We start from the raw sequence: 72,089 nt of genomic DNA, 5'->3' as shown, positions 1-72,089 counted from the left end.
CAAGAGTGTCGTCGGAGACGTTGCTGACACCGAAAGTGTCGCTGCCCTTCGATGACTGTCACTCATCGTTTTCGGCATTTACTCCTCGTCTCCCTCTGTTTCTCTGCTTTTTTATTTCATCATAGGCCATAGAAAGGCATTGATGTATCTTTTCAAGCTTCGCCGAAGCTCAGCTGCTACACCTGCCACCAAAATTGGTTTGAACTTTTGGTTAGGGTTTTAATTGTTGCGGTAAGGGATGGAGTTTTGTTGAAGATGATGGTGATGTGTGGATATGGGTTGTCGGTGTAGACAAAGAATGTAAGGATCATAAGAGGTGAACCTATTTGAGTTTTTGTTTGCTGGAACGATGATCGATAACAGGGATTTGAGAGAATAATTTGTGTAGGAAGGGTAGAGTTGTGGTCCATGAATGATGGGATGACCATGGTGAACCCAATCAAGATTGCTAGTCTCATTTACTGTTGTGTATTCGAATATATGTTTTTCCATGTTATTTGTGCTAGTTAATGTCTGGTTCAAGCTAATATGATTATCACATTTCATCCATGAAATGCAAATCCAAAACCAATTGCCAGAATTAACTTCACCTTTTTCAATAAATTAAGAGAGGAGCAATATGTTACAGCTACAAGAAAATTTCCAGTTCACAATAAAATTGCTTTGCAATCCTAAAGACTAGTTATCACTACACATTGTATTCATCATTTCGTTCAGATACTCATTTGTTCTTTGTTTTCTCCTTTTTTTACTGTGTATTTCTTTTTTCATTCAGTTCATTTTTTATTTATCGTGGATTTTAGTGATGTTTATAATTTAAAAATTATGTATTGACGTACTCACTCACTCTTCTATTTCATGGTAAGATTATTATAATTAGAAATTAGAACCAATAGAAGATGCTTATTTTAGGCAAACAAGTTCTAGGAAGATTACAACTTTCTTTGGTTTAAATGAAAACTAGGAAACTTCTATTTATATATAGATTCTTTAGTTAAAATTCTTCTGGTTAGAAAGAATGCAAAACATACTCGCCATAGAAGCAGAAAGATGCTTGTTGAATGTTGAGCCTGAATGACATACTAACAAGTTGATATTTGCGTGTAGAAGTAAAAGGTAGCTAATAATTTCTGGTACTATGATCACTTTGATTTTTACTGGGTGTAGATTGCTTTACAATAAAATTGCTTTGCAATCCAAGTCTCATTTCGCACTTCTTGGGTATTTCAAGCCCTTTTATGTTGCTCCATATCTTTGCAAGTAGTTTGTACTCTTCCAACATTTCCATTACTTCCTTAACTGGACGACCAGAACCTCGAGCTATTCGCATCATGCGAGACTCATTCATGAGCTTTGGGTTTGAGCTATCCAACTTTGTAAACATCGTAACCATTAAAAGTCAGCTTATGAAGGTACACTGTTTCAAAACAATGGATTCAATACATTGTTATAAATCTACTTTATACTAGTTTAACTTTTCTTTTTCTCTCTCTTAAAACTGTCAATAGAAAAAGTTGCTCTAAAAAGGACCTTCCACTCTTGGGTTCTTGGTTTTGCTCGATCTTTCTTTCTTCTAAAAAAGAACCAACTCCAGCACCATAAACATGGTCTTGCTGCATCCCCTCATCTGAAAAAGAAAAACACAGTTTAACATCTTATTGGACTTTATCCACCAACCACCAAAGAACCCCAAGAGTCACACCTAACACAACAAGAAGGTGTCTCTGGCCATGGCGCCGTGATGGATGATGGTCCCAAACTTGAAGGAGAGCGAAAGGGTTTTGCTGCTTGTGAAGGAATAAGAGAGAGTCGGCGTTGAAGATGTTGACGCAGCCACCGACAAGGACTTTAATTGGATAAAAACCCCAATATCAGAAAATCACTTCCAAAAAACAAAAATCCACATCAATGTGCCTTAAAGTGTCCACGTCACCATTAAATGACATGTCATTCACTGATTGCAGAGTTGGACATTTGGCTGTCAACGATTTAAACGACATTTGCAAAAAGGACTAAATTGAACATAAATTACAATCTTTAGGACTACATTAAACATAAAAAAAAAATATGACCATTTCGAACAAAACTAACAAAAATTGGGACCAATAATAATATTAAGCCTTTATTTAAAATATATAATTCTCATCTTATAATCAAACACTAAATCAAATTCAAACAATACTCAATCCTACTAAAATTCAAGATAATGTCACATTCACCTCCTTTTAGTCTATTTGGATATTTTAACACATTTATGATTTCAAAAATAGTTACATTCATTTCAAATTTACCATAATTAGAATCAATTGATTCAACTTATCTTTCTCAAGGATACTCGCACCATATGTCAAATATCCAAAATATGAGAATTCAACAACAAATCTCAATCACACAAAATCGTCTTATTAACTAGATCAACTAAAAGTTAACATTATCACCTCTCAATTCCAAACAACATTACAACTTATTATATCTCATCACAAACTCATTCACACAATCAAAACTATTTCGTTTTCCAAAAACATAACAAAATAATAACTAGTTTCCCTTACTAGACTGAATGTTTAACTCAACTTTGCTCCAAAGACTTAAATTATCATAAATGCTCTATAGTGCCATCAAAATGGGTTGAAACCCGTGAGCCAACCCGACTCACCAGGGTTTGAGACGAGTTGAGTTGGAAAAAATGCAAATTTTTTTATGCGAGCCAATTTTGACCCGGCTCACTAAGGCCTTGTTCTTTTGAGTGGATTTGAGGGAGTGGATTTGAGGGGATTTGAAGATAAATTTTTTTGTCATTTATTTGAGTGAATTTGGAGGTAAATGAGAGTGAATTTGGAAATAAATTTTTTTAATTTGTCACGTCAATACAATTCTATACTAATTTTCAAAAATTTTATTTCCAAATTCACTCTCATTTACCTCCAAATTCACTCAAATAAACGACAAAAAAATTTATCTTCAAATCCTCTCAAATCCCCTCAAATCCACTCCCTCAAATCCACTCAAAAGAACAAGGCCTAAAAACCGGCTCACACGGGTTGAACCCGTGGTGGGTTGGGTTGGCTCACCAACCCACCTATTTTTTTTTAATTAAATTAAATTAATTAAATTAATTATTCAAATCCTATTTTTTTAATTGAAATCAAATTAATTAAATTAATTATTCAAAATGCACAACCTTTACTTAGCAATAGAGTCTTTCGCGCTGCTGTCTTTCCAAAAGTTTCCCTCTGCAAATAAAACCCTAAGATTATAGATTGTATAATATTATAGATGGAGATAAAGAAGAAGATGCTTCAAGAGAGCATAATACCGTGAATTTATCCATTCAGGACTCCAATTTAATAGATGGATAATATTATAGATTGGATAATTCAAGAATATATCATTTGTTTTATCTTGTTTTTAGACCTATCTACAACCATGACATTTTTATCTTGTGCTATATATTTTTGTTAACGACTATATTGGCAAAATTTTATGCTTGATAGCTTATAATATATATAACAATATATTTCTTTTGTTTCATTTTCTTTTATATCAATTGGTCCAATTATTACTGTTTCAATTTGATTGATCAAAGTAACATGTTATAAGAATCTAAGAAAAAGAAGGTAAAAAACAAAGTTAATTAAGTGAACCAATGAGCCAACTCGTTTAACCCACCAACCCGTGGTGGATCAGGCCAGGTTACTCATTTTGACAGCTCTAATGCTCTATCTACATAAAAAGAACTAAGATAAGTCATTTTAACACATCTTAATGATTATTACAAACACGTTTCCTCCCGCATACAAACATATTACCAAAATCACTTACCAAAATGACTCAAGAATAAAGTAAAAAATAAACTTACTTTGATTTAGATTTTGATTAGGCAGAATTTTTCTCTTCTACTCCAAAATTTTAATAATGTATGTAGTGTATTTTGATCTTTAAACAGATAAATAAATTAGTAAGAATCCTAGAGAATTATAAAAGAAAAATATATTCTAAATATGTGATAACTTTTATAGAAAGTCAATATTTTAACAATAAAATAATCAAGTTCTAATTGTAAAATTAACTTATTTTTTTTATATATTTTAGGTCCTTATATTCAGTTATTTTTTCTTTTCAAATCTTTACAATTATATAAGCAAAAACGTCATAAAATTTTTGACTATTTTTTGTTTTTTTTTTCAATTTCTGTGTTTTTTCTTCTCGTTTCCGGTTTCGTTAATTTGTCAATGGTAACAAACTTTTAAAATCAGAGGATAGTTTTAATTATACATTGCTTTAAATTAAATTAAATAAATATTTTGCACATTAAATTTTAAACTAAAAATTTTAAAGTATTTTCCAACTAAAATTGTAAAAAAAAAAATTAAAATATGAGTAGTAAAAGTGTGAAAGAAAAACACCAAAATCAAATTAATAAAAAAAGTAAAGAGGAATAAAATCATAATTACAATAACCATGATTATATTTGATCATGGAAATTGAACATGATATGATGCCTAATACTCTTTAAAATTTTGTCCGTATGATAAAATCATTAAATAATATAGACCACAACTTTTATGGTTAAATCAGAAAAATCATAAAACTGTATCTTAATACATTTTAGTAATTTGATTAAATAAATAGCCCTATCTATCCAACTAAGATATTTTGTGTGTGATAATTATTATGGTAAGACCAGAAAGTAAATAATATCTAAACACGGTGGTCCATCACTGGTTAACCATGTGCGTAGTACGCATAGGGTGGCTTCAAGTAAAACTCAAAAACTCATTTTTTTTTCTTCATATTTAAAATTTTCAAAACTATTTTTCTTTTTTTTTCCTCTTTCCCACTCTTTCTTCGGTACAAAAGGGATGGTAAAGAACAAAGAGGATTAAAAGGTATTAAGAAATAGTAAAAGACATGAAAATAATAATTTAAAAAAAATTAAGGTCAGATAAAATAATAATTATTTTGGTACATGCAATAGTTTTTACATTATTTAGAATTTGATGTGAAGAAAAGTTTAAATATATTTTGTTGTGAAACGTTTTTCAAAAGCAAAATCATAAAAAAAAATCTTAAATATAATAATTAATTTTAATAATATTATTTTAACGTTAATGTTAGAATAATAATAATAATAATATGAAGTGGGTTGGTGTTATGATGTGTGACACATGAAGCTAAGATCATAAATGTTTGCCAATATGGTAGATACATAAGTTTAATAATGAGTAGGTTTTGATCCAAAAAGAGATTAATTAAAAGAAAAGGTAAAAATAGGGTTTTGTTGTGTTCTAATGTTTGAATTTTGAGCATGGATTATGGTTGTAACCCAAAGTGCTTTTCATTGATTCTTCTTTGAGATATTTGTGATGAAACCACACACTAATAGTACCAATCAAGGTGTTTGATAAAAGTGGAAATGAAGTTGTTGCAACAAAATAAAAAAATAAGCTTAAATCAAACCATCATGTCAATCAATGAAACACTCATGTGGGGCCCACCCAACATAGAATCTGTGGGGCCCATCACATCTAGTTTAGCCAAATCTTCCGGTTGTTGGGAACTTGAGAAAGCTTCATCCATTTTCCCTGAAATGACAAAGCAAAACCTTGGACCACATGCAAATCCTAATCTTCTTCGCACAATTATTTTTTATTATTTAATAAAAAGAATATATATCAATAAAAAATTATCATAATATTCATATGGGTTTTACAAATATTACCTTATCAGAAATATTAAATTAAACAATTACCAGACTTAAAAAAATGAATATTTTCATAGCGTTGAAGACGTGAAATATTAAAATGTGCCATTATTAAAAGACTTTTTTTTTTTTTAAATATCATTGAATGTGAATGTGACAGAATATGTGGGCATCATCCATCAGTTCCCGTGATTCTCATAACATTTTCAACAATTTTACATTTCACAAACAACAGAAAAGAAAATGAAATGTTTCTTGTTTACCCTATTATGTGGTAATTCCAATTAGTAAAGTATTAAGATATTTTAACTTAATGTAACTATATAAAACTAACTTATAAAATAAAATTTAAATCTACTTATATTTTTAAATTTATCTTATATTGATCTTAACCTATCTTTTACAGTAATTCAATTTTCTAAAATTATATTTATATAAAATAAGAATTGCACTTATTTATATATTTTAAATCTATTTTATATTTAGATGGATGGAAGATTTTGTGTTGTTCATAGTTAAAAACAAAAAATCCAAAAATCTAAGGTCATTGTCACGTAGCATTTTATGTATTTTTTCGCCATTATTGCGACTTCGATGAACTTTATCAACGTTATTGAAAGTTTAGAGATCTAGGTGGTCTTTTCCTAAAACAAAACTTGATTAGTGAAAAAAATATCTTTGTTTCACTAATATGTCTAATTCATTCAACTTATTATATCTCAGTATATGGTTGTAAGATTGATTAGAAAAATTTAATTTCTAAGTGAGCAAAATTTACATTTTACAATTATAAGAATGTAAATGGTTCGGTTCTTTTTTATTTCAAAATAAAATATTCACTTTTAAAAAAAATAGTATTTATTTGATAATGTTCATGTTTTGATTTCTAATAATATGCATAGTCTAAATGTCAAACAAAGCAAAGCTAATGAACATCGTAACACATTATTTTAATAAAATTTAGAATACTAAAACATCTTTCGACGACTTGACTTTTTGAATAGAATAACTTTTCTTCCCCATTCACTGTCATCCTGTTCAAGGAAGATACTATTGGCAATAAAAAGGGAATTTTTTTAATATATATATAAAAGTTTAAGGAGATATTTAAATAAAAATTTCCAAAAAAATTATAAAATAAAAATATACAGAAAAAATAGTATATATGTAGAAGTTATTTGAAATAGTTTTCTTAAATTTTGCGTGTGCGATGAACTAAATTTAAATTAAAAATAATTTAATTTTCTTTTCTTAAGATCATTTATTTATTTTTTATCTTTTTATTGGTCTATGATAAAAGTTCTTAAAGAGAAGTATGTTCAAACAAATCATAATTTCTTTTTGCAGAACTTTTAAAAGTAAAAATATTAAATAATAATATACTCACTACTTCTCAATTATATTTAATGAAGTTTCTCACCCAAAAGATTGAACCCATCTAACTCTATGATTTGTTTGACCAATTTCTTTTCAAATATAATTACTTTTGCATTGATTTAATTTTTAGAAAAAAAGCTGTATTAGATGCTCTTGTTTTTTTGTGAAGTAAAAGGCACTGGGTTCCACAAATTGACTAATGAGTAGTCATCCACTATATATAATTAATTTAATTTATATCACAACTTATGCCCAGTTTTCGTTTTCCCCTTCGATGATAGAGAACAATAACAACAAAAAGTGATGACTTTAAAATTTACTTTAATTATGTTGATAATATAATTATTTATTCTTATTTCTTTATTAGAAAAATAGTTTTACTAGGAATCGTGGCGATACCAAATGAGGGTGATGTTTGATGTCACTTATTAACTATGATGTGTCATCTTTTAATAATTCAATCACTACGTAAAAATTAAATATTTGTGACGATACAATTACTACTATTATGATCAAATATATTGATAATAACACCAAAACAATAACTACAAAAAGTAATGACTTTAATATTTATTTTAATTTATGTTAGTAATATAATTATATTTATTCTTATTTCCTTATTAGAAAAATAAAGTTTTACTAGGAATCATGACGACACCTAACATGCTTGATGGCTCTTATTCACAATATTACTTGAAAATTAAATATTGTTTCGATATAATTACTACTATTATGATCAAATATATTGAGAATAATTCCCTAGTGAAATAAAAATTCTAATTACATCATTAATTTAATATCGGACTATGAAATATTTAATGTATCAAATAATTAATAATATTTGTGTAAGTAGAAGTAATTATGGTTTATGTAAGAACGTAAATTTTAAGATTTATGTTAATTATTTTTATTTGATGTAAACTTTGAATTTTGTGTAAGATGTCTTAGGGGTTGCACACAACTTTAACAAAGATTTAATATTTTTATGTAAAAAAGTTTCCTCACTTCCTTTTTATCATTTTGATGTTTTCATTTTTTTAATGACGAGAGTAACAAACTTGTTTCTTCCTACATTAGTAATTTAAAGGTTTTCTTCTTTCATCTCTATGAGTGATTTTGCACGGAAAAAGCTTCTATTCAATTAGATTAATATTCTTCATCGAGTTTAACTTTTGAAAATGATACCATCATTATTTTTGGGATCTTAATAATTAGATTATTTTTTTCTCATCCCTTATATTCAGATTATTTAGATTTTTAAATTTTGAATATTGAAATTACTTGTTTAATTTTTAAATTTAAATATTAAATGTTTAAAATTAAAATTTAAAATATAAAAATGATAAAAATAATAGGGAGTAATTGATTATTTTAGCTCGTAGGAGTAATAATTAAGTCATTAGTTTCTTTCAACTTTAGAGATTAAATTACAGACAATTGTCCAATTTATTTTAAAATAAATAAGAAAAATGTAGTTTAGATTGTTATTTTTTAAGTATGACATACTTTTGGTCGAGAAACCAAAAAAATGGATTAAGTAGATCAATCATTTGATTGCCTTAAGTAACGATGGGTGGATTGATAAGGAGCTGATGTAGGTTGTCATAAATAGTTGCTTAGGTAAATTGTTAGGCTAAAATGTTATTAAGTTTAACAACTATTTAGGATTCATAGTTCGATGACATGTTTCTATTGTCATTCTTGCCTGGAATGAGGTTGAAGAGAAGGAGAAGAATCTCATGTGACAAAATATTTAAGTAATTGAACACCATATTGGTTAATTTCATTATTAACCTACATTTATATTGAATTTATTAATGTTTCATATCTCTTTTGTACAACAGAATTTGGTAAGGATGAAGGTCTTATTTTTTATGCCATGAGATGGAGAGACTTCAATACTTTCTTGGATGACTTTTGAAATAATTATTGGATGACTTTTCCTCCAAGTTTATGTGTTTCTTTTGGTGTTTTAAAATTAACTTTTGCATAAATTTTCATTTGAGCCTGTGTGTTGCTCTTAATGCTTTTAAAATAATTAATGGATGACTTTTCATTATAATTTATGCATTGCTCTTAACATTTTTGAAATAGTTATCGAATGACTTTTCATACGAGTTTATGTATATTTCTGTTACAATCATCGGGCTATTCAATATGAGTGCTATTATTGCTCAAGGTAACCATTCACCAATGTCTTAAACATTGAAAAATTACAAAAAGATAGTCTTGAACACCAATATCTTCTCTTTTGTGTAACACGAGGTGATAAGCTTGTCCATGAAGTCCAATATCCCAAAACACTTATTCTCACGATTTTCTACGCCACAAATCAATCTAGGTCCTTGATCACTACCACCAATGTCGACATCATATGCAAGAGCATTTTTAAATTTGATCGCTAGGAATTTTATTTAGGTTGATGTGTTGAACACATTGTAGGAGAGGTTGGCCATGGTAGCGATGAAGCTCGATTCTTCGATGTTGGAGGGACGATTAAGGAGGAAGCTCTGTTTCCAAACACGATTGAGGTGGTGGTATTACTATTTTGCTTAGAGGATGGAGTCGAGATATAATTTGATCTTCTTATTAAAGTTTGGTTCCTTTGGTGTTGGGATGAGAGAGTTGGTTGAACCAGTATGATGGGGCTCAAAGAAAATGGTATCTAATGGTTTGGTTAGGGCAAGACATAGGATAATGTTCCATTGGTTTTTCCTAGTGACAAGGGATAACTTATTGTAGAACTGGTTGTGGTGTTTAGTTTGGTTGAGTTCAAGTATTGTAAGGAATTGATACATGTGAAACCAATTTTTCACCACCACCATGTCAAAATTAGTATTGATCACTAATTTTTTTCAGAACTCATAACGATAAACTCGTATTCTCTCATTACACTCATGATCGAAATTGTTCTAATCAATCATGTATGCACTAATAAACACCATGAAATGCTACACCCGATTACTTTATGGATGCAGGATGAGTTTTATCTACCTCAAAGGTGAGTGCCAATTTTGTTCTAGTTAAGAGTTAGGGTTCTATATTGAAGAACAAAAATAAATAAATAATATGAGTCAAAGTTATTAGTATTATTAGCCATAAAATCCAAGTCCTTAAGTTTAGGAGTTGTCTTCTTATTTATAGCCTTTAAGATTTTACATTGTATATCCTTAAGTCCAAAAATATAATAATTACTTAAGTCCAAAAATATAATAATTACTAAGAAATATAATAATTATAAGATACAATGTCTTCTAACTCATAATAATTTATAAATATAATAAAAACCTTATCTAAGGGTCTTGTTCCTTATAATTTTATTGTATTTTCAAAACTCTCAGTCCAAAGTTGGAATCACATGTGTTTTGAGTTGGTCCATGAGTCATTTATCCATCTTCAAATTCAAATTCAAGCTTTGAGTTAGACTCCAAACCATCGAAACAGTACAATCAATTTTCAACAAATTGAATTAGGATAGAAAAACAGAGGAAACACAGAGAAATTTAGTACTTTCAGAGTTTGTATTATTTATTTATTTTAACATAATGATATTTTGACATTCATAAAACTTTTACGTTCCTTTGGCATTACTTTTTATTATTATTATTTTTTTTATTTTATCCTTTATACTATGTGTCAAATGAATGTAAAAATATATCACTTTACCATTACTTTTATTTTCATATATAATTAAATGTATACATATATGGGTAATACGTAATTTTAATTATGTTTAGGAGAAAATAAAATTTGAATCCAATCCACTAACATCAATTCAATATAAAATTATGTTTTCAATAAAAAGAATGCAAAATTGTCTAAAAATTTAGATATATTTTCATCAAAATAAATTTAAAAAAGAAAAAAAATAATTATAAATTATTAGTTTGGTTTTATTCGTATTTATTGTATTTTAAATCTTAAATTCGATCATCAAATGATGTGAAATTTGATTGTTTTAGTTCAAAATAAATCCAACTAAAATGAAAATCTAAACCTCACATTGTGTGATACAAATCACAGCACTTGTAGCTAAAGATTAATAAATATAGAATGAAGTGGCAAGGTCCAAATTATGAAGAAGAGAGGCACCAAAAGTAGAAATAGTAATTGGATCCTGTACTTAGAAAAAGACACCAAGCACGAAGAAAGAAGAAGAATCAATGAAACCCATAAGTGCATGCAGACATGTATCGAGATGAGAAAATGAAACTCAAAGGGAAAAGGAGACACACTTATACCGGAAACAAAGACAAGGGACATTCTGCACTCAAACATTCATTATAATAATAGACAATTCATGTTGTCCCCTATCCTTTGCCACCCATCGGAATTTTATCACTCATCACATTGTTTTGTACATATTCATATTTATAATTTATACCCAACATTTACGTTATTTGCACAATAAATTTTACAACTCAAAATATTAGAGAGAAAGAGTAAAAGATTAAAAGAGTGTGATATAATATAAAGAAGTAAAAAGAGAAAGTTATTGCATAAATTATTGAATAATTTGTTCTTCTAACATTCTCACAAAACTATATAACCTTTCAAAATATAATATATATATATATATATATATATATATATATATTCTCTAATATTTTTTACTTCAAACGATTAAAATTGAGATAGAAATCATGAAAATAAAGTAATAAACTCTCTTGACCATATGGTTTTAGTTACATTTATTCCAAGGAAAGGTAATGCATGTCTCTTTATGTGTAAATAAGCTTATTTTTCTCTATACGTATTATCCTTACTGAAAAATTCTTAAAAGTCTTCAAGGAAAAGTTAGCACTCTCAAGATGTCATGTTGCTAGTGTTAAATAATTTAGACCAAGCTTATAGAGAGATCAAAGGAGAGTTTTTTTTTATGTAGAAGACTCTTTGATGCTTAAATCAGTGATAGAATATAGATCAATGAATGATAATAAAGAATGTGTATTGTGTATTGAGTGAGTGTACTTCCTAGACATCACATGATATATATATATATATATATATATATATATATATATATATATATATATATATATATATATATATAAATAAGACTATTAGGTCCAAATATATTGGATAAGAATATTAACAGATAAAAGATAATGTCATGTATATAATATTGGGAATCTTCATAAATTTTGGGGTCTATTATAGGACGAGTTAAATACTTCATATAGGTTGATTTTTGGACCCCAAGATTTAGGTCGAGCAGGTACTTATAGGTGTCCAATATAAGTTAATTTTAAGATAAATTTGACACTTATTTTTATTTTGTTAAGTTTCCATTAAATTTATCTCAATTTAGTTTATATTGCTGTTTCCAATACCAGTAGATAGGTAAAGTGGAAAATTAAAGAAAGTGGATTAATTTCAAGCAATTCTAAAAGAAACAGTGATTGGTGCGGTTGAGTAATAAAATCGAGGTTGAGCCACAAAAGAAAACCCTTTGGAAGAGAAAATCTCAAACACTAAACTTGAAGTTAAACCATGAAAACCTCTTCTCAAAGAAGTCATCTCAAAGTTGAAGCATTAGAGCATGAGGTGGATCATAGAAGCAACAAACATGAAATTGGGTCATATAAGCAACAAAGCATAAGGTTGAACCATAAAAGCAAACCTAACTAACTGAAGCCACAAGTTCACTACTAAACACTATCCTCGACAGTTTATAAAAATGAGGTTGTACCTATTTTGGAAGAACTTTTAAAATTTCTTTTTAAAAACTTTTTAAAGAGTTTATGAAAATACTATTTCATTTAGAGAATATTCTTAGAAATATGAGAAAATATCTTTCACTATGCAAAACTCAAAAATATACACTTAATATGATAACTTTGTCGAGATCGATGAGAATGCAAATATATATTTTTTTTCTTATTTTAATTTCAAGGTACAATCGTATGTTCAATTATGAAGAGTACTAAATAGATATTTTGAAAAAAAATATATTTCCATCGACAAAGTTATCATATTAAGTATATGTAAAAAATATATATATACCCCGTCATGTCGTGGAACTCAAAATAAAAACATCCTCCAGGCAATAGCCTACATTCATACGAACTTCATCCTATTATAACATCTTATTCATATCTTAATATAAAGACATTGCAAAGAGTTCTTAATCATCACTTTCATAAAAAGATTAAATGAAATTAAATTATATATAAGTTAAAAATAAATAAAAATAGAGACTATGCTATATAGAAATTAGTTTATACATAAAGTAGAAAAAATAGTTTAAATTGTTCTTCTGATTTATTTTTTTATTGTAGAACTTGCACAATACTCGTCAATCACATTTTATTTTCTTAAATTATATGTTCCATTAAGTTTGCAGGGCCAATTAGACTGAAAATGATTAGGTTGAAAATGTGTTACTTAATTGTGTAATGGCTTTAGTATAATTTCATTTTGACAAAAATGTTTACATAGGTTTCAGAAACTAAGTTTTTTACAAATTATTTCTAATCCATAAATTGTTAAACTAATTTGATAATTGACGAAAGTTAGATACTTTGAGTGTATACATTGCATGAACTAAGACTCAGTAAAAAAATTGTGTTCAATCTTTATTATGCACGAAAATTCCTCAAAACCAACTACGTAATAATGCAACTCAATAAACAAGGGAAAACCTTCACAAAGAGAATTAAATTATATGCGAATATTTTGATGTAATAAAAACACATGATTTTTCGATTTACGAGAAGAAAACCAAATGAATATATAAATTGTGAAAAAAAAAATTACTCAGCGAAGAAACTTGCAAATTTTAGAATTGATAAAACACTTTAGTGGTTTGATTTCTTCTTGAATTTATTAGTCTTTTTTTTTTCTGAATAGGTATCACTTCCCTTTTTTTCGTTTCATTTAATTCTTTGTGAGGAAGTTTATTTTATAAATTTAGAAATTATTTATTGTAATAATATATAATTGTTGAATTTTGAAATATAAATTTAGCTGAAATGCCGTGATTTTAATATAATTTTTTACAAAAAGGATAAAAAAGAACAACATGGTAGAGTTAGATGTAACATGCAATGATTAAGACAGCAATGCATAATGTTTCCTAGTTTGTCTATTCATACGCAAATTTTGATGCAGTGATTGCGGTTTAAAATTTCATTAACAGAAGTTATCATCATCACTTGTTCTCATTTTCTTTTTATATATTTCTTTTGAAGTAGGAATGTAGAAGTACTTATTCATGCATGTTTAAGACTAGCTAGCATTAACATTGTTCCCAAAAGAAAAACACCAAACATTAAAATCATAATTCAATTTAGACCTAAATGTTGATTAAAGGTGTTTTTTTCTTATCATTTTATTCTTAGGTCTCATACCATGATAGGGTTTCATGATTTAGTTACGCACATGATATCGTCATTCTTGCATAATTTAACTTTTTTTATTGGAACTGGAAAGTGTGGCATGGTATTTTAACTTGATGATTATAAGATTGTTCATTTCTTTAAAGTTTTAAGAAAATTCATCTAAAGGAAGGGGCATGAAAGAATTGAGGCTAAAAGAAGGTGTGACCTAATATATTAGTACTTAAAAAGAATATGTATTGGTTTGGTTTTGATTTATTTTTCTAATTTTTCAATTTATCCAAGCCATTTATTAAATTAATGATCATTTCCATACATTTTAAATAAAATAAATAAATAGTTATATATTTTTAAAAAGTATATTTTTTTTGTTGACTTTTACCATCTAAATATTTTTCTTTACGTGAGTTTGAATATTTTGTGGAGTTTTAATAATCTTCTCAAAGATTTCTTATTCAATACATATCATAAAGTCACAAATTTTCCAACATAGAAAAAGGTTCATTACGTTTGTTTGTTGTAGGTCATACACAATTACAAGAAAAATAAATTTACATTTGTTGTATTTATAACAAACGTAAATTTACATATGTTATAGCAACAGTAAACATAACATTTTGATATAGTTTTTTCTTAGATCTATATGAAATTTCTTCTCTTTTTCTTCTTCTCCTTCTCATTCTTCTCCTTCTTCTTCTTCTTCTTTTTTCTTCTCCTTCTCCTTCTTCTTCTCCTTCTCCTTCTTCTTCATCATCAAATTAAAATCATGTTTCATCACGCATGCAAAGGAAGAAAATAAAAAAAATGATTGTTCATGCTTCATCACGTATAGGCTTACAATGCAAAGGGAGAAAATCAGAAAAATGAAGTAACATTCATGTTTCATCATGCATACACCAAGATAAACGGAGAAGATGAGAATAATCAACCTCAATGTCAAAAATAATTGCGGGAAGAAGGTTTCTCAGTGCACCGCACACCACAGAGAAACAGAACGCAAGCTAATACCAATGAAGACCCTAGAGTGGTTGAAAATCATGTTGCCGTCGAGAGCACGGTTTATGTTGTTGTTCGTGCACTGTGAATGAGAAAGTGAAAATGAGTATCTTTTAAGTCATTACATCTTACCTCTCCCCATCAAACGTAAATTTTTATTTTTATGTCTGATCTGTATAGGTTAACCGTAAATTTACGTCAATCCTATATGCGTCAGACATAAAAATAAAAAATGTACATTTAATAGGAGGGATTAGATGTATATTTTGAAAAATTATTTTCAAAAATGTCATTGCTCATTTTTCATGTTTGATATCTCCTGGTTAGACGTAAATTGGTTGACATAATAAACTTGTTTTGTGTTAGTGATCCAATAAACTTTTAACCAAGCATTCTCAAAGAAAATTAGGTTTACATATTAACTAAATCCTTATATGTTTTAAAACAAGTTAGTAGGTAGTGGTTTGAAAAACTAAATTCTTAGCTAGTTTCATTTAATCTAATTCAGAAAATTATTTATTTGTTAAAAAAATTGCAAGTACTTTTATGCATTGCTTTTGCTTCTATATGTAGATGACATTATTCTTGATAGAGACTTCTTGACTGATATTGACAACATGAAGAGTTTCCTAGGCAAAGCTTCCAAAATTAAAATCTCGATCCGCTTAAGTAGCTTGGCCATGAAGTTTTTCTATCAAAGAAAGGAATACACATTTGCCAATGAAAATATGCTCTAGATATTTTAAGTGAAGTTGAAATACTTCCTAAAAAGCCTTTACTCCTCTTTGAAACTAAAGTGTTTTTTCATGATATTGAATCTTATAGCATACTCATGAGAAAATTGTAATATCTTACCAACACATATTCAGACATCAACTTTGTTCTCCACCTCCTTAGGCACCTTGTTCAAGAATCTATTATTCAACACATTCTTTAATATGTCAAGGCTAACTTACACAAGGATTATTCTTTATTATTGATTCTACTATTCAATTAAATTCAAATTGGGTTTCATGTCCCAAAACTAAGTGTTAAACTATTGGGTTGTGTATTTATTGATCTTATTTCATGAGAATTCAAGAAACAAACCACTGTGTGATGGTCGTCTTTTGAAGTTGAGTATCAACCCTTGCCCCTAATCCTTATGAGTTGTAATGTTAGGTTATCTTATTGTGATTTTTATATTTAACCAAGTGTTACTACTACTTTATATTGTGATAACGAGGGAGTCCGACATTTGCTTACAATCCTACTTTCCATAAACATATCAAACATATTGATATAAATTGCAATGTTATTCGTGAAAAACTTCAAGTCAACCTTTCTACCTTCTTTCTATTCGTTCATCCTATCAGCTAACAAATGTTTTTACCAAATCTATAAATAATACTAATTTCAAAACCATCATTTTTAAACTAGGTCAATGAGTACACATTATTCATAATGTATATAACCTATCATTTAACTTTTGTTTGTATTTGGGTTCTTATATTATTGTTTAGGAACTGGTCCTGTATTTGAACATATAAGTTTTCCTCTCAATTTTCCATTCTTTTATGATAATTAGTTTTCTGTTTTAGCTCACGTTTTCTTCTTTTCTATTATGCATTATTGATTTCAATATGGACATGTCTAAAGGAGTCTATGATTCTCAAGACTCATTGTTGTAACAGTGTTACTCTCTAAAAAAATATTATATTAATTTATTTTGTAAAGTGAGACCGAAATGAAAATATTCAAAATAATACAATGAAATTAAAAATATAAAAATAACAAAAGAAAACTTTTAAACTATTTCTAAATAATATATTTAATGAATGTTTTGATGTAAAACTACGGATGTCGTGTTTGGAAGAGTGTTGCCACAACAACATGTCCGTCATTTAAAATCGTGTCACTTGGTCCTTGTGATGCAGAAACTTCTTCCAATTACTTCCAATAAATGCGGAGAGAGAGAGTGTTGAAATAAGTTACAACGTTAGTTTCCAACGTGTGCCAAGGTTTGATTGATTACTTTTGGAGTGCAATTTGCAAAATGATCGATCAGATGTGATTTTCAAATATTTTCCATGATATATCAATTAATGATAATTTACATTTAGTTGTATGATTAAATATAAATTACTAATTAGATTTAAATGTAATTGAATTCTTTATTATTGTCATAAGATTTAACTATTTTGATCCATTATTAGTAAACTGTTAAAATTGACTTAGGTGTGAGAGGTAGTCACAATTTTATAATGACCTTAAAATCCATATCAATTTAGACATATATCGTGCATTAAAATGCATTATATTCAAGAGAAAAACAACCTCTTTTAGCTTGAAATATAGAATGAGATATTGAGAATATGAGTCACATGAATTTTGATGATATATTACTATTTTACAATAAAATTAGAAGAAATAACAAGTAGGAAGTTGAGCTGCAGTCACTAATGCTAAGCAATGGAAGAAAAAAAAAACACAAGACAACATATTTTAACCTTCTAGTTGAGCATGATAAACGAGTTATAGAGGAAATCCCTCTTGTAGAGAGACAATTTGAAGCACCAATGCATGAGATTGAGGAATTAAGAAAACTTTTTCAAGAAGGAAAGTTGTAAGTGTTGAACACCAAAATAAAAGGGTTAACCTTGAAGAAAACCTACATATGAAAAAAACCTGTGGTTAAACACGAAAGTTAATATTAAGCATTGTCTAAAAATTTAACATAATTGGACTAAAATGATTATATTTATTCATTTTTAAAATTCGAGAACGAATCAAAGTTTTAAATAAAAATAAATTCTAATTTTGAGCCAAAGTTTAAGGATTAAAAACATACTAAATATATCAAAGTAAGGATTTCTGAAAAGTAATAATGACTTTCAAAGATTTTTTTGGATGGTGAGAGAGCTAACTAATGATAAATTTAACTATTATGCAAATAAATTTTATTATGAGTTGTTTGGTATTACATTTGTTTACTATTTTTCATGAATGTATTTACTTAATTTTTCTTTTTATAATAGGCGTTTTTTTTGCCTATAGATACAATATAATTTTATCATAGATTTGATATAATCTTTTCATGTTTTTTTTTCAATAAAGTTTTTATATAATGACAGTAAAGCTTAGCACGATTATAGAGAAGTGGATGTTTTTTTTTCATATGTTTTTTTTTTTTGTGGGAGGCATTTTCTTTATTACTAACAAAAGAAAAAGAAAAGAACTACTGTGGTACAGATTTTTTATTAGAAATACGTTAAACTAATTATACGAACTAATAATTACAAATTGAACAATTGTCGTTAGAAAGTATACAAAATAAATCTAGACTTTAGACTTCTTCAAACTATAAACTTTTAACATTTTCTTTTCAAACAGAAACTTCTATTTTTATTTATTCATTCACTGAAGTTATATATAAACTCACTTAAATTTACAATTTAAGAAACAAGTAGGATTTATGACATTAAAAAGGTAATTAAATCACAAATGATAATTCATATAGTAATTCTCCCGTTTTATAATCATCAAAATTTAAAATTTAAATTTAAATTTTTAAATATTTGATAAAATATACCAATATTTGTATCAACAAATATCATTAGGATAAGTTTTCACTTGACTATGATACCTCACAAAACTAGCTTACAAGGTGACGTTTACACCCACTTATATATTATAAATGAGCTTTATCTTTAATGGATGTGAGACTTTTAAGCCGGTTTTGAGGGATTGAATTAGACTTAAAGTCAACTTCTTAATATGGTATCTTCTTAATATGGTATCAGAGTCACGTTAAAGCCTATCTTAGCGAGATTTGTATGAACATATTATTTTACCTGCTATCGGGTCACCCATTAATATCTACTTTTATGCTCGAGATGTATATACTTCAGCGTGAAGGAGGTATATTGGAAGCCACATCGACTAGAGATAAGGTCAATTTAGAGTATATAAGCCAATTTTGTGGGATTGAGTTAGACTTAAAATATAATGTAATATATAAAATTTTGTAATATTAAATAAATTTAAAATTTTTCATAATTTGAAACTAGAGCAACTATTTTAAAGCATAAAAAAACTATAACAGTTATTTTAAAGCGGGGAAATAATTGATAATATATGTAATATTAATCTTAACATGATTTTGAATTTGAATGTAAGATTGTGTTAGTTTCTTAATAAATTTTTCAATTCAAAAAAATTCTAACAAGTTAAAAATTTATTTTAACATTTAGAAAAATCTAATAAAAATGGAGTTAATCCACATCCATAATTAATCTTTATTCCAACCGTATCTTTTCTCTTTGAAAAAACTTCACTAGAAAAAAATGGAAATCCGTCAGACTAACAAGAGTCAATCTTTTTTAAGCTGAAAATGATTCCGATAAAAGAATTTAAAACAAAAAACAAAACAAAAGATAAAAAACTAAAAAAATCATAATTTTATAATTTTTATTTATTTAAAATTTATCTTAAAATAGAACTCAAATCTTACTTTTATAAAATGTATTGGAAATGTGTTGTGAAAAAGAAAATGTTGTAATTGGAAAGAGACATTTTACTAAATCGATTAGTCAAATTTAAAAGAAAAATAGTTATGAAAAAGTGAGTTGAAAGATTATAATAACAGAAAAAGAAAGACATAAATAGAGTATTTGTTTGGTGGAGGGTATTATTGGATTTGACATTGAATTAATATTTAACATCTAATAATCTTTTCATAAATTTTGAGCCAATCAACAATCTCATTCCATTCCCCTTTCACAAATTTAGTATTAACAAGAATTAAGTAACATGATATTGGTTTGAGTAAAAGTGGTTTAGCTAAGACTGATCCAAAATTCCATTGAGAACATTGAAATTAAAAAGGGTTTTGAAAGGAAAAATAAAAAAGTTTAATTGTGATGGTGGTAATTGAATTTGAATTATTGTTTGGGTTGGGTGCCATAATAAAGGGCAATTAAACATTGTAATGAAGATGGTTCAACCATAAAAGCACCCATGTGTGGAACCATTTTTTTGTTTATCAAATTAATTATAACTAAAAATGCTCTCAATGTCAATATTTTAAAAATTGATCTTAAAAATTAAAATTAAAATCATATAGATTGCAGGGGTCCACTTAGTATTGTTTTTTTCTAGGTCCTCGTTGTAATTTGATGTGGCCACAGGGGCATTTCCATTAATACAAAAACTTCTAAAATAACCTCTTTTTTCCCAGAGTTTCAAGGGGCCCACTTGTTGTCTGCTGCTGTATGAGCCAATTGAAAACAGTGCTTATAAATGGCAGTTTATTCAACTCTGTACTCTTAGGATAGAAAATATTTTAATATTACTAATAAATTAATTAACAATCAGTTTAGACAAAAAAAAAAGGTTAGATTTGTCAAGCTTTTATTGTTGTGGAGTCGTATACACATGTTTACAATAAATCTTGTTATCATAGTTATGTTGACTTCATTGAATTTAGTTGCTTATATAAAAGAAGGTAGAAAATAAGGAAGTAAAATAAACAAAGGGGGAAAGAAAGAAATAGAGTAAAAAAATGAGATTATTTAGATTAAGAGGAAATTTCATGAGAAAAAATTGAGAGTGATTTAGTAATTTATTATAACATATAGAAAAAGATATTAAAATATTTATTATCATATAAGAAAAGGTATGTAGAAATTTATTTTATTATCTATGGTTATTTTGTTGATAAGTGTATAAAAAGTTACTTTTTATAGTCATTTGACATTGTTAACAAATTTATTATGTTGTCAAAACGTGCATAGAAGTTATTGTATTTATTTTATTTTTAAACTGATTTTTTCTAAAATGGAAATATATTTCTATATTATTTTTTCATTCTTAATTTTATCCTTTTATAATTCTAATTAATTGATTATTTAATAATGTAAAGAATTAAAAAATGACATTTTGAAAGTAATAATGGTTTAAAAATAGCAAAATTCGATTATTTTAATATTAAAATGTTATAATATAAATAGTTTGATATGAACAAGTTTCATAATTTTCGAGCATGCATGTCTCTATAAATCACTTTTCTAGAGTTATCTAACTTCTTTTTAGGAGTTATTATCCTTTGTTTGTCTGATTAAAGAATCGAGACTATAAGATTGATCCTTGCAGTGAGTTCTTCAATTTAGACCGATCAATTTCTCCATTTGAGTAAATATAGTTTCAACAAATTTTCTTAGTCTTTTTTGTTATCTATTGCATACTAGTCTTCTTTCACTTCTATGCATCTTTTTTGACATCTATATGAGTCCCTGTTTATCAGTGATCATAACAGTTTGTCCTAATCATTTTTGTGTTGTTCCTATGTATATATAAGGCATCTTGTGAGTTTGAAGAAATTTGAGATTCCTTAGAGCAAGTTCATATGTATCTCAGGTAAGGGAAACTAATTTATAGTTTTTATGTGATTAATACCTGGTAATTGCTAATTGTATGCATGTATGGTATTTTTTTTGTATGATTGAGCTGTGTGATTAGAACTTGATGAATCGAAATTGAAATTAGGGTTGTAGTTTGGTTTATTTGAATTGTATGATGAAATTGGAAATGTTGCCTTATTGGTATTTCATATGATGTAGTTTGAATCATTGATTGTCGTGTAATATGAATTTGGCATCTCTATTGGATGTTAGACTGAATTTGTAGGGTTGGAATGACATAAATCTACATAATTATGTTTCGTAGAATTATGCATACTTTTTGGGTGAGAAAACACTCGGTAGGCGAGAATATACTTGTTGGACGAAGCCAAAGTCAGAGAGATATTGACTTGGGCGAGAATATACTCACTGGCGAAACCAAAGTTAAATAACTCACTGAACTCATTGTCATTGGACGAGAATATACTCATTGGGTGAGGTCAAAATCAAAGTCAAAGAGCTATTGATTTGGTGGTTGTTGAGTGAGGATACACCCGTTGGGTGAGACTAAAGTCAGAGAGCTCTTTGACTTGTCAGTGGCTAGGTGAGACAAGTCTTTTTGAGCAGCTTTGGGCAAATTTAAGTTTATTATTTCCAGTGTTATTCTTGTTGGGCAAGTTTTCTGGTTATTTTCCAAATGTTCTTTTATGCATTACTCGCTAAGCAAATATTTATTATCATTGAGTGAGATTAAGAAAATCTAACTCTTTTTTTTATATATTTTCTTTTGGTATGTTTAATGTGTGATTTTTGCGAATATCAAAAGGATGAAACTAATGTATATGTATAATGTCGTTTATTATTAATACATGATTATGGTTATGGACATGTATGGTAATGGTATTAAGAGAATTTCAAAGAGAAATTCATTGTAGTGATGATCTTAATGTATGCATTGACATATGCGGGGTTAGAAATGAAGTATTGTGAACTTTAATAACTATTCACACCAAATAGAGTAGAATAAGTTATTTGGTACTTTAATAACTATTCACACCAAATAGAGTAGAATAAGTTATTTGGTGAAAGTTGGTCTTAGGCGCAAAGGGGACTTATCTTAAAAGCTGTATAGGGTGATAACCCCTTTGTTTATGACTTTATAGAGCATAAATACCATTATAAGTGCACGCCTACGTTGAAGCTCTATGTCAAAGGCATGTATCCGAATAATGGAATCTAATGTCAATTGTTTGTGTGAACGTATATACATAATTTGTAATATTTTTATACATGTTTAGTTTATAATTGATGTAATTTAAATATTTTATGAAAAACTCTTTTTGTGCATTAGTTTACCCTTTCTTTTATACTATTTTATATGTGTTTTTCTTTCCTTTGCGATGATCATCTTATCGATGTGAGTAGATGAGGGTAGGTGTTGATGTGTCTTTGATGGAAGACAATGATGATATCAAGTCGTTTTTCTTCAATTTGGAGTAGTTATTCTATATAGAAGATTTATAAACTCTAAGTCATTCTTAGTTGTTTTATATATATTTTACTTATGCAATTATTTGCTTTGGATGATAATTATAATTAGATATATTAATATATATATATATATATATATATATATATATATTTTTTTTTTGAGACCATCTATTTTATTTTATCAATCTTGAAATGTCTTATTTCTATCAATTATAAGCTACTAAAAATGAAATGTTACAAATAAATTATTATACAATAACATATATTTAAAGTAATCACTTTTTATTTTATTTTTTCATTTTTCATTTTATCCTTTTATGATTTCTAATTACTTAGTCATTTAAAATTATTAAAGAATAACTTACATTTAAAGCATTAATAATATTTTTATACTATTTCTTTTATTTTAAAATTTATAGGTACTATATATGTTCGAGGACATCTCGACACTTGTTTAGATGTCCTCAAATCTCATGGTCTGAACCATGCAAGGAAACGACATGGCTAGGTACACATCGGTAAGAACAAGAGATATATGAAAGTATCTCAACCACTTACACTTAGGAATAATCAATCCTCAAGATTTGACCATGAAACATAACAGTATGGTCAAATACATGTTGGCCAACAATTACATTATGTCGGCATGGTGGACTAGATGTGAGCCAAGTAGAGTCAATATGGAAAACTTATTTAAGGTGGTAATTAAGGCACGCTTAAGTAGATAGATTGAATAAAGGCTAATCAAGGTAATTATCCACATGGGCCAAGACCATCTAGGTAAAAAGCCCATAAACATAGTATAAATAGAACGAAATATATGGTAAATTGATTACGTTCGTTATTATAGCATTAATTACCTTCTCACATACTTAGCTAATTTGAGCATAAGATACTTTTCTACAAGCACAACCCCTATTGGGCTAACAAAGAACAAGTACTTTGACATAGTTGTCCCTCTAAAGAGTTGATTTTACTTTTTTATCTATTTAATTTGTTTTTAAATTGCTTTACCCATAAAAATGGACATATATTTCAACTCTATCATTTAATATATAATAAATTATTGGTTTAATTTTTAAATGGCACTATTAATTTCTCTAAAGTTTAAAATCTTCATATATCAATCTCTAACACAAGCATGTCTAAGTTTGAAATTGTTTTATTAATCAATCACATCCCTAAAATTATTTTAAAATTAGTTTATTCTTAAAATAAATAATTACTTCGTGTTTCTTTAATTACACTTTAACCATAATTAAATTTTTTTAATGTATTTTCAAAATATTTCTTATTAAAGAATAACTTATTTTTAAATTATTAATTCTTTTATTTTTCTATGCTCTTTTTCATTCTTAATTTTATCCATTCATAATTTTTAACTGCTTTGTCCTTTAATAAATTATTAATTTTAACTTTTATTTATAGTATTAATTCCTTTTTTATATTATTTTTTATTTTTAATTTTATTGTTTTATGATTAAACAAGTTTGTACATACATTGATGAGACAAAAATAGCAAAATCCATAACACGAGTTTAACAATGCACAATAAATGAGTATATTCATACATTAATTAGATGAGTCTAAGAATACATTAATTAGACAAGTATAACAAAAAATATTATTCACATTTATTGATATACTAATTAAACAAGTTTAACAATACACATTAGATGAGTCTATACATACAATCATTAAACAAATATAGCAAAAAACATTAGATAAATCATTCCACACAATGATTACACGAGTTTAGGAATACCCATTAGACGAGTTTGTCCACATACTAATTAGATAAGTCTAGCAACAAACATTAAACGAGTTTGTGAATACACTAATAAGACAAGCTTGGAAATATACATTGAATATGCGAGTCTATTATACACATTTAGACTATTTTATTCAGTCACTGATTAAACGAGTCTTGCAATGCACATTAAAACAGTATGAACATACATTGACTAGAGGACTATGTTCGTACATTAATTAAATGAGTATAGCAAAACATAGTATATGAGTATGTTTATACATTGATTAGACATGTCTAGTAGTATACATTAGACAAGTCTATCTATACATAAATTGGACGAGTCCATTAATATACATTAGATGAGTTTGTCCACTCATTGATTTGTAATACACATTACACAAGTCTAAGCGTACACTGATTAAATGAGTCTAACAATACATATTAAAAGAATATAGCATAACAATTACACAAGTATAACAATACACATTAACGAGACTATCCATACAATAATAGGATGAATATAACAAAAACAATTAGACAAGTCATTCCATATGTTTATTACACGAGTATAAAAAAATTTATCAAACAACTCTAGGAATGCATTGATTAGATGTAAAGCAAAAAAAATTAAATGAGTCTAACAATATACATTAGACGAGTCATTTACCTCTCCAGGTTTACACCAAGTATTTTTATCACTCTTGGTTCCTTAGTCAACACGACTAGTTCGAGCTTAATCACTCTTGGTTTACAACAAGTATTTTTACCACATCTGGTTTCACCCTAGACAACACGTCCAGAAAAGTGTTTTAATTCTCTTTAGAATTTAATAACAAAGGTAGAAGTGGTAACTCTCAAGGAGAGGATATAAATAATATGAAGTGTTTTATATTTGCTAAGATTTGTCTCTTAGAAGATATTAAGCTTTAGACGATGTATGAACACAACAAGCTTAAATTCACTTTTTCTTTCTATATGATAATTTGTTAAAGACAACATCGTTTATGTGCCCAAAAGCTCTCATATTTTGAAGTTTAATCAAATAACATTAAAGCAAGATAATAATGAGAAAACAATTTAAGGTGAAAAATGTTACCCAACCGTAGAAAATCAAAAAATTTTTGCAGAAAAGTTATACTACACGCATCTACAATGCTACATATTAAATGTCAGAAAGTGGACGTTAGAGACAAAGAAGATATTCACATAATGTTCCTCATTGAAGAAAAGTCTAAAAAGATCGTACAACCTACTTCAAGAAAATGACTAAAAAGACATGCTTGCTCTAACAAAGTTGACTTACCTAACGGTTGCTATGAAAAGAAGAAAGAGAAAGCACAAGTATCAAGACTATAAACTATAAACTCAGTCTAACGGACATATATCCACGAAGCCTATAAATAGAAGATCTCTCAAGAAGAAAATCAAGAGGATGACTTAAGAGCATAAAAAATGAAAAGCTTATAACGACATATTCATCCTGAAAAGAAGAAGAGAAAGAACTCAAGGAAAAGAATACATCTGAGCTTAAGCAAAGAGAAGATAAGAGAAGGGAAAAAGAAAAAGAGATACTCTCAAGCTTCATTGTTATATTGCTCTATGGTCTTGGCATTGGATAATGACTTGTTGGTGTTGGGCACTAGTGGGCTGAAGTTGGCGTTGGTTCTTGCACTGAGCGCGATCATGCTTTATAAAAGGTTATCAAATTGGAAATTAAAGTTGTTTTATAATCTATGAAGATTTTCTTATTTGGTTATGATATCAATAAAAATAATTATATGGAGAATTGCTTCATTAAACATGTGTTAATGTAAGTATTGAGTGAGAGTATCAATTTTAATCCATCTTAACTCTATTAAACTCATATAAAGATTAGAGTTTAAGTGGTGAAAGTTGAATGAGGTTCCTATCCTGGGATTTTGGTTTGAAAGAGAATCCATCTAATGATGATACAAAGAATTAACCTTATCATGATATATGTGAGCCAAGTGGAGCCATTTTGATTATTTTTTCTTGACTCCACTATAGAGAATTTCTATGACAGGTGCATGACTTAATGTGCATTTGGCTCAATACGTGTTCTTCTGGAAAGTGAATCTAGATATTGTCAAAAGTCTTGACAATTTTTTGATCTGATTGAATGATTATATGTATTACAAAGTATGAATGAATAGTTAAAGTTTGTGCTAATTTATCTTTATAATATTAGTATATGATAGAACTTTATAAAAATTAATATGCACTTTTTGGTTGGTTGTTCACTTGCTATAATCATATGATTCATGTAAGCAGATGATAGTGCACAAGAAGGAGATGCCCATAATAGAGGTTAAAGATGGAAGAGATGCAAAATGTATTGTGTTTTCAATTATATATATATATATATATATATATATATATATATATAATAAAACAATTTAAGAAAATTATTATTTTTTAATTCACTTTACAAAATTGATGAAAATATCATAAAAAAAAATAAGAGAAGAAATTTTTTTTATGAAATAAGTATTAACATTGGAAAAGGAAAATTAGAAAGAAGAGAGATTTTTTTTCTTAGAAAGAGATAAAATTAAGGAAAATGGAGTGAAGGGTGGGGAGAATAACATTACATTTTCTCCTTAAATTTTCAAATTAGTTTCTTAAGTCTTCAGAAATCTAGTTTCTTGACAAAAATGTCTTAGACATTATATATTGTCAAAATAAATATTTAAAAAGGAAAATAAACATGTGTTAAATAGGATAGAGGATACAAAATTAAAGTAAATGGTTATGTAAATAAGATGTAGTTATTAATCATACAAACAAAAAATATTTAACTAGGTTTAGAGATAGAGGACTAAAAAAATTGTATTCAAAATATATGAACTAAAACCATGATTCTTAAATGTAGAGAATGAAAAACACATTCACACGAAAATTTAACAGAATAAAATTATTTAAATTTTCTAAATAAAAATTATACAAGTATTTATTTGATAACGTTAATATTTGATACATATTATTTGTGGTCAGTTATAATGAGGCAGCATAAACATTACATTATTTATTTAATTAGTATAATTGCTAGAACCTTAATTACATCATTTAATTCAAAAAGAAATGCATTTATTTTCAAAGCGAAATTTATGTTAATTATAGAATGACCTTATTGTTAACATTTTTGAATATTTATAAAAAAGCAAAATAATCTATTCTCCTTAATAAGTTATTCATGTTAGCAAATTTAAAATATATTCAATATGTTATTTAAATGCTTTTTATAGGAAATTTAATCACCATGTATGCATGATAAATCTATTATTATATTTATATTAATAATATTATGTTTTTTTAATATAGCCTCATTATAATTAAATTTGTTTTAAAAAACATGATATAATTTAATATATATAATTCATATAAATATTATTTTTTCCAAGTGTAACTCAGTCAGTAATTTTATATATTTTCTTATCATTATGATTGTTATATTAAATTTTGTTAAGATTAAATAATGAGTGATTAAATTATCGATGTTTTGTGTGTTTAGAAAAATATATATTATGTTAATTTAGAGGTATAGTCGTTTAATTATTTAAATACAACTATGGAAGATATTGAATTGTATAACTTTTTAACAAAAGTCCATATGTACTTATGTATGTTTAAATGTTAAAATATTAAGTATAATAGTATGAATACTTATGCTGAAAATGTTCTGTTATCTTTTAATGATAATAATAGACAGCATATGATATGTTATTTGATCATTGATATGGTTAGGAAAAAACAAGGAAGATGGAGAGAATCTAGAAATGCCCATTTGTTTGTGATAAATAAAAATATATTCTGAAAAAATCAGCCAAAAAATAATTTTTATTTTTATATAATATAAATGGTAAAGGAAGGTTAAGAGAGAGAGAGAGAGAGAGAGAGAGAGAGAGAGAGAGAGAGAGAGAGAGAGGAGTGATGAAAAAGCAGAGAATAAAAAGAGACCGGATGTTGACAAATTTCATGTCACTGTTCTTAGAAGGTCGTTTGTTTGTGTGAAGATTTCTTATCTGGGATCTCTCTCTTTAAAAATGTTTCTCTCTCTAAGAAAAAAAGGTCCATTCTTTCTTCTCCTAATTGTGTGAGTCTTCTTTGAGAGAGAAAGAGAGAGAAGGAAGAGTGGCTGGCCCAGCAGATCGAAATCTCTTCTTTTTCTTCAACCTGATGACGATCTAAGCTCTTTCAATGGTGTTGCAACAACACCCTCTATGTTATTTTGTCTTATAATTATTATTGTTTTTAGTTCTAGTTACCCTTTTGGGCTTCAAATAGCTGGAGACTGAAAAGGCTCTGAATTTTCTCTCTCTCTCTCTCTCTCTCTCTCTATCTCTCTCTCTGTGATTGTGTTGGTGCTTTGAATGGTGGAATCTCTATGGGATTCTTGAAAGAAGGTGTTTAGAGGATGTGGGTCTGAGGTAAATTTTCTTTTACTCTCACTGGATTTTTTTTTATTAATTTATGTATTTATGTATGGGTACATATATAATTTTTTTTTTTCACTTTGTGAATGTTGGTTTTGTTTGTTTATTTTCGGTTCTTTATTGACTGTGATGAAAGTGGAGAATTCCTTGGATTCTGTTGTTGGGGAGATTGTTACTCCAATTAACTCCGGCGCACAACTGTTTTCATTTTTAATTAGGCTTTGAATTTTGTTGACGGAAAGTTCTGATACTTAATTTTAGGCTTTCAAATGCTTCTTCAGGTTGAAAGCATCCACAGCTGTGTTGGTTTAGATAATTGCTGTAGTGGATCTGGTTAATTGCATTTTGTCATTCATTTGTCTGTGTTTGGTCCTTCAATCTTTATGCCTCTGAAGTTTGAATTGAAGTGAGGGACCAGTGTTCCCTAAAATTTTGGGTTACTTTATGATGTGCCTTGTTTGTAACTGCTCTGGAGAATTTTCATCTACTATTTACAAAGGTTTTGAAAATTTCCCAGTCCTGAGATTAATTGGTGAAGTTTGAATGTGTTTCATGCATGTGAAAGCTTTGACAAAACTCGTGTTATAGAAGGTTGTCTACTTTGCCAAGATTTAGGTTTATTGTCATCACTTGTGCTTGTGCTGCTACCTTTATGCATATATTTCAGCTTTTGTTTGCTTTGTTAGGATAATCAATGAATTTATAAACCTTTTCCACTTTCCTACCAAATGTGGTTTTGTGGATTTGGTTATTACTTCCATGGAGTGATTATTACTGGCAGGGTAATGGTTGTGTTCAACTGTACTAGTTGACCTATGGCATTCTTGCGCAAAGTTCTCAACAACGAAATATTCAAATACACTAAGAGAATCTAGAGGGTATTCAATATAATGAAGTGTTTCCAGATTGGGGTAAAAGAGGCCATTATATATTGTTTGGATCAGTGCGTTAGATTGACTTCAAATTTATTATCGCATCTTTAGCGAATTGTGGGAGGTTTGCTGTTTGTGGATGTTGTCGGTTTGTCATTACAATAATAATAATCCCTATTATAAATCTTTTGACGTGTCAAAGTAAGCAGTAGAGTAACGGTAATGCATTTATGCATTCAGCGGTTGAAAATCATCTTTTCAAGGGTGTTGCATTCCTATCTACTTTCCTAAGCATTGGTAATTTGCCCATCTACATCCCTAAGCATTGGTAATTTGTGAGTTCTAACTGGTTGTGATAATGTGAACTAGTAATTGTTATGTTCCTTTTATAAATTCACTTCAAATTTATTGTTGCATCTTTAACAAATGATGGGTGGTTTGCTGGTCAATGATTGTTGTCGATTTGTCTTAACAATAATAATGATCCCTATTGTGAATCCTTTTGTGTTAAAAGCCAGCACTAGTGAAACGGTAATTCATTTACGTATTCAGTGGCATAAAATCCTCTATTCAAGGGTGTTTCATTTCGATATGCAACCCAAAGAATTTGTAATTTTGTGAATTCTCAACTGGTTATGGTAATATGGACTAGTAATAGTTATATCCTACAATAATTTTTAATATATTATATATTCTCTATGGCTAACATGGAAATTCTTAAATGCTTGTCATTCCTATTCTATATTGGATGAAGTACATACACATTTTCTTGTACCATAAAAGTTGATGCATGATGTTAAAAGTAGTAGCTCTGATTCATAGAGTATTTCACAAAAATTAGCTCAAGTATCATCATGCATTTAAAGGCTTTTAGAATTAGTGACTAAAAAATTGACATTGCTCGAAATAGAAAGAAATAGATCATAATTGCAACTGGTTAAGATTTAAGATGCATGTCATAGGAACAAGTACATGGGAAGGAGTGAATGGGGTTTTATAGGCGGGGATTTACTTTGAAGAATCCAATTCTTTGTTTTGACACCCCTATTTCTGAGATAAACTGAACTGAAGTGCAGAAATTCAATCTATCCAATTCTGACCATGTTCATCTTTGTGTGTTGAGAAGTTTACTAAACCATTCAAGTGGAATTCAATTTTTGTTAAAAAGTGAAAGTTTCTGGACATTCTATTTGTGAGATTCCTTGCAATCATTCGATGTTACATTGAGTCTGGATTTGTGTTATCCAGTTGTTTGACTGCTTTTTATTGATGGGGTTTGTGGTAGTTGATACAGTGCAGCATCTGAAATGTTAATTTGTTCTCAAATACTGATTTGCATGTTACTGATCAATCATCAGGAATGGGAACCAAAGTTCAGAATCTTCCAGGATATTACTCAATGAGAGATCTTAATGAGGAATCTAGCAGTTGTGGCTGGCCTCTATTCTATGGGGATAAGTCGCTCTCAAATGGGCAGTACTATAATAGTTATTTGCCAAGTTCTGCAACAGATGCATGTTCTGGATATGATAGGGATGCTGTGAAGCGGATGATGCTTGAGCATGAGGCCGTATTTAAAAATCAGGTAGGAAACTTCTAGTTTCGGACTTTGTCCTCATGACTGCCGCATGAATAATTTGTATGGTGTGGATTCAGTGTTTATGGATTGAGTTTTATTGGTTCATTTTTTGTTGTATTTCTTTTCTTTTTATGCATCTGAGAGATCTCTGTCTTAAACTGTGTTATGTTTCAGTAGTTGCAGAAGGAGCTGATAACTCAGTAATTTATCATATTATGTTGCAAGATTAAGTTCACTCAGTTTTAGATTTCCTATAACATGGTTCAAGTGATGTTTTTTTTAAGTTTAATTTCTTTTGTATGCCATGATTGTTGAACCTTTTGATATATTTAAACAATGTATTTCAAGCAGGTCTATGAACTTCACCGTTTGTACAGAATACAAAGGGATTTGATGAGTGAGGTTAAAAAGAAAGAACTAGACAGAAACCAGATACCGATTGAGGCATCGTGTTCCACAGGTCAAATGGCATCTCAATTAACAAATGATGCCGGACAAAAGTGGCATATTCCTTTGGGAAATTCTTGTGGTGCTAAAACATCTGTGTCAGGAGTTGAGGGCATTCATTCTCCTTTGGATTCGATGAAAGGGATTGGCAAACAAACAAGTCCGTTTCCATCCCCAAATGGATGTAGTTCGAAAGATGTTGAGGTGCTTGAGTCCAGACCCTCGAAGGTGAGGAGAAAAATGTTTGACCTTCACCTCCCTGCCGATGAATACATTGATACTGAGGAAAGTGAAAAGCTCAGTGATGAAAAGACAAGTGATCCATCTTTCTTTCTTCCTGATCGAAACTGTAAAAATGGGAAGGAGGGTGATGGGGAACATTTTTGTGGCAATGGTGAGAAGACTGGCAATCAAGAAGACACTTCAAGATCTGAGCAATCTTTAAGGAGAAGAAATGGTTTGGCTGACTTAAACGAACCTCTTCAAGTGGAAGAAACATACAATTCTCCTTATGTTCATGTTCTGGACCGTAATCCCTGTCAAGGGGAAGCTGAATGTTCTGATCTCTACGCCACTCCCAAACAAAAGTCAGAGTTTTTTGGTTTATCTAGGGAACAATTGCTCAACTCAAATCATGGAACTGACAGTTGGACTCAAAATAATAGTTATTTGGAGAACAATAGGGGTGGAAAAGGGTGGTATCAATCAGTACCCGGGGCAGGTTAGAGAATGAATTACTGTACATTATGCACTTTGTTGCCTTTCTTCTTGTTTCCTGTTTATAAACTATCTTTTAGTAGTAGTAAAATTGAATCTTTTTTCTCCAAGTGAAATTTAAATCTGTTTCCTTTGTGTTTCTATATTTTTGTAGTACATTTGTCTTTCTTATCTGGCAACAATCACCATTGATATTTACTTCTGATAATAATTATTCCATGACATTCATGTTGCTAATATTGACAGGGAAAGCTAATATCAACACACAATCTGGTCCACACGTCCTCAGACTGGAGAAATCACCCTTATCTTCCCAAACAATACAAGATGCATTTAGCAAATTTCATGAACCTGCATCTGATTATATAAATGGTCGAAACAAGGCTGCTGACATCTGGAGGGAAAAGACAGTTAGTGACTTGCATATCAGTGAGAGAAATCATGAATACTCCATCAACAAGCATCCTGAGTCTGTGATACCATTACTTAGACCTGGTCTTTTTGCAGCTGCTCCTTCCTCTGATTTCTCTAAGTCTTGGTCTCATTCAGCTTCTTCTTGGGAAATGGCCAATAGCAGCCTAAGCCAGAGGTTTATGTCAATTCAGACACCTCCATGTCATGCATCTGGTGCTTTGACTAGAATTTCCCAGTCACAAAGCAATGGGATATTGGAAGAATGCTGGCCTCTGAATATGAATTCCAAGCCTAGCACAGGTTCTCGTTGTGATGCACCTCTACAGAATGGATTTTTCCCTGGGTCTTCTTCTGGCTCCAAGGAACCATCAATGAACATCTCTTCTATTAGCTACGACTATCTCAATCATAAAAATGACTTTAAGATAATTCCCGATCACTTTGTCAATAATGTTCCATCCAAATCCTGTAAGGGTTCAGATTCAAATTGTAATAACAATAAGTCTGGAAAAGATATTGATTTGAATGTTCTGCTTCCGAATGGTTCATCCAACAACTTTTTTCCCCAGTCAGGCATTGTTGGGATAATGGATGGAGAACAGAAGAATGAGGAGTGTCATGTTGCGTTACCCTGGCTTAGAGGAAAGACAACATGTAAGAATGGAGTACAAAGCTCTGCAGGAGAGTCAGGTTTATTCCATGCTGCCTCATTGTCCAACAAAGATGAAACTGGAAAGGGACCTAGTGGACAATTTATGCACAATATAACTTCAGTTTTGTGTTCTAATGACATTGAGGTGAGGAGGACAGAGGTGTATGAAAGCTCTAGGGATAAGAAAATTCTTGGAGTTCCCATATTTGAGATGCCTCGTATTTCTGCCAAGGAGTTTTCCTCAATAACTTCTCAGTCTGTGTCAAATCATAATCCATCTGATGTAAAAGCAGTGGAAAATAAGAAAAAACAGATATTTGATATCAACTTGCCTTGTGATGCTGCTGCTGTTGAGTTGGATAAAGAAGCATTCACTGAAACTGCTGCTAGCAAGACAAGGTCTCCTACAAAAGCAGACTCTAGAAATCAAATTGACCTGAACTTGAGTATGAGTGAGGATGAAGGATCTTTCACAACTATACCAAGTGACAATGTAAAAATGAAGGCAGATATAGATTTGGAAGCCCCTGTTGTTCTTGAGACAGAGGAAGATGTTCTTTCCGCAGAAAAGCCACTTGAAACTTCTCTACAATCATTGCAAGTCCTAAAACATTCAGTTGAACAGCCAAAGGATAATGAACTTATGACAAAGGCAGCAGAGGCAATTGTTGTCCTGTCATCTCTTTCCTTCGATGAAGTGGATGGTATGACCAGTGAAAGTTTATCAGAATGTCCAAAGGTGGACTTGCTAAACTGGTTTGCAGACGTAGTTTCCTCATGCAAAGATAATGTAGAGGGAAATTGTGATGTTTCAAGGGAAAAAGATGCCGAGGACAACGACCAGCGTTCCTCAGGAGGATTGGATTACTTTGAGGCAATGACATTGAACTTGCCATACACCAAGGAAGAAGACTACATGCCCAAGCCTCTTGTTCCTGAAAACTTCAAAGTGGAAGAAACAACTACTTTGTTACCAACTCGGACACGAAAGGGGCCAGCAAGGAGAGGGCGGCAGCGAAGGGACTTCCAAAGGGACATTCTTCCAGGCCTTGCATCTTTATCAAGGCATGAAGTAACAGAAGATCTTCAGACATTTGGTGGGATCATGAGGGGAACAGGTTATTCATGGAATTCAGGATTAACTAGGAGAAGCTCATCTAGGAATGGTGGTGGCCGGGGAAGGCGACGGACCCAGGTTGCCCCCTCTCCCCCTACACCGGTGGCAACAAATGAAACTAGCACCCCACTGATTCAGCAGCTTAATAACATTGAAATTGCATTGGAAGATAGAAGCTTAACAGGTTGGGGCAAGACAACAAGGAGGCCCCGCCGACAAAGGTGCCCGGCCGGTAACCCTCCATTGATCCAGTTAACCTAATCACTACTAAGAGGCTTAAAACTTTTAGATGACAGTTTATAGAGGTAAGCAGTGCCGGTTTTTATATTAATGGAACACATGATGTTCTCAGGCATGAGGATTTCTCTTGTAAATTTCTTCAACCCGTATTTGGGTATATGCTTGATTCTCAGTCTTTGGGGTGGTAACAACTTGTATTATTCTTAAATAATGTTGCATGATTTCTTCTCATTTTTTCTTTATAGAACTGTTGAGATATATACAGTGTTCCTTCAATTCACCACTCTCTCACATTCTAGGATTTTTATCAATGATTTTATCATTACAGCCTCACTCTGCATCAGTTGATCCTTCATTTTAATCTAATAGCATTTATATTAGCTTACATTTCTTGATGAATTTATTAGCCGACATCTTAGTGTATTAGATTTGTTCCTTTCTATGGATATGCATGGTCATATTGTGGTCCCAAAACACAGCTCATTTTGTCGTGTAATCATAGATTTAATAAAATGTATTTTGTTGTGTAATCATAGATTTAATGAAATGTTTGTATGTCAAGGAACCGTAGGTATAAATTTTTCCCTTTTTTCCAAAGCATGTGCAAGGTTTTCTCTTCTAGTTCTATGGTCCATTTGAAGCTGGTCAATGGTAGGTGGAAGGAAAAACTGATGAAACTTGTCTCATGAATGTTGGAATCTCAGAAATATATCATAGTTTGAGGAACACACAAGTAAATTATAAAATATTGGAGTATGTTGCAGTCCCAAGTAAATCTGAGAAAAGATATTTTTTACAATTAAATCCATGTTTGAGCTTAAGATGACCATCACTAAGTCATAAGTGGGAGGTGCATTTGTTCTCTAACTTAGTATATGTTTTAAGGGTTTCTTCTTCAAAACATGTTATAAGAGAACAAAAAATAAGCACAATATAAGGAGAAAAAAGGTAGCATTACATACTCTATTAACAACAACATTGTCTCTGTTACCCTTCACAACTCTTGAGAAACAAAAAATATCTATAGATACTCTGGAAGAATAAAATAAAAATACTATTTTGTAGGTAAAATTATTATATGTGAAAGTTAGATTGAGAATTTTTTTTCTTATTGGTTTCTCTACAAAAATTATTTTCAATTTATCGTGATTGCAACAAGATAGAATTGCAATAATAAGTAAGATGAAAATGAAAATTAAGAAGAATAGAAATAAGAATGTTTGAAAAATGAGTAGTGTTGTATATAAGTAAAATAGAAAGCTACAAGCTTAAAATGATTATTGGTTCTATAATTTCCTCTACCCACATGCTGCAGGAAATAGGTTGCAAATATTAAAACACTCAACATATTTAAAGAATTGTATTCATAATAATAATTTTAAGATAGATAAATAACTTATATTTTATGTTTTTTTTTTAAATTATACAAATTAATATTATATGACAAAACTAGTAAATATTACTTGTAGTTGTCACACTGGAAGTACAATAACATCTAATTTTTAATACATGAAAAATACTAACTCAAACCTATTTTACCTAACTAAAATCACATTAAAATCTACTTTTAATTGCATTCTAAATTTATATAAACTATTAAACTTGACAACTCAATATTCATTTCAATTTTCTATTTCATTTGTTTGTGTTCACTTTATTTCTTTATGAAAATATAGTGAAACTAATCTCATCTGTTATGTAGAGAAAGGTACATGAACAATAAAAGAAGATAACTGAGGTGAAGCTTTTGAATGGTTGACTCAGAAAAACCAAAACAGAGGCATGCTAACATGTTTGTCCACCCTCTGGCCATATTAGGAAAAGTCACATATATGACTGAAAAATGCTCTTCTTTTGTTCTTTTACTTTTCTCTCTTTAACTCAAAAAATAGAAAAAAAAAATAAAAAAGAAAGAACAAAGGTTGTGTGGTCTTCTTTGTTTCCTTTTTCTGACTTGCTACATATAAGATTGGTTCACATGGTAAAGACAAGAAAGAAAGAAGAGTAATCAAGACAGGATGCCAAACAGAATTGTTCACAGCAAGTGCATATTCTTATTTTAATGTGTTTGTCTATTTTCTTTTTTATTTATTTTTCTATTCTTTAAATCTTTAGTTTGATTGGTAAAGGAGCAGAAGAATATCTTAATTAAAATAAGTTAGACAAGAATAATCCCACACATGAAAGTGACAAGAGACAAAAATATATATGCAAAAAAGAAAAGAAAAGAAATGTCATTTTTTTTATGCAATTATTGTTTTAAGTTGTATATTGACCACAACTTTATTATGTTTTGTTGGACTAGTGTTGATTATTACAAATGGCATAATTATTGTAAAATAAGAATTGTGTTATTTATTTATTATTTTTAGAAAAGAGACCTATTCCAAGGAGAGGAGAGATGACAATGACTTATTAGAGAGGGCAAAGAGATTTTGGCATCTTAAATTGTCTATGCTCCAAATTTCTACAATTTTTTTTTCCTTTGTGTTTTCATCTTTTGAGATAGAAATAATTCTTTTATTTTTTACAAGAAAAATAAAGAAAGAGATACACATTTATTAATATCAACTATCTTGTGTATTTTCATTAGATAAATATTTTTAATAATTTATAAGAAACAATTAATTCTTATCAGTTGATAGTTCTATAATTAAAAAAATGGTTACCTTTAAAAAAAGGTTAAATAAAAACAAACAATTAAATTTGATAAAAAAACAGTTACTTAAAAAGTAAAATTAATAAAATAATTATTTAAATTTTAAAAAACTTTTATTTAAAAGATAATATTAAAAAATAAATATGAACACAAACAAAATAAGGATCTTTATTATACCTCTATACCTATAGAGGTATAGATACGGTAATATCCATCTTTGTTATTTTATTTATAAATATTTTTTAATTTATTATTTGTAAGAAATTCTTTAATTTTTATAATTCAAAAAATTTAATTTTAATTTTAGTCAATGTACTATTTTTAAATCAAATAAGGAAACTGAATATTATTTATTAAAAATATGAAGGAGGTTAATATTTATTCAAAAAAAATTTAAAAAAATTGCTGAATATGTATTTTGAAACCAGAAAGAATGGTAGGACTATTTAACATAATTTTGAGGAAGATAGCTATAATTTTTTAAAATACAATATCCATTGAAAAATAGATGTTTATACAGTAAGTTTTATTTATACACTTCTGTTAATGTGCTTCTTAATATTTCAAAATCATTTATAAAATGAATCTTGTTTCAGATCCATGGTTGTTTCGTCTCAACGTTTACCAAGAATTCTACAAGAGGAAAAAAGATAAAAAAAAAATATTTTCCTATATTTTACTAAAAACCTGTTGACCTAAAAGAATGATCTGTTGAAAAATAGGTTAACTTTTTATTTTTAACATATTACTATAAAAATCTATATAATGAACAAGTTAAGTATTATAGAAATAAAATTAGAAGATGCAGAATGATAAGGTTTAGATATAATAAGAGTGTTAAAATAAGAGAAACAGTACAGAGAAGAGAATGAAATAGTATAATGTTATTAAGTGTTGTGTGGGACATAGAAAGATGGTATAACAGAGAAAAGAGAAATTTGGATTGGCTATGTCTCTGTTCAGTTGTTGTTATTGGTACTTCTTTCTTACCATAAAATAACATAATTTGGTTCTGTTGTTGTTCAGGATCTTTCTCTCTCTATCACTGTTTTTCAAACACAAAATAGCCAACGGTACTTTTCTTGTCATACATTCATTCTCCAACTTCTCATAATTCACATCCCATTTCAGTGCTCTGCTGTTACTTTTTTTTGTCCTTTTTTCTTTCTTTCTCTAATTCAATCTTCTTCCTTCACCAAATCATTCACTAATTAACAACACCAATCTTTCCCTATCATTTATGTACTTCCAATACTTTTAAGTGGTAGTTCTTAAAAAGATAAAATAACTCAGATTTTTTTAAATTATTATTTTCAGTTTCTACAACTTCTTTTTAAAGCTTTTGTTAAATCCTTGTTTTATATATCAGTCTTTGTCATTACTTTTTTTCATTTTAAATTAATCTTTTAAAAATAGAAAATGAAAGTAAAAATCCCAAGCACTAAAAAAAATAACTAAAAAGATTCCAGTTAAATAACTAAGGTCATGTTCTTTTGAGTGGATTTGAAGATAAATTTTTTGAGTGAATTTGGAGGTAAATGAGAGTGAATTTGGAAATAAATTTTTTTAATTTGTCACGTCAATACAATTCTATACTAATTCTCACAAATTTTATTTTCAAATTCACTCTCATTTACCTTCAAATTCACTCAAATAAATAACAAAAAATTTATCTTCAAATCCTCTCAAATCCCCTCCTTCAAATCTACTCAAAAGAACATGATTTTTCGTACAAAATCAAAAGTCGAGTTTTTTCATACAAAAAGAGAATAAAATATGATTTTGTTAGTATATAAGGACATAAAAAGGAAATTTATTTTTACAAAAGAAAAAGAAATAAAAGAAACAAGGTTTTTTTTATATATTAGTTTATCTCAACTCCGTATTATAGTTAGTTTTTGAAAATTATAAATTTTATTAAAATCAAACCTTAGAACAAAACTTATTCATCATCTATTTACAACAACTATATTACAAGTCAAATTAAGTGCATCAATTAATTATCAAATTGAAAACCAAGAAAATAATTATGAAATTGAAAACCAATAAGAACATACTAGTAGTTAATTTAAATCAAGCATACTAATGCACTAATTGACCATTGTAAACCAACAAGATCAAATTAAAACTAATCATTCAACCATTCAATCTAAACATACTAAAATCTCAATATTTTTCAATAGTGATGCTTTATATTCAAGATTTATTTTTATGATTCAAAATAGTTTATTTTATCTGAATTCTTGTTCTCAATTTGTTCCAAAGGCTTAATCACTACTAATCTAAATCAACCGAGATACATACATCTTGCATAGATTTCACAGTCATCTTCAAAACCATGCATGCAAAATGCTAAAAGAAAAAAAAATCTATATATTTTAGAGAACAAAAAAACTCACTCAAAACAAAGTTTTATTTGATCCATTTTGGTCATTTATTTGTTGTCTAAACAAAAGTGTGATTTAATTGTGAAAATTATGAAATATCGTTCCAGAAAATTAAAATAAAGATAGAGAAAAAGGAAATTTAAAGAGGGACACAATAAAGAATAGAAGTAATAGAAGAAAGAAGAAAGAAAAGAAGAATAAAAGCAAAAAAAAGAAGAATAAAACTATTAATAGGATTATCAAATTCAGTCATTTATATCAAGTTCAGTCATTTATGGTCATAGAGCCGTTAGAAATTTTGGTGCAAATTAAGAAGAAAGAAATTTAATCTCTACAAATATTCTCTATGTAAGTTGGTGGTCAGGTCAGTATGACACAACAGAATAATCTCTACAAACATTTTCCTGAAACGATTATATCATTCTAAGATTGGATTGATTTGTTCAAAATGCAACTTTCTGATTTCTCTCTGCAAGTTATAAAATGCAACTTCTGGTTTCTCTCTGCAAGTTATACGGTCTATAATCCTCAAAAAACACACTAGTTCCAAACATTGTGCCATGACATTCTACATCACATCCTTGTTCCTGTGCCAAACTCTGAAAATTTTCTAAAAACATATAAATTTCTTTCATTTGCCATTCAGAAGAAGTATCTCCGGCTCCGAATCTGTAAATTTTCTTATCTATCTCAATTGAACTGAAGCCAGGGACCTTCTTTAGGCCCAGTCCTTCCATCTTTGATCTCACCTTTCTGGATTCATACCAGTTTCCTCCCTCAGCATATATGTTAGATAACAAAGTGTAGTGTCCTGTATCACCTGTTCTTAATTCTCTAAGTTCTTTATGAATGTTGTTAATCAAATCCATCCTCCCATGTATTCTACAGCCATTAAGCAAAGCACCCCATATGCTAGCATCTATAGGTAGACATGTTGACTTAATTATTTCATATGCTCCATTGATATCACCGGCACGGCTTAGAAGGTCAACTATAGAGGCAAAATGTTCTGCATTAGGCACTATGCCATAATCCTTCATTAAGTCAAAATAGAACTTTCCTTTTTCAACTGATCCAGCATGCCTGCATGCAGAAAGGATGTTCAAGAAAGTTATTTCATTTGGTTTAATATGTGAGTCTACCATTTTTGTGAAGAGGGTGGTGGCAGAAGTTAGTTGACCATGTATGCCATAAGCAGCAATCATGGCACTCCATGACACCACACTTTTCTCTGCCATGTTATCAAAAACTCCTTTGGCCGTTAGAAGGTCCCCACTCTTGGCATACATGTCAACCAGAGCTGTATCTATGTATAGATACCTCTGCATACCAGATACAATGAGCTTATGGTGAATCCATTTTCCCTTCTCTAGATAACCCGAATTGGAGCATGCTTGAATTGCACTTAAGAAGGTTACTTCATTAATGTCAATATAATTGAAGTACATCTCGTCAAATAGCTTGAGTGCTTCTAATGAAATGCCATTTTGAGAAAACCCAGAAATCATACAGTTCCATGTCACAATGCTTTTCTCCCTAATCTTGTCAAAAATTGCGTATGCGAAATCCACAAAGCCACATTTTGAATACATATCCATCAATGAGTTCTGAACAAATTCATCCCGGAAGCCTCTTTTCATCACATGGCCGTGTATCTGCTGTCCAAATAGTATTGAACCAGCATCTGCACTGGCTGAAGTAGAACTTGCTAAGCTAAACGGGTCCGGCATTAGCCCCTTTTCTAACATACGTGCAAAGAGCACCATGGCTTCCTTGTTTAAACCCTCCTGCGCATAAATTGATATTAGAGTGTTCCATGATACAACACTGCTGTTTCCAATTAAATGAAGAAGCTTTTCACAACTGCTTATTTTCCAAAACGCAGCATAGAAATCCATCAGTGCAGGCCCTATATCAAGATCAGCACCATTCATTTCTCTCCTCAAAATAAAGCTATGAACTGACATTCCCTCTTTCAACCAGCCTAACCTAGCACAACAAGACAGAACACTGATCATAGTCACCTCATTGACTTCAACTCCTGATTTCTGCATTTTCCTAAAAGCATCAATCGCCTCTTCAAAGCACCCATTCTGATTACACGAAGAGATCATAGAAGTCCAACAAGAAGTACTTCGATCACCAACACCTTCAAAAACCCCTTTTGCTCCACATAAGTAACTACACTGACTGTACATAACAATAAGAGAATTCCTCAAACTCGAATCACCGACCATCTCTTTCCTTATTCCATACCCATGCACCGATTTTGCCAGCTTAAGACAACCAACCTTGCCACAAGCCTCAGCCACGCTGAGCATTGTAACAGAGTCCAGTTCGATTCCCTCGTAAACCATCCCACGCAACATTACCAACCCTTCTTGCGGTCGCCCATTCTCCACATAACACGCAATAACCGAACTCCACGAAACTAAATCTCTAACATGCATTTCATCAAACACCTTCCGGGCATCATTCAAACAATCCAATTCCCCATACATGCTCAACAACGAAGTTCCAATGACATGATCAGCGCCAAAACCGGACCTAAGTATCTTGCCATGCACTTTCCTGCCCATAACCAAGTCCCCAACACCAGAAACAGCTTTGAGAACAGAAGGGTAAAGGAAAGTGCAGTCCTGGATTAGGTGGGAACCCTTTTGAATGTTATTGTGGTAAAGGGAAACTACTTGGTGAAACAATTGGTGCCATAAGTAACACTTAATGAGGACACCGAACATGAAGGAATCGGGAGATGGGTGGGTTTCAAAAACGACTCTTGATGAAGGGAGAGACCCCATTTGGGCGTAGGACTCGAGAAGCTTGGTGGAGGCAAGTGGGTCGGTGTGGAGACCAGTGACGACGAGGTGGGCATGGAGTTGGGTGAGTGATCTTAAGGTAAAACATGACCTGAACAATGGCATGTACAATGTCATCTTTTCTTTCTCCTATTATTAGTTCTGTGTTTGGGTTTTGGTTGATAATGAAGAAGGGAATGGAGTGAGGTAAAGATGCGGAAGAATGAAGGAAAGGAAATAAGGGGAGAAGAGATGACATCAGAAGATACAGAAAATGCATCAAGCTCGCGGGAACACAAAAGTTTTGGATTCTTATGAATTGCAGCCATGAAGTGTTATATTCAGTCTGCTCTCTTAACTTTTAAACAACTCAGTTTAACCCATTTTTTATGTTGTTAAAATGGTTCATGATAACCATTCTGTCAACTAAAATGTAAAATTTCAACGTGAGAGAGATTAAGTTAGGCTAAACAGTGAATGGGGAAGATGAAGGGTAGTTCATGTTTCAATCTCAATTGAAAAAAACATTTGATATATAAAAAAATTTAATAAAATTAAATTAAAAAAAAAAACTATATCTGTTCCTTTTTAAAGTTTAATAAATTATAATTTTGCTTTAAAATACTAAAAAGTACAGGAAAATATGTTCATCTATAGACAAACTCTCCACTGTTTGATGAAGTAACACTTTTTAGCGATATACACATATAAGGTTATGTAGTTATTCAGTATCTTCACCACTGTGATGGAGAAATGGAAAGGTATACACAGAATATAAGGTGGGGCTAAGTGCGTGATCTCATGGCAGGGCCATAATCATTGTGCTGGCGGAAGATTTTCAGCCTCTCAATTCTCGACCCGGTTGAACAGGGCATATAGTTCACATTGGTTTTTAAGCTTTGAATCCATCTTTTTCATTCATCATTTGGTGGGTCAATGGGTATTTCATGCCTTGGTTTATTGTACTTCTCCCGTAGTTGCTTAATTGGGATGAAATCTCCAGCTGAATCCATTCCATAGAAAAGAAAAGAGATGTAGGGATGATCAAATCTTCCCTGAACACCGACAAAAGTTCAAATTAAATTATAGAAATAACAGCATGGTGCATGGCTTTCAAGTATAGATCTATCTACTCACCATGTCTGGCTTATCAGGTGTTAAAAGATTCTCCTCTGGAACTGCAAAACAATAAGAGAAAAATCAATCAGCAAGTTATTTGTATCCAGAAAGAAACCAATAACTATGCACATCAAAGCAATCCACTTATGAGAAAAATGTAAAGATAAGCAATACTAAATAAGCACCATTAAATGTAATGTAAGAAAACACATAAGCCTAAAGAATTAAGTAATCAGCTTTACCATATGCCACTAATAGATTTGGTTCAGCACGTACATCAACAAGAACCTAGACATTATAAAGAAAACAGATTAAATTCCAGCAGTAGCACACTTCTTGACCATAGCCAGTTCAAAACGACATAAATTTGTATGGCAAGAGATCAAAATACATATACACTTCCAACCACATTGTCTTGCATAACTAATCATGAAAATTGTTAGATGTTAAGTTGTGTGTTTATGTTAATTGGGCTTAGCCCATTCTGTATTTAGGGTTTAACCCTTATCTTACATTATAAGGGAGATTTCTCCTAATCTTCTCTACTAACATGGTATCAGAGCCATGGTTAGAGCCTATCCTAGCGAGTTCTATGTGGGGATTCTATTCTTCTATTCCACCCGTTATCGGGCCGTTATCAGACCACCCAATTTCTACTATCACGCACGAGATGTCTATACCTCGACATGAAGGGGGTGTGTTGGAAGTCTCACATCGACTAGAGATAAGGCCAACATATAATATATAAGTGAGGTGCAAACCTTACCTTACAAGCCGGTTTTGTGGGGTTGAGTTAGGCTTAAACCCACCTTCTAATAAAAATGATTTTTATCCAAAATTTCTGCTCAGTATGAAGAGAAACAATTTAAAGCGAAAATATATTCCTTCTTGAATTCTGATATATACATAATAATAAGGAACAAAATCAACATCCAATAGTGAAAAGTATTAAAATATATTCCTTCTTGAATTCTGATATATACATAATAATAAGGAACAAAATCAACATCCAATAGTGAAAAGTATTTAGTAAGATATTTTCCTATCAAATCATATCAAATTTCTAACATAATCAAATTACATCTCTGACATTTTCCCTCAAGTTGGAGATTAGGTATCATGAGACAAGTTTTTTTTTGTTTGTTTTTGAAGGGAGGTTCAACACTCACATAAATCACCATACTGGTAAGATATTGTTCACTTTGAGCTAAACTCTTACAGATTTGTTTTTGATATCACTCCAAAAGGCTTCTTACCAATGGAGGTATCTTATGTGTATATAAACTCATGTTCATCTCTTGTTTTATCTGATTTTGGACTTTGTTTGTATCTAACAGTTTCAAATGCCATCAAAACAAGACTCCCTGAGAGACCTAGTGAATATTTGCTCTTCTAGGACATAATTTTCTCTTTGTCTAAATGACAATCAATTTGATATATGGTTCGTCCTTTCAAATCATATCCTTAACAGAACTTGAGAAAAAGTACCATACAAGTCAAGCTTGTGAAAAATGGTCACAGGACATAACACTTGCTAGAAAGCAAAAAGATGCTGAGAGAATGCAGCGGTTGCTGGAAAACAAAAATGATAAATGGGTCTGGTTAAAATGCATACAATTGATTAAACATACATTCTGCGAAGAAAGAAAGACAACCAAATATTCTTGGAGGATAAAGAACATCAATTCGTTAAAATCAAGATTACATGCATCCAGGCATAGTCGGATGTAGCTAAGGAGTGACAGATTCTGGTTTCTTAGTGTAAAATTCACACTTGAGGTGTTTTTGTTTATGTACTCTTGTTGTAAACTTGTTTACCGCTGTTATACTTGCTGTGTAGGCAAGGTCTTAGGATGATTATGTGTAGCATCACCATAAATAATTGTTCTTGTTTGTTAGAGGTTAAGATTGCATAGGTGATCTTGTAATTGTGTAACCTCTACATTCAAATAGTGAAATTCCTTCCAACTTAGGTTATTTTGTTTGTTAGAGCTTAAGATTGCATAGGTGATCTTGTAATTGTGTAATCTCTACATTCATATAGTGAAATGCCTTCCAACTTAGGTTGTTTTGTTTGTTAGAGGTTAAGATTGCATAGGTGATCTTGTAATTGTGTAATCTGTACATTCATATAGTGAAATTCCTTCCAACTTAGGTTGTTTGGAAGAAGACTGGATGTAAACTCGTTAGAGTTGAACCAGTATAAAATCTTGTGTGTGTCTTGTTCTATTCTCTTCTCTTGTATTTGTTAAAATCTTTGAAAAGTTGAAAAAGCTCTTTTAAGACAGCTAGTATACACTAAAATTTTCAAGAAGGGTAAAATTAGATTCTAAACCAATTCACTCCCTCTTGGTTGAGATTTATTGATCCTAACATTTTAACATTTTATAGTTGAGTTGAACAAAACCTACTTACTAAATCAATACGTATATGAGTATTCTTATCTATAATGAAGAAGAGATACAATAATAAAGAACAAAATCAACATTTAATAATGAGAAATGTTTGGTAAAATATTTACTTATGAAGAAAAAGAAAAAAAAAATCTAGACAAATTTATTTGACACACACACAGACACATGTAATGAACTGAAAATGATGTTCAAAATTTTGGTCATACAAATAAAAAATGGTATTTTTTTTAAATGTGATTTTGGAATTAGAATTTAAATTTAAATTTCACAAACACAAATATGCATGAGTACAAATGCCACCATAAAAAGAGTGTCAAATTAAAACAAAAATAAACTTATAAATGATCTTCTACATAGTTGTTTGAAAGGAGACAACTGATTATGGTTGAGGACATCTTAAGACATAATGAATCATGTAGCCACCCATAATTGATTATATGCCGAGGCATAATCAATCATATCCTCAACCATAATCTCTAACGCTACTATTCTACAAGGTGAGACTGAAGTATATTTAATAAGAATTGAAAGTGTACAAGATGGATTAAGTAAAAATTAAAATTTGATCTTACAGAAACTGAATAATTCATGCAAATGCAATTTCTATGCTGAAGTTAATCAAACCTGATAAAATGGTTGAGTGGAACCACGAGTCAACTTCTTAACTTGTGCATTGTCCATCCATGAACTTGTTTCACTGCATACCGGATCCATTCCACAGATCACAGCTCTATAGCCTGCAACTTATTTTGAGCAATCAAAATGTAGGAAGCGGTACGGAAATCATCCTCCACAATTATTAGATATTCAACTTATGATTGTGCACATCAATGACCCATATGAAAGATTTACAAGGTGATGTCAATGGAGTTCTGTTTTCCTGCATTATCGATATTTTAGCTCCTGACCCTAAATTGGGTATGACAATTTTATCACAACATAATTATAACTTTATCTATTGAAAAGCTTCATATTACAACTAAGAAGCACAATTTTTTATTATTAGATCATATTGCATACTTGAAATGAAATTAATAATAATTTTCTGTATTCAATGGAAGGTAATTCAACCGCTTACCAAATTTTTTATGTCTCACTTTCTGACCCAAGCGAAATGCATATTGTGCATTTTCATGAGCCAAAGCTTTAGCTGATGCAGCTAGAGACTCTGCTTCTAGTTTGGAAATTTCATCCCGTAATTCAGCAGCCAAGGCATAATTTTCCTTCTCTACAGCATTCTGGAGGTCTGAACTGAAAGGAAACAGAAATCACTGTCAGTATTCAAGTTGACCCACAGATATGTGGAAAGGGAAAAAAGCCAATTTTATCATGATGAACAAAACAGCTTGACACAAAAGGAGAAAACTCACCGAAGACGTATAATACTTAGAGCTTTATCTTGAGCTTCACTTTTTGAAGACAATCCCCTTTTTGACTGTTGTTGCTTGATTACCTCTTCTTCAACCTTCCAAAAACATCCAAACAAGCTGCAAGTTATTCAATGCTCCAATCCCACAAAATTTAGATATCTTGAAGACATGTATATAGACAAAGATAACCTGATAAACATGTTATTGCTTCAAATTATAGAGGGACTAGACTCATATTCAAGGGTGATACAAAAACGACATTTAATTAAATCACTGACAGAAACTGAAAAGTGTAAATTCAACCTCAATTAAGCCTACACAATCAATCAAACTCGTTATACCCATATAGAATAGGATAAGTGGCAATTTATCTAACCTCAGTAAGTTTGTTTCTCAGTTGCTGTGCAGCGTCATACTGCTCCATATTCAAAGCATACTGATATTCAAAAGTTCCAAAGAAATGAAGCATTAAAAATCCATAAATTTGAAATAACCCCTACTCCACTAAACTTCTTAAAGAGGAGTAAAAGCAGCCAGACCTGTACTCTTGTGGCCAGGTCTAGCTGAAAGAAGAACATCAAGATATCCTCATTAGCACTCTCACTGTGCTCTGAACTTGCATCCAACCCTTGCTCTCCCCCTCTAAACATCCATGCTGCTTTAGCCTTAAAACCACCGTGCCTTGAAACATAAGGGTACCCAATCAAGAAAAAGCTGTGCACAGAATGGTTACAACAAACCAAGTGTCTGCCAGAGGCAGAGGTAATTTGGGATCTGTTGAATGGCTCAAAGGGTGTCATCCAAGATGGTATCTTTTGATTTGGGATCTTTCCGCAAGTAGCTAGAGTACTCAACGACAAACTTTGCACCATTTTTGGGGGAAGCCAAAAAGAAATTGTTCCTCTCCCAAAGAGGTAAAATAGAAACTAAAATTCACCCTTTCTTCGGGAGAACGTTCCTGCATTAATGAAATTACGAGAGGGAAAATTATGCAGCTTCAAAACCATGCTATGCAAACTCAATAATTCAATATGCACACCCCATTGAAAAAGCAGAGAAAAAAATCACTTTTACGTCAAAATTAGTGAAACTTTGGTTAAATTGGACTTCAACTAAACCGTTTCTTATCTGGGTATTGCGAGAAAATGGAGGATTAGAAATGGAAGCTGGAAACAACTAGAAGGTACTGTGAGGACAGGGGTTTTGCTTTCCAGAAAATGAACAGAAAAAATTACCAAAGAGTGGTGCAGAAAAGGAAGTAGGAACGATTTCAAACTGCGACGATGACCTCACAGTCACATGAGAAGCAAATAATAAAACGAAGAATATACATAAAAAGTTTCAGAGAAATGCAACGAGTATCTTGAAAATTTCTGTTACTTTTGTTTTTTATGAGAATGAACTTTTTATTATACTTTTTTGTGCTCTCATCTCAAAAAAATATAAAAATATGGTTAACTGGTAGTTAAAACGGTATTCGTTAATTATGGTAATTAAGGGTAGTTAATTCAGATATTATAGTTTTGATTTCTCAGATGAGAATATTTTTTAGAAGGAAGTAAAAATTTTAGTTTGAGTTTTATGCTGAAAGAGAATTACATTTACTTTGTAAATGCTGCTAATTTAAACAAACTGTGAAGTTAAAATAAAATACCGATAATTAAACACAATATATATAGAAGGGAAAAAAATATAAATGATTTTGAATGTTTAAGTGTGGCATCTTTTAATAAATAACAGTGAAAATGAGATTATTTGTGAATGCAACTAGTGTGCCAAAAAATTATTTGGAAGTGCAACAGTAGCAGCACCAAGTACAAATTCTTATTGGGATGTGTATACTGTTAGCATTGATTTCTGTTATCTTCAAATTCAATTGTGACTTTCTGGTTGATTTCTATTATGCTAAGAACTTGTTCAGAGCACATGTAATGATATATATATTGATCACACACCCTCAGTACAATATCAAATGTTACACGTTACATACACATAATATGAATAAAAACTCAGACAGATTTATATTTTAGACATGGGTCTTGATGGAGGAGCTGTATCCACTCTGGCCATCATAGTACCTAGACCAGAGCATAACACCCCCATATTTGGAAGAGTCCTTAATTGCTGGAAGCACTTTGGAAGTAAGATCATCCACATCAATGAATCCACTTCCAGCAGCAGCAGGGGAAGCTGGTAGCCCCAAGAAGATCTTGTTGGCTGGAATATCAGAAGACCACTGCTTCCATGCATCTTCAAGGTTCGTAATCTCACTAGAGAATTGGCAAGGAGGATTGTTGTAGAATTGGACCCAAACATTGTCAAAAAGACCTGCAAAAATTATAGGCATACACCTTATGTTATTTGACATGTGAGAAAGAGAAATATACATTACATAGAGTAGTTCAGTATTTAAATGATTCACATATATGTGGTCTGATTACAGTTTGATAATGAATAATAGGTTCAACAATCAACATATTTCATTAGCATATCTTTCAACCTAATTCAACTTTACAAAACTGACTTATTTGTATTTATATATACTGTAAAATCACCTTATGTCTAATCGATATAATATCTCCACCAAACTATAATATCTGTGTTTTTTCTTCATTTGGTATGTATTGTTGTAAGTAACATGATAGGAGGTAAAATTATATGAAGACTGTATGTTGTTTGATGTACCTGTTTTGAGGGCATTTCCTATCCAAGCATCAGGAAAGGGGCATTGAGGGGCTGCTGTCAAGTACACTTTTCTGCCCTTGTTGCTGTACCCTTTGAGGTACCTTGCAAGATCATCCCAATAAAGGTTTGATCCTCCTTCAATGTCAAAGTCAATGCCATCAAGAACAGCAGGTCCAAGAGGGCGAGAAGGAGAGCTTCCCCCCAAGAAATTGTTCCAAAGGTAAGTGGCAACTTGCCTTGCATCCTGAGGGGATGCAAGGGAGTAGCTACCAGCACCTCCTCCCAAAGACAGCAACACTTTTATGCCTTTGGCTTGGCAAGATTTGATGTCTGAGCTCAACTTGGTGCAACCATCACTATAAGGGTCACAATGACCAGCAAGGTTTATCATTGGCGTTTGGCCATTACCAAATGTTGGCAAAAAGGCCAAGATGGCATATTCATAGTTCCCTGTGGCACATGTCTCTGCTAAGGTTCCTTCATTGCCATTCTGGCCCCAGTAGATAGCAATGCTGCCACCGTTTGAACCACTTGCCAGTGCCAACAGTGCCAATGTGAAGAATGAGAATGAGGTTCCAATGTTTGCCATTTCTTTTGAAACAACTGAACAAAAACAAGTGTGTTTTCTTTTGCTGATGATACATGGTGTTAGAGAAAGTTCCTTTTTATAAGGATAACATAACATAACATGCATGTAATCCTAAACTGTCTGTTTTTGGTTTTGCCCATGAGACCGTGGATTTGCAGTTACTTCATCTCATAGAGTCCGATGTTTCAATTTTTAATGTCCATATTGGAGAAGCACCGTGCAAATTTGCCTACATCTACTACTGTTTCAACTCCTATTTTGCAGATAGAATCATTACACTGGTCAAATGTAATGTAACTGAGAGCCATACTGTTTCAAATTTTAAGAAAATTGATTCCAGTGTGAACTGACTTAATAATTATTTTCAAAATATTTGAAGAAAAATAAAACTAATTTTACCAAATGAACTGCTCCCAAGATAAAGTAACAGTGACATGATAACTAATTAATATTTAACTGTTTTAAGCTCTACTTCAGCTTTAATAGTGTAAATTTTCAACAGTGTTGCATCGTCCAATAAAAAACAAGGGCAAAATAGTAAAATTAACCATGACCCTTTGTCTTTCTTTCTTCAAATCAACAAATGCAAACACAAATGAACCACTCATTTCCATTTTCGACAAAAACAAAAAGAGTGTAAATGTTACAAATTAATTTACTCCAAAACCAAGTCTTTAATATTAGTACAATATAAACCATAGCAAATTTTCACTATGACAACCAAAGTTCAAAATAAAGAAACAACACTTTGACTATTTTCTCAATACCGTTTCTTAACGCAAGCCACCAAATTAATTATTTAAAAAAAAAACTAAAATGAAATTGTGAAACTAAATTTAAAAATAAAATTCGAAAGTGTAAAAACAAGTTATTAAACCCCAAATAAATAAGCGTATATTCTAATTTTTGTTGGCGTTCTGCAATAGTAACGTGATTCACATGCTAAATATATTTATAGCGTAAACCTTTAACGTGCAAACATCGACCAACAGGGAATATTTGAATGATAATTTGGATACACAAACGGTATATCTTTTCTTCCTTCTTTCACCCAAATCTAAATGGGCATATATAAATAAAGGTAAATTTCTTGACATGATGACAAAGTTTTCATTATTTTTACTACATTTAATAGTCTTATATACCTTAAGAAATAGTTTAAATATTTTCTTTTTCTTTTTTTCATTCTCTATAACATATTTTATGAACAAAATCCTGACAATTTCAATCTCACCATAATATATTTTCCTTTCGCATTAATGAATTAGACTGAGATTATCCTTTTTTAGAGTTGGTTTTATCAATACTTTTGAACAAATGTTCTTGTGTGCAGTTTCCTTTCAAAAAAAATTTTAAGTTAAGTATATTTTTAATTTCTCAATTTTCAATGAAAATTTTGAAAATTAGAATTAGTTCATGATCGAAACATTAAACTAATTTAGTCTCTTATCTTTACAATTTATTTTAACCAGATTTTGTTAAATTTATTTAAAATTTTAAATGCATTTCATGACAGTAGTTAAACTCTTTACAATGTTTAACTTTCTTCAATATATTTAAAACGTCAAATAAACTTAATAATATTTAATAAAAAAAATAGATCTACATATTTTTAAAATTTAAGAGACTAAATCAGGTCAAAACTTTAAAGAATTAAAAGTTAAGAAATCAAAACCATATTTAATTATTATATGAAGTGAATGTTAAATATATCAGTATCCTTTGCTTTTAGGCTGGAAGCAATGCCTCCTTAGTGAATTATTGTGGTTGCAAGTCTTTTTCCGTTGCTACATTAATTTCTCAACCGTTCTTTGAATTTTTTTTTTCTAGCCAACATTTTGATCAAGGTTGTACTTCTTTCACCATTTCATCTTTATTTTTCTAGCCAACATTTTTATTTCTACTTCTTCGTATGGATGAACTAATGTATAACTCCATACTAAATAATATCCAAGTTATGATTGAAATTATCAGTAGCCTGGTAGAAATGTGGAAGGATTTTGAGGCTTTTGGGATTGAGAAGGTTGGTGACTGAAATCTTTTGGACCTATTACGATATTGTGGTATTGTTACGGAGTGTATCGGTTGCTCAAAATTAGAGGGCTTTGTAATACAGATTTCAAAGGTGTTGATCAAGTAATTTTAACAATATTGGTCAAGGGGGATAGAGGCAACAGTGTTAAAAATCCGGCAATGAATTTTCATTTCCTTTAATATGTTCGATTTTGAACATCTTTATAAAAACATTTGGTGTTGTTATGCAAATACAAATAAAAAACTTTATTAAATAAATGTGCTACCATAAACGTAAGAAGCCAGCTTCAACAGAGATCAAAATCACCTTTAAATTATATTCACAACTCGGTTCGGCACTACAAAGAAAGACGATGCTATTATTTTACTTACAGAAAAACTTGCCAGTACTTCAAAAAAAGTAACTAAGTCTTCCATACACATATATAGACCCTCTTCCTCTTGCCAAAGAGAATAATGGCATGGCAAAACTGATGAAGAAACTACATTCAGTTAAGCTCTTGTATCAGCTGATGATGGCATGATCATGGTCGGTGATAGACATATTTTGTTCTAGGGTCCACAATGAGACCTTTTCCTCCATTCACTTCCAAGTCATGCCTATGAAAATGAGTAAAGAATGAATTAGAACCTGTAATCTAACCAACATTTACCAGGAAATAGACAACAACAAACAAAATATGATAGCAACAAAATTTGTAACATTTTAAGAAGCCAAAATAATTTTTAACATACTCTTCAAACACACTGTTTCTTATTGTTTGAAATTTATTGAAAACTAAACCAGTTTGCCTTTGCTTTCACAAGAAGGTAAGTGGAAAACTGCTTAGCGCACCTTTTTAAGAAAGTGAAATTTAAGCCTAATTCTATTCAAAAAGACCGAATTAGAAAGATAAGATTTGTATCTACTTATATATTATAATCTTTTACGGTATTAAAAAAAAGTGAATACTGTTGTGTGTCCAACATTTGGACAGTTTTAATATAACTACATATAACAATATCATGCAGATCTCATTCCCCATTTCTCACTTATGATTTTGTAATTTCCAAAATTTTCAGTCGAGATGTGCTACTAGTACTCCTCGTTCATGGAATGACATTATGAAAAGGAACAAAATATGCAAACAGGAAAACATAAAGACTCAACTGGAAGACGAAATCTGGGATGGTCAACTGTTCACGGGGTACGTATCTGAAGAGCTGCAGTAATCTATCAACATACACCACTTTCTTCCATACCTAAAAGTTAATCATTAATGTTAATAACACGTAAATGATGTTCTTAAAAAGGTTTACGTCTGTTAATAAAACTGATTCATACCACACCATCGACAAGCAACTGAAGCGCGTAAACAGTCAATTTTAGTCCAAGAGTTGGGTGAAGGATGTATATTGCCTGTGCATATCAGATTGAGAGATCATCACAAGAATTACAAAGGCATAACAGAAATACATTTAAGGAAAAAGATGTGTTGTATGCATACATGCAGGTTGTGCTGGTGCTTGCGCCCAAGTATTTGTTGTAATCTTCTCATCCAACCTAGGTCCGGTTGCCTATTTATGTGAAAAAAGGTCGACAAAGGTTAAAAGCGATCATCAGGAAACCACACCACTGAGTATTGCATACAAATCTTGAGAAACTGATGATAAGCTTTATTCATAAACACAGTTTCATAATTGTTAACCAACCATCAAAAGAACAATTGTCTTCCTATGTATTCTATATTAAAGTATGGTTCACTTTATTGGCATGCTGTATTAGCTATAGAACAACTTCCCCCAATTACTTTCACCTTGCCCCTCTTAAGTTTTTTTTTCACAAAAATTCTACTACGCATACATGCAAATCTGCTACCATAATAAGATAATGAATTCAAACTTATCAGAAAAATCCACCCTTGACAAAGGAACATACATTAAAATACAGTACAACACATCAAAAGATTGCCACATTTAAATGAAGTATGTAGCCATATTTACTAATGTTAAACGGGCACAACAATAAGGCAGAACCAACCACAACAACGGTACATGACTACATAAAGTAACAAGGAAACCATGGCACAAATGGAAAATGGTCAACCTAATGTTTCCAGCATCAATAGAAAGTGCTATTTATACAATGTTAGCTGTTTTGCCAATTAAGTACTCTCAAGTTTAGGAATAATTTGTGATATATCATTTTACGAGATACATCAGATTTATATATACAAGAACCTGCTGACAATTTTAGGAACTAGGAAAGACTTATTCTTCTAGGGGACAAATCCCTGTGATTATGAGATTGTTTCTACATATACACTCCTAGTATTAATAGCAAGACATATTGTAATGATATAAAATAAAAATACAGCAAGGCTAATATAAAACTTCCTGAAATGCATCAAGAAAGACATGGTTTTGGGAAATACCATACAAGCTGAAACAAAAATGTTCAGCCATATTTTGCAACATTGACAATGGAATTTCCAATACCCTTTTTTCTATTTGAAAGTGAATTTAAGAGTTTCAGATACTATAGAATATTTTATTTGTGCAATCAACTAATTCACAAATTATATAACAACTAGCTAAGCAATTAAGGTATACAGTTAGCTCATCCAAATATTTTCAAAGACAACCCTAGCAAATTTCATATCTATAACACAAGAAATAGACCAATCTGAAAATCCCAGAATTCAATCATTTAACACTTACACTTGCAGAGATGCAGCCGAGTGAAAGTATACAATAGTATATGGTTTGTGCATTATAGGCTCAAACTCCTGAAATTTAATACACAACATTTAGTGTACTCAAAAAGTTGACAGCATAAACCAAAAGGATAAGGATTAAAAATTAGTCATAAATGAAGATAAATTAAGAAAATTACACTTCCCAACATTGAAGTTAAACTTATAATAGCTAAACTTATGATTGTCAGCAGTACAATGTCAAGCTGAAGGATATAACTCATCACCTTCACTACATAAAGCACAAATCGCTCGAGATCAAGACATCTAAGCAAAAAGTGGGCCCCGACAACAACCATAACAGGACGACCTTCACTATCTACCCCTCCACGATAACTGAAAAACATAAATATTTCTGAAATTAAAAGTAAATAGCAACCTGAACACATGCATGAAATCTGTTAAGAGATGCAAGAGTGCCAGAAAAAGTCAAAGAGCGTAAAACTGTTATTTATTGTATCTATGGTTGAAATATTATAAGAATTAGATATTATTAAGAAAGTGCAATGTAAACCTAACTCAACTTCGTAAAATCAATTTGTAAAATGAGGTTTACATTTACTTATATATTATAATTTTTGTCATATCTTTAGACGGTATGAGATTTCTAATAGATATAATCTGAAAACATTTTTCTTTTCTCTCTACAATATAAAATTTGTATCATAAATATTGCAAGAGTATCTTAGTATTGTATCACCAGAAAATATATTTTCAAGTTAGTTGTTGAAAAAGCCATAGCGAAAAGGACTGAAGAATTTAGCACCCCAATGTTCAGTTTATCACTTGTTCATATGACAAATTTCTCAACCTAGAAATTTTACTAACAATCAATTGAATTCATTAATCTTGCTACTGTTAAGCAAGCATACAATGAATGGTACTAGGAACTAGCTACTAGTTCTTTTATGGACTAGATTTAGGCCTAACTCAACCTTAGATGTGAAGTTTGCAGTCACTTTTATACTATAATTTGGTTAAATCTCTAGTTGACATGAGATCTCCAACAAGTTCCGCATTTATAGTTCATGCTAATGAGCTCTAAATTAGGATATGGTTCTAATAGGGACTTGGGTGTTATGAGGTGCCCAAGGCCCACATTGAGTAATATGGGGGGTCCTTAATGGAGTATTTTAAGTGTTTGATTCACCACCCTTAAAAACTAGTTAGGGATGATTCTCCAAGTGTTTGAGTGCTTAAGCGTGGTTGGCCCATAATCCATAGGTCCCAGGATTAGAACCTGGCTCAGATAGCAAGTTGAAGTAATACAAAGGAATTAGAATGAATTTTAGACAGTTAAATTTCCCTCCCTTAGGATCTTATATTTATAACAATCTTAGACAGTTAAATATCCCTGACTAATTTAGGACTGAAAGTATGCATGACTCAAACAATGAAATAGATAGATACTTACACAATTTTCATCTCTGCAATTTCGGACAAATTTAAGGATTTTGCTTTTGAAAGATATCTAGAGTGCAGAGAATATTCTTCGGCGGCAGACAATGGAGCTCCACCTATATCACCAAATCCAAGCAAGTTAGAAAAATTCCAGCCTCTCTGCGCTTGAACAGTTTTTTCCCATTGCTCCAGACGTCTTTCATCAGGGTCCTTAATCAGTGACATGAAGGCAGGATCCAGAAATGTATCTAAATAAGATGTAGTCCTGTAAACACCAAATTAATCAGGAAAGTTATACAAGTTATAAAAATGGATGACGCCTATTTAGATGAATACAATGAAAAAGCTCCAAGAAAATATAGCTTATGGCAATTAATACTGTGGAAAACAGACATAAAGCCACAAGAACAGTGATTTTTAAGTGCTTGTTTGACTTGCACGGCAAAAATATTTGAGGATATGAAAAAGTTTTGACCATTTTTTTCATTTCTCAGCATACATTTTAGTTCAGCTGAAGGGGCATTTAAAGAAGAAATTGTTGTGTCTGTTGCAATATGAAGCACAGTAGCATCAAAATTGCAACAGAAAAGTTAGATTGTTGACCAAAATCATATTTTAATCTAGCATCTACTTTCATTCTTAATATAATTCTTGACATTTAGCATTTTTCACTTTAGTCCTTGACATTTATACAATCCACTCCTTCTACCTACTTTACATCTACGAAACAAAAATGTTTGTTAAAACAAATCTATTGGTTTCCATATTTTGTTATCTCATTTGTTTTCTCTTAGGATAATGCGTCAGTGCTTTAGGCTTCATAGAATATCAACACAATGTAATACATTATAGAATATGTACAAAGTATCTTGTCCCTCCACAACAATACCTAAGACCAAGCAATTTCAACAATTCCAAATTATTACCATTAGAGATGATAATTAAGAACAAATCTGACAATCGATAGAATGACTGGATGACAACAACTAAAATGATAGTTTCATTTGTCAATTACCATTTGAAGAGAGAAAAAAATTCATCCCACATTCCAAATGGCAAGAAAAATCATAATGGTGTCCCATAACTAGTATATTGATAGATAGACCAAAAAGTGAATTTATAGGGTCTTAGAATAGATTCAGTGAGATCTACTATTAATCAGTGCTTAGTATGGTGATGTATATTCAAGCATCTTGCACTAAATTAAAATTTACTAACCTGCGAAGTGAACCGACATCACTAACAGGAAGATCAACTGGAGCTTTAGCAGGCTTTGAAACAATCTTTTTAGGCAATGGTTTTATTCTGATTTTGCGCTCATCTATGACAGTCTCACCATTCTCATCCCCAACATCTGCAGGAAGCTTTGCCAAAGCCATCAACTCCTCTTGTTTATCCCGGGGAAAGTAGAGCGGAAGCAACCTATATGGATTTTATAGGAAAGGTAACAGTGAATAGATAACAGAAAGTCCAAACTTGAAAAGAAAAGAAAATTAAACAAATATACTTTTGACAAGTTTATTTCAATAAAGCACTGCATATGTCAATAACAGAAAAACAAATTACCTTTTATATATCTCAGTGTCAATTGTGCTGGTAGTGCAAAAGATGACAGCTGTTATATTGTCTTTGTACTTCTCAAGAAATCGCCGGACAGTTCCTGAATACAAACACCTTAGCAACGATATACAAAAATACAAAGTGTAGAAACCTAATAATAATAATAATCAGAGATCACAAACAGTTAAAACCAATCATTCGTTATGTCTATACAATGAACTGAGGGTTTTGGAACTACATAAAATGGTAGAATTTTGCACAAAAGGATGCAACTATACAAGCCCCAGATTTCTTCGTAATTTTCACCTTGTCATCCCCTTAATCAATAATCTAAGACTAGTTAGTAAGATGGAACGCTAAAGAAGTAAACTGATATGCACCACAGTGTGTTTTGTCATTCTATCTTCTTCATCTCCCTTTCAACCAATGATTGATTTACTTTTTCTACTTAAGATAAAGTTAGCTTGTTATTTTTTTCATTTTTCACATTAAAGGCTGATATTCTCTGTATGGATAGAACATCAATAAAGTAATTTATCTCCACAAGAAGGTCAGTTTAATTCCTACAACATTATCAGCGTTAACCTGTTTAATTTATTTGGTTAGAATAAATATCACAATAATGAACATATGAACTGTAAAATGTGCAAAAAAAACTCACTTATAGCTACATGCGCAGCTGGCTCACGGGGATAGTTCTTTGCCTCAGAATAAATACATCCCATAGCAATACTGATTGATAAGTGCCAACAAAAAAAGTAAGTCTCAGATCTTTAAAGCTACATGGAAAACAAACTGTTTCAAGGAAACAAAAACCTTTTAAGCCCATGTTCAACTAAAAGTTCTAGGCAAGAACGGTAGCAATGGCTTAAAGCATTCTCGGCAGCAGTTTGGTACTTTGAAGCATACTTTGGCCCAACTGTATGGATAACTTTCCTGCAGGAAATTAATTGATGATTTAAATTTCATATGGAATGAAATACAGATCAGAAACAAGGTTGCAGAACCCATTAACATAATTTGTGTAGCATGACAAAAGAGAAAACATGTTTTTGCCAATGTCCACTTACACACATGCATTCACAATCGCATAGGCTACAGTTTACATATCCAAATCCGTGCCACTGTCCACTTATACAAATGCACTGAATAACATATGCCATCCATAATATACAACCAAAATTCAAAAGGGATCAAAGGTAGCATGAGAGAATGCAACAGCACTAACTTAAAGATATTCTCAGTTTCTTTTCTCCAAGAGATTAGACCAAAAAAGTAAACTGTAAAAGCATGGTGGCATTCATCTTTCCATGTGGTAAATGTATACATTGACTTTCGACTTTGAAAAGGAAAAAGAGGGAGCCAATATACAAACCTTGCAGGAAGGTCATAGGCATTTGTTACTTTTGCCATCCCTGTTCGACATCCACCCTGTCAATAATTGAGATGTGTGATATCAATTAAATTATCAATTTCCAGAAAGCTGCTTCCTGACATGTCATTTTATGGATTATTGAAACATAATCATGACACAATGCTTCCATCTTGAGTCAATCTCCCAACCAAAATATTATCACACCCAAGAAATAAAAAATTCCAAAGAAAATATAATAATCGCTAAATTTACGAGCTCAAATAACATTGAGTGCATGACAAAATTATTGCAGAACAATTTATAAATTATAAGAACTATACCAAAGTTGCACATTCTTCTGCAAGGCCAGGTCCAGCTGCGGCATGCAATCCTGGGCTGCTGTGTGCTTCATCCAAGACCTGTAGACAATAAATGAAAGCAAGCTAAGAAATATAATGCTATTAGCTCAAAGTTATTTGCTGGAGGTCCAGTACCGACATGCTACATAGTATCATTATATACATAATCACAATAGTCTAAGGTGCAACATAATTTTTGAGAATTCATAGAACTTATATGTGACTCAATTTCCAATGACATGACAGACACAGGACAGCAACAAGTGAACAGTGAGTAACAGGCCGATAAAAATTGGTCTTTGTCAAGTTTATTTCAAATATAGACCCTGCGTTATTGACATTATTTGAATAAATTTACCAGAGATTCTTTTTAAGGTTCAATATTGTGAAAATTGAATTACACTCAAGCATCCGAAAGCAAGTGCCACTAAGAATTCAATGACTCAGAAATATTTATGCAATTATAGATTGGTTTCTTGTATGTTGAAATTATTAGGGAAAGTGGAAAGGAGAGAATACAAAAGACAGAATAGTCTATTTAGTATCTATTATAACATTATTGAACTTCTAAATCCTAATTCTAGTTAAATAAAGGAACAAATCCTGAAATATGAAAACACCGTTAAGACTACGAGAACATGTACAATACTCTAAAATACCATAAAGGTACTATCAAATATTTTCTACATATTCTCAAGCTAAAGCTTATTCAGCTTCCAACTTGCTAATGAACATTTAAACGCTCAGGAAGGTGGCAAATGCTAATCAGGGACAAGGAGGTCTGATCTGACAAGAGAGATCGACGTCTGAAAATTGGAGGTAACAGTGACCAAAAAGGGGCAAAAGGCATCCCATGATGGACATGAAGTCATACATTAGACAAACTATTAGCTCTGGTTTATTATATAATAAGCTCCTAGTTCTAGTTAATTAAGCAAACAAAATATTATAAAAAAGATGGAAATAAATTGTAAGAAAACATTTACAGTAATCTAAAATACTTCAAATAAAACAATGACAGTATGAGATATTTTATAGATATTCTAATATCATCAATGCCTGTGTCTAATAGGAGATGCATGCAAATAAAGAAATTGAGCTTGAAGAACAATAACACTTTCTCAATTGGAGAGAACATGCACACGAATAAAGCAATCGCTTTATATAATAAAAAAACCACTGGTGTTCTTTTCAGTCTAAACTGTTCCCTAGGAGTCCTTACAGATCATAATATCATAAAAGAATGAATTATGATCATAAAAGAATGAAGAAAGGAAAACCGATCAGAACAGCAGAAGAAATTTATATTTTATCCAAAATGTTCAATGCCAATTGTTTTCTAGTGTAGACACAAACAAGTAAATATCGCAAACTCCTTCAACAGGTGGTCCTATTTTCTTGCTTTGTTTGCACACTTAAGATTGAAACTGTAAAATAATTCTAGAGGGCTTGATTGATCCCTCTCACAATCTTCTATTTATAAGAATAAATTGATACACAAATACATGATAAATAGGATAACCTAGACACAATATAATCATGATAAATAGGGTAATTCTAGACACAATATAATCATGATAAATAGGATATAATGATGATAAAATAGGATAAATATCCTAACATGCACAACTTGAATTATAGTAAAAACAAAGACAATAACATAACATGAAATAACTTTGCAATTACCGAATCAAGAAAAGCTAAACCAAACTACACAAATATATAAAGAAAAATCAAACTATATCACTAAACACACATACACTCACTCACCTCATTTGTTGAATTTACCACAGCATCCACCTCAAGGTTCCAAGGGTTACCCCTCCACAAGTATATCTTCGAATTAACTTCATGGTTAACAGGAAACCTCGACTCAGAACCACTGCCACCGCTCTCTGTCCCGGACTTGAATGTCAAGGGATCAGGAAAGTATGAACTAGAAAATGCTGAGTCTCCGTTGTTATGCTCTAAGGAATGTTCAGCATCAATCCACCTTGGAACTTGATCCAAAGTCACAACAGAGTCCCCACTATCATTTGGCAATCCACCCCGGGATGTGGCTGAATCTGGAGTAGCCACAGGCCTATACATTTCAGGGACTCCTAAAATCAACAGCACCAATCCTATGTTGAGGTTCTTCCAAATAACTTTGCAAGTTCCACAATTGCACGTTAACAATCCCGAATTCACACCTTGGCTATTCAATCACCATAATCCCAACCATGAGAACCTCCTATAAAACAAAACATGAGATTCCAAAACAAATTTGAAGGACAAACCTTTTCTTCAACCAGTCAGGAAGAAAATGCAATAACAGAAAAAAAATAACTGGATTTTCAATTTTCAGGCTAAAATGATGAGGAAAACTCATCATATTATTTCCCTTCAATAAAAAGGGGGCAAATTTTTATGTGTATGAAAAGGAAAAACCTTAATTTGATGGAAAAAACGTAAATATCTGAAAAACTGAAATCTGGGTTTGGAAAAGGAGTACCTTTTTTCGCTTCTTTCTCCTTAAAGTTTGTTCATTTAGGAATCAAATGAGATAAAATACAACACTGTTGATGCTGGTTACACGGGACGATGAATTGAAAAGTTTAAATTTTTAATTATTTTATAAACTACTAAAAAAGATTACGTTTCAGATTACGGTGTCAATGATTAAACAACAATTTAATACTAATTTATTGATTAGTTACTGCAATATTTTTCAAGAATAATTGCAATGTTAGTATTTTTATACAATTATGGTTCGTATTTACTGTTTATTTGTACAGATCTTAACTAATTATATATAATTAAATATCTAAATTTACCTTCAAATAAATTTTTCAATTATATATTTCCATGAAAATTTAAGATTCATTTACACAAAAACATTAATAAAACACACATATCTATCAATCATTATATTCATTCATCTACGTAAGTATTTACTTAATTATATACAAAATCTCCTAAAAATAATTGAGAATAAAATAAACATGCACAAAAGATAATATTTCAATCAATTTCAAATCAAATAATATTTAAGTGCATCCTGTAATATTTATGATAATTTTATAAAAATATAAATGTTAACCCATATTCTTTGAGTTTAAATGAAGTGTGATTCCTAAATATGAAAAAATTATATTAACCAAATATTTCGTGTATCTATGATATTCTTAATTTGAACGTGCCAGTAAATCTATCAAAACAGAGGAAATAATAATGAGAAAAACAGAGAAAATATTTCTAAATGTAGCAATGCATTCATTTCTAAATAAATTACGAATAATATTATGTGATATTATATTAAAAATTGAGTTTAAATCTAATTTGTTATCATAAAATTAGATTATAAGATAAGCATTACTTTATTTATATATTATAAATTAGTTTTATATTTTATTGATGTAAAAATTTTAAAGAAGAAAAAAACACAAAAAATCACTTATTAGATTAGGTAATGATAGAGGAGAATTTATGCATGGATTATTTCTGAATTATTATTGCTAATAAGTTCATGTAAAACGAGATTTATATTTGAAACGGGAACTTACCAGTGCTACGAAAAACACTCAATAAACCAATATTTTTGAACTTGATAGTACAAAAATAATGATATATTAATATAGATTTTTTATAATATTATATAATATATGCATTATTTTTTAATTAAATTTAAAATATGTCAACATAATAATAATTAAATAATAAATCAATAAAAATATGATGTTTATATTATTTTAAAATATTAATAAAATTTTGTGTTAAAATATATTTTGTATGAATATGAATAAAAATAAGAATGCAATGCACCTTTTAGTGTGAATTGCAGCAATTTATGTTAAAAGAAAAACATTAGTGCAAAATAGAATATATTGAACTACCTTTGTCTAAAAAGTGATTTTGGCATGGTGAAAAGAAGGGTAATTAACTGAGACCAAAAACATCTTGAGAAGTTTGAAACATGGTGACAGAAATGACCGAAGTGATTTTACGTGACCAAACAGAACTTAACATGGCTATGAACAGAAGAGGCAAAGGGAAAAGGACAGAATTGAAGTGGTTTCTAGAAAAAACCCTAACTTTATGGTCATTCAACACACATTCACGTGCTATGTTTCCCTCATCACCAACTAATACATTCATTGGAAGATCGTGCAATTCTTTTTTTCAATCCATAACAACTATTTGCTTCTATGATTTTTGTGTATGAAACATAAATTCAAGTTTATAAATTAAGATTTATGTCTATTTAAATTTATCTTACTTTTAGTTCATATGAAATTATCTTTAATATTAATATATATATATATATATATATATATATATATATATATATAATATTTGATAGTGATGAATTTGTTTACTTTAAGGTCTAAGTAGATAAAACGTTGTTTTAAGAGTTTTAGAAAAAAAGACCTTAAAAATAATTTTATTTTGGTACTAATATATTTTTATTAAATTAACTATAAAATTTTGTTATAAAATTTAAGTAAATAATTATGAGTGACTATTAATTTTTATTGGTATTAAGAATTATATTTAATGAGACAACTTTTTCTCAATAAATCATATAACTTTGTTTAGTTATCTTTATTTTTTTTCATAATCAATTATTATTTGTATCTTTTTTTTTCTGGTTATGACTTCTCATCTACTAATTGGTTCATTGTTTTCTTATTGAACATTTTGTTAGTAGGTCAATTTAACACATTAGTCAATACTCTACTCATCTCATTGATTTGTTGTTGTTATTTTTATTTTGTTAATTGAAGTTGTATTAAGATTATAAATACGCTTATTTTATCTGGTTTTATTTCTTGGTACTTTCGAGTTATGTGTTTCGAAAGTTTGAGGTCACTTTGTGGATTTCGATTGTTTTAAGTTCTCTTCAATTGCAAGCTTATATTTTCATGCTTAAATGCTTTATAACTATAAGCTTATTAGGATTTTTTATTATGCCTTCTTCACTTTCCTTCAACTTTGAATTTTGCATCATGGTAACTTTTTACATTCAGAAAGTGTGTAATTTCTGAAAGCTTTTGAACTATATGGTTTTTATTACTTTCTGTTCTTAGAATGCTTATCAGATTTTACCAACTGTCTACTCACTTTGGATGTGATAAACCTGCACAAGAATGCTGGTAACATAACAAGCATAAAGGAAAATCATATTAAACCATCTAATGTAGGAATCAAGAAGATGTATGAGTTTTTCTTTCTGAAAAATTCACATAAATAAATCATGTGGGAAGGATTCAGAACAAGTTATGAAATCTGCAATAGGCTTAATTGTTTCTTCACCTTTACAATTCTAAATGATAAAAGTTGTACACATGTTTATAATTTATATGAAACCTTTTTCATTTATCTTTTCTTCTCTATATGATCATGTTACTCTACTCCAGCCTTCTGCTTCAACATAGCTATGAATTTGTCCCTCTCAGCTGGAGACATTCCCTCTGTAGAACAATCTCCAACTCCCCATTCTGCTCCTCTTATGCAGTACTTGTTCTCAATTTCTTTACGGTTCCTGAAGAGCAACAAAGTGTTATTGTTTCTTCATGACAATAGATGCAACAAAAACATAAAGAAAAATATAACAGTTTATCGGAAAATGTTAGTTGTCAGTATTTTGTTAAATAAGAAAGTTGAATTCATTATATAATATGTACTGTATGGCTAGACGGTCATATATAATTAGGATTAGATACGTCTAAACTTATGAAATTCAGATAAACGACACGAGGGCCAAGCGGCCAGACATGAATAGAGACCAAAAGGATGCTCTTAATGGTAAACATCTCTAAAGAACTGTTGCAAACTAATATTAAGGATAAGTGTTACTTAGTAGATAATGGGTCAAGATGGGACTATGATTAGAGTTTTACTAATCCTAAATCCATCTCAAAAATTATAAATAGAAATCAAAAGTAAGAAGTAGATGATGACATTTATCGTGAATTTAAGACTTTGTTCTAACCACTAATTAATATAATTACTAACTTAAGCATCAGAGTGACTTTGACAGATATTCTCAGAAAGTTTGGAATGTGAAAGAGGAAAAGTTTGATAAAAGACATTCAGAATTACCTAAGCAAATTTGAAGCAAAGCGTGAATATGTGATTAGTAGAGATACTCGATCCATACCCGAAACATAATATGTATTATTTTGTTAGTATTTTTTGAGCCAACAAGTCATTGTAATCATTAAGGTATTGCAGTCATAAGGGTTTTGTCCTAAATTTTAACATGGAAAGAAACTGAAAAAGAGAAGAAGTAATTTACTAATCATTCATCACATGACTAACATTAGGTTTCAAACCTTGAACCACTTGGTTGATAACTCATTCTATGATTATTGTCTAAAATTTACTAAATAAGGAGAAAAATCTACACAGTTTAGTGTCAAAATACTATACTAGAGTGTGTGCTAACATTTCTACAGCAAACAATTGTGGCCAATGCAGTCTCAAATGTAAATGAAATACAGTCACAGAAAACACAGAAAAATTGATGTTGACACAGAAACTGCATTCGCATTTAAAAGCTCAATTATCATTGACCATCTATATAGTCCATTGCAGCATCATTAGGTTTTGACTTTGCAAATAACACACGCAGTTAAAATAAAAAGATTACTTCTCTTTATTCAACTTGGATTGCTCAAGCAGTTTCTTCAGCAAAGGAGAAGACTTAATTCTTTCATCATTCTCTGCATATTTCTTCTGGTTTTCATCTGCAAAACAGAAATGATGAACCCAGTTACAGTTTCATCAATTTGAGCTGATTTCAGAAAACAGAAGCACAATAGTTCAAGTTAATTGGGACCGTTGAGATTTTTGAGAAAGTCAATCTGTGGTAGCTGAGGACCAGGAACAGCCTCTAGACCAGAAATTCCAGACATGAATCCAGCATTTGCTGCAGAATATGAAAATGCTCAGACTTTCAGTCAGTAATTAGCATGTTTATGCTTTGCCCAATGAATGAAATTTCAGCCAACACAACAGCACATAATGAGACAACATAATACATCAAAAAGCAGCATCACATGGTACTAGAATCTACCAGGGGTTGACCAAAGAAGAATGGCAAGTGAAGCAGCAAAAGGAACTGAGTTTTGAAGTGCTTTGCATGAAGGAAGAGAAGGAAAAGGCAAAGAAATTGAGTGTGTGTGTCTTGTAGATATTCTTATTTGAAACTTGTTTTGAGGGATGCTGAGTTTTTCAGTGAAAGAGGAATTTGTGGATGAGATCTGAATGAAAGAGGGTAGTGAAGTGGAAACCATGGTTGGCTTCTCCCTTCTCTGCAGAACACTGAGAAGGAAAAGGCAAATGAGATAAGGGAGAGCAGAAACAGAAGGCTCATATTGCTTCCTTATATAATCTATTTTATGTTATCTTAATTTTTTACTCTGGTATATTTTGCTTTAACTATTAAACTAGTACACTTTTTAATATGGTAATTTTTATGTTTTTATTTAACTAAACTTAAATTTTCATTAATAATTAATATCTTATTAAAAAAATTAAATAATAATAATAATAATATAATAATAAAGTAGATATGATGTTGTTAAGTTTATTTTTCTTCTTTAAAATTTTATCACTTAAAAATTGTGTAAAGAAGTCAAATAGATTATGTAATAAGATCATATTGAATTTACAATGTTTAAATTGAAAACTATGTAAATATTACATTTATAAAATATTTAAAATTAATTAGGCAAGATTACAAGAAAAAAACTAAGATTTAATTATTCTTTTAGTTCTTAATGTTTGAGATAATTTTTGTTGTCTCCTAAATTTAAAAAAAAAAGTTTTTTTTTCTTTCAACATTAAATTTGGGAGACTAAATGATAATGTTTGGAGGTTAGAATTAAAAGTTTAAGATTTTGATTTTAAACTTGTTTTAGCCCCTCCAATTTACTGTTTAGGGATTGAAATATATATATTTTTTCAATTTTAAGAGACTTAAAAAAGTAAATTTGAGGATAAAAACTAGAATTATCCTAAATTTCAGATTAAAAATAATTAAACTAATATTTATACATATATACTGATTTTAAATATCACCAATAATTAAATACATGAAAAGAAAATTGGATATGTATGGACGTTGGATGAAGTTGAGTTGGCGTTAGGTTAAGCTCCCTCGGCACATCCATTTGAAAGTCTTCGAATGGAAAACGAATGAGAAGGTCTTTGAAAAGACACGTGTACATGAAGAAAAAGTCTTTAGAGTTACCTTCCATTTCATGGACCACCTTCTCATTCCCTTTGCAAATAATGAGGTTGAAGCTCTAAGCATCCATAGAGGACTTGACAAAGCAAGTTTGCTCGGCAAGCCATTGCAGTTGGTTCCCCATGCGGAAGAAGGTGACATACTATCTCACTTCATAGGACACCCAATTATAGCTTGCCACGATCGGAAGCGATTAAGCAACCACATCCCCCTGATTGACCACATTAATTTCTAATGTCACATCAGACTTGACAAAAGCGACTCGAGCGACCTTATTAGTATCTACATTGTCAACCGAGTTTGACTCTCACTCGGTTGATCATAAAATCGAAGAAGAAACCAACAATGACACTGATGACGACAATGTGTCATCATCATACCTTCGGTCGCCCCTCTTCACGGACTCCTCAGATGACAAATCAATAGTCAAAAATATTACCTGAAAGACAAAGAAAAGTTGGACGATCGATTGAAAGAGAAAAGTTAAAGGGAAAGGTGAAAATGACAAGCAAGACCCACCCCAATTTATAGCGAAAAGGCACCTCCCCGCTAGTCATTCTCAACCATTGGATCAAGCCAAATCCAATGACTCACAACATCAAACTCTGCGAATTCCTAACCGGGAAAGGCTGGAAGTGCCACACGTCTTTCCCTCAACAATAAGATTTCAAAATTTTGAAAATCTTTAACTGCTCAATTGAACGGTCTAAAGGCCAACCAGATGAGCGACCAGGGTTGAGGTTACTTCAAAAGAGATCGAATGGCAAAAGTCTCATCCCATTACAAATACCTTCGCTTATCATGATAGGCTTGGGCTTGGTGTGTCTATGTACCGTATGACCATCCTATCAGCCACAGATCGAACAATCAGCCATTAGTGAGACTCCTTCACAAACCATTATTGTGATTGCACGACCTAGGAGGTAGGTCAAACAACCAATTGATGGGGAGATTAACTCTAATGTTGATTAACTTAAGGTAAAAAAACAATTACCACCAATTGGATCACAGTTAGGTCGTTGTTAATCAAATGTCCACTCTAAAATATATATAAATATAAAGTTAAAGTAAAGAGTTAGGTGATAACATTTACTACAATATTAATATCTAAACTATCAAATGTTAAACTAACTTTAACATCAAAATATCTTTCAAAGATGCTCTTTAAATGGGACTAGACAAACATATATAAAAATTTTGGAGCAAAATAAATGGTTATCTAAATATTAGATGATGACATCAACCATACATCTGAACCACTAATATAGGAGAAATCTAAGAGAAAGTAAAAACACAAACAAAACGGAATTTTAAAGTGAAAAAGATTGTTGCATAGGTAAAAAAAAGCAACGAAGAAGAAAAGCTTTGAACTGAAGAAGTTGAACAACAAAAGCAAGAATGATGAAAGAGAAAAATCGAAAAGAGAAAAAAGAAGGTAAAAAGAAAAAGTGAGCTGCCACAAACATTTTATTACTATTTTATTAAAAGAATTAGTATTTTTATTATTATTTTATTATTATAACATATTATATTACATGTTTCAATAGTCATAATCTAATAGTTTCTAATTATTTAGTTATAATTGATTAAATTTTATGATACCTAAAATTGATACTTTATTTGTAGTCCGGAAGACTTTTATAGTAGTTCCAAGTTATATCATACTTCATTTTCTATTTACTCATTTTTAGAAATGAAGATTCCAAAGAAAACTCACTTAGCAGTAGTATCACATGTAAAGCCAGGAGAGGGATCAATTATAAAGGAGCAACATCACTGCACCAACATGCATCTACTCACTCACTCATTTTAATAACTTAAACACCTAATGAAATTATAATAACTTAAAATTAATTACTAATTTATATTAAAAATTATAGTAAATATTTTGTAATAAACTCGATAAATAATATGTTGTTACATAATTAAATTAACTTTAATATTATAGCCAAATTAAATTATTCGATATTTGATTTCAGTTAAGTAAATTTATCGATTTCAGTTAAGTAACTCTACCAGATTTTCCTATTTTTTATTTTGGCAAAATCTTACAAAACTTATAGGAAATCTGACGACATGTGCCTCACTTTGAAGGCGAGTTAGAGACACCACAAGTTCACAACATTTTCTATAAACAAAAACTTGCTTATATAGAAGTTAAAATTTTGATTTTGAAGAAACTAATGAATAAGTTCCTTAAAATTAGTTATATATAAACTAGTTTTATTCTATGAAGAAACATCTTTATCTCATAAATACATAAGTTAATTCAAACTAACCCAATTATGTTAAAAAATAGAGACTTGGGTGTTTTTTTCTTCTTTTGTGTAAAAACAACTAGTCGTGAGTTGTAAAACTATCCATAATTAAAATGCTCAATTTGTAGTAAATCTTTTGAACATATATTTAATTATTGTTAAAATGGATTATCATGTACAAATTTTTTAGTTTCTCATCTTATTTAAGGAACACAGTTCTCAGTAATTATTTAACCAATAACATAGATTGTTAGAAAGATTCCTAGCACTCCTCAAAAAACAAATGTATTCTACATGTGTTTAGTATAAAATCATATCAAAACAGGTATTCCACATCTTTCTAATCTAAAAAGATGGCAAAATTTTACAACTAAATATATATATATAGGTAAAGATGAGTTTTTGCCTGAACAGAACAATGGTATGATGATCTGAGTTTTTGCAGAAAACCACTACTAATGAATCCAATAATATAACTACCACAATTCTGCTCTTTTATAGTGATAACATTTTCTCATTTTCTTACAGATATATTACTCCAACATGGCCTTGGCAGCATCGATTAATATAGGTCTTAATTCATCTGTAGCACGACCAA

General features: G+C 30.4%; 7 protein-coding genes across 9 annotated transcripts in view; 1 reads left to right on the top strand and 6 right to left on the bottom strand.

The window, feature by feature from the left end:
• Positions 1 to 28,947: 28,947 nt before the first annotated feature.
• On the top strand, positions 28,948 to 35,813 carry LOC108335781 (uncharacterized). The gene is made up of 4 exons (XM_017571930.2): positions 28,948 to 29,489; positions 31,726 to 31,952; positions 32,298 to 33,114; positions 33,357 to 35,813. The coding sequence occupies exons 2-4, from the start codon at positions 31,728 to 31,730 to the stop codon at positions 35,552 to 35,554; spliced, it is 3,240 nt and encodes a 1,079-aa protein (XP_017427419.1). The 5' UTR covers positions 28,948 to 29,489; positions 31,726 to 31,727; the 3' UTR covers positions 35,555 to 35,813.
• A 5,042-nt stretch (positions 35,814 to 40,855) lies between these two features.
• LOC108335332 (putative pentatricopeptide repeat-containing protein At1g69350, mitochondrial) lies at positions 40,856 to 43,676 on the bottom strand. Its single transcript, XM_017571327.2, has one exon. It carries the CDS (start codon positions 43,513 to 43,515, stop codon positions 41,056 to 41,058), a length of 2,460 nt encoding a protein of 819 aa, XP_017426816.1. The 5' UTR covers positions 43,516 to 43,676; the 3' UTR covers positions 40,856 to 41,055.
• Positions 43,677 to 44,009: 333 nt separating this feature from the next.
• On the bottom strand, positions 44,010 to 49,656 carry LOC108334556 (clp protease adapter protein ClpF, chloroplastic). Of its 2 annotated transcripts, XM_017570395.2 has the most exons (9): positions 49,516 to 49,656; positions 48,820 to 49,238; positions 48,657 to 48,716; positions 48,281 to 48,375; positions 47,989 to 48,161; positions 47,535 to 47,647; positions 44,739 to 44,784; positions 44,515 to 44,555; positions 44,010 to 44,432 (listed from the first exon to the last, which is right to left on the bottom strand). In XM_017570395.2, the coding sequence occupies exons 2-9, from the start codon at positions 49,150 to 49,152 to the stop codon at positions 44,292 to 44,294; spliced, it is 1,002 nt and encodes a 333-aa protein (XP_017425884.1). In that variant the 5' UTR covers positions 49,153 to 49,238; positions 49,516 to 49,656; the 3' UTR covers positions 44,010 to 44,291. The 2 variants fall into 2 exon arrangements, with proteins under 2 accessions (XP_017425884.1, XP_017425885.1); XM_017570396.2 differs by lacking the exon at positions 49,516 to 49,656 and having other exon boundaries at positions 48,820 to 49,509.
• Positions 49,657 to 50,306: 650 nt separating this feature from the next.
• Positions 50,307 to 51,554, bottom strand: LOC108335505 (hevamine-A-like). Its single transcript, XM_017571529.1, has 2 exons — positions 50,966 to 51,554; positions 50,307 to 50,608 (listed from the first exon to the last, which is right to left on the bottom strand). The coding sequence occupies exons 1-2, from the start codon at positions 51,552 to 51,554 to the stop codon at positions 50,307 to 50,309; spliced, it is 891 nt and encodes a 296-aa protein (XP_017427018.1).
• Positions 51,555 to 53,883: 2,329 nt separating this feature from the next.
• On the bottom strand, positions 53,884 to 63,587 carry LOC108334675 (uncharacterized). Of its 2 annotated transcripts, none has more exons than XM_017570573.2 (15): positions 63,492 to 63,587; positions 62,768 to 63,230; positions 60,980 to 61,057; positions 60,660 to 60,715; positions 60,101 to 60,220; positions 59,946 to 60,016; positions 59,291 to 59,384; positions 58,943 to 59,146; positions 57,738 to 57,989; positions 56,551 to 56,659; positions 56,289 to 56,356; positions 55,076 to 55,145; positions 54,913 to 54,987; positions 54,739 to 54,830; positions 53,884 to 54,188 (listed from the first exon to the last, which is right to left on the bottom strand). In XM_017570573.2, the coding sequence occupies exons 2-15, from the start codon at positions 63,086 to 63,088 to the stop codon at positions 54,113 to 54,115; spliced, it is 1,686 nt and encodes a 561-aa protein (XP_017426062.1). In that variant the 5' UTR covers positions 63,089 to 63,230; positions 63,492 to 63,587; the 3' UTR covers positions 53,884 to 54,112. The 2 variants fall into 2 exon arrangements, with proteins under 2 accessions (XP_017426062.1, XP_052725779.1); XM_052869819.1 differs by lacking the exon at positions 63,492 to 63,587 and adding an exon at positions 63,428 to 63,449.
• Positions 63,588 to 66,177: 2,590 nt separating this feature from the next.
• On the bottom strand, positions 66,178 to 68,334 carry LOC108334631 (uncharacterized). Its single transcript, XM_017570518.2, has 4 exons — positions 68,058 to 68,334; positions 67,821 to 67,910; positions 67,632 to 67,728; positions 66,178 to 66,521 (listed from the first exon to the last, which is right to left on the bottom strand). Exons 1-4 carry the CDS (start codon positions 68,275 to 68,277, stop codon positions 66,383 to 66,385), a joined length of 546 nt encoding a protein of 181 aa, XP_017426007.1. The 5' UTR covers positions 68,278 to 68,334; the 3' UTR covers positions 66,178 to 66,382.
• Positions 68,335 to 71,853: 3,519 nt separating this feature from the next.
• LOC108334705 (uncharacterized) overlaps positions 71,854 to 72,089 on the bottom strand; it is a 3,609-nt gene continuing 3,373 nt past the window's right edge. Inside the window, exon 5 of the mRNA XM_017570623.2 lies at positions 71,854 to 72,089. This exon is cut by the window's right edge and continues 67 nt beyond it. Coding sequence (XP_017426112.1) covers positions 72,025 to 72,089 — 65 coding nt within the window. The 3' untranslated portion in view covers positions 71,854 to 72,024.

The sequence above is a fragment of the Vigna angularis genome, chromosome 10 (genome assembly GCF_016808095.1).
Source record: "Vigna angularis cultivar LongXiaoDou No.4 chromosome 10, ASM1680809v1, whole genome shotgun sequence".
Taxonomy (NCBI): Eukaryota; Viridiplantae; Streptophyta; class Magnoliopsida; order Fabales; family Fabaceae; genus Vigna; species Vigna angularis.
The sequence above is the reverse complement of the archived record's forward strand: the minus strand, read 5'-3'. Positions and strand labels throughout refer to the sequence as shown.

Excerpts from the sequence above, each read along its gene's own strand:
- LOC108335781 (XM_017571930.2), top strand. The coding sequence starts at position 31,728 with ATGGGAACCAAAGTTCAGAATCTTCCAGGATATTACTCAATGAGAGAT. Across the intron at positions 31,953-32,297 it reads AGGCCGTATTTAAAAATCAG|GTCTATGAACTTCACCGTTT; the intron begins GTAGGAAACTTC and ends TATTTCAAGCAG. Across the intron at positions 33,115-33,356 it reads TCAATCAGTACCCGGGGCAG|GGAAAGCTAATATCAACACA; the intron begins GTTAGAGAATGA and ends TAATATTGACAG.
- LOC108335332 (XM_017571327.2), bottom strand. The coding sequence starts at position 43,515 with ATGACATTGTACATGCCATTGTTCAGGTCATGTTTTACCTTAAGATCA.
- LOC108334556 (XM_017570395.2), bottom strand. The coding sequence starts at position 49,152 with ATGGTGCAAAGTTTGTCGTTGAGTACTCTAGCTACTTGCGGAAAGATC. Across the intron at positions 44,556-44,738 it reads AAATCTATTAGTGGCATATG|TTCCAGAGGAGAATCTTTTA; the intron begins GTAAAGCTGATT and ends ATTGTTTTGCAG. Across the intron at positions 44,433-44,514 it reads CACCTGATAAGCCAGACATG|GGAAGATTTGATCATCCCTA; the intron begins GTGAGTAGATAG and ends GTCGGTGTTCAG.
- LOC108335505 (XM_017571529.1), bottom strand. The coding sequence starts at position 51,554 with ATGGCAAACATTGGAACCTCATTCTCATTCTTCACATTGGCACTGTTG. Across the intron at positions 50,609-50,965 it reads AGGAAATGCCCTCAAAACAG|GTCTTTTTGACAATGTTTGG; the intron begins GTACATCAAACA and ends TAATTTTTGCAG.
- LOC108334675 (XM_017570573.2), bottom strand. The coding sequence starts at position 63,088 with ATGTATAGGCCTGTGGCTACTCCAGATTCAGCCACATCCCGGGGTGGA. Across the intron at positions 59,385-59,945 it reads AGCTGCGCATGTAGCTATAA|GAACTGTCCGGCGATTTCTT; the intron begins GTGAGTTTTTTT and ends GTTTGTATTCAG. Across the intron at positions 57,990-58,942 it reads GATGTCGGTTCACTTCGCAG|GACTACATCTTATTTAGATA; the intron begins GTTAGTAAATTT and ends TGGTGTTTACAG.
- LOC108334631 (XM_017570518.2), bottom strand. The coding sequence starts at position 68,277 with ATGGTTTCCACTTCACTACCCTCTTTCATTCAGATCTCATCCACAAAT. Across the intron at positions 67,911-68,057 it reads TCTTCTTTGGTCAACCCCTG|CAAATGCTGGATTCATGTCT; the intron begins GTAGATTCTAGT and ends CATATTCTGCAG. Across the intron at positions 66,522-67,631 it reads TCCAAGTTGAATAAAGAGAA|GAACCGTAAAGAAATTGAGA; the intron begins GTAATCTTTTTA and ends GTTGCTCTTCAG.